Source organism: Pituophis catenifer, unplaced genomic scaffold, assembly GCF_029215685.1.
Source record: "Pituophis catenifer annectens isolate HBS135680 unplaced genomic scaffold, rPitCat1.0.hap2 SCAF_11, whole genome shotgun sequence".
Taxonomy (NCBI): domain Eukaryota; kingdom Metazoa; phylum Chordata; class Lepidosauria; order Squamata; family Colubridae; genus Pituophis; species Pituophis catenifer.
The window spans coordinates 4,163,799-4,235,887 of NW_027256891.1; positions in this window are offsets into that span (position 1 = coordinate 4,163,799).

Here is a 72,089-nt window from a genome sequence, read left to right on the forward strand (position 1 = left end):
CAAGAGATTTAGTCATGGATAGCACAATATTTCATGCACGTGTCAACTCCCTTTTAAAATAATCTAAATTTATGACTGTCCCCACCGATATGGTGGTGTGGGAGAGCAACTAGTTTGGTGACTATGTGGAGACTTCCTAATCCTCCTCCTCCTCTTCCATCATATCTCCCTCTCTTTCTCCACCACCTCCTGCTTCTTGCCTTCATCTCTTCTTCTTCCTCCTCCTCCTTTTTCTCCATCTCCTTCCCCACTACTGCTTCCTTCTCCTTCTTCTTCTCCTCCTCCTCCCTATCACCATTACCATAAAACATAAATGGAAACTTTTCTGGTGGGGGAATGGATAGATTGAAGCAATTTTAGTGCATTGTATTATGTTATGTTTTTCTCCCTTGAAAGGTTGTTTTAGCGTTTCTGTGTTTAATGTACACAAGCTAATCCATGTGCCACTGGTGGCTTCCGCCTTTCTTTTGAGGGGCTTGTAATGCTGGAAATAGCAGAGATGTACATAGACCTAGCACACTTTGTAAATAGATTTACTTGGATATAAGGGAGGAAGTTTTGCTTCCCATCTGTCTCTCTTCTTCCATGCCAAAAGGATCACCCCACCCGGGTTCTAATGCTGCAGTGAAAGAGGGATGTGACAGGCCAGCCTTGCAGAGTGTAGAATATGTAGGATATGGGCAAAAAGGCTTCATTGTTCCAATAAATACGCTTCCTTCTACAAAAAGGAATGTTCCCACAACACATCAGAGTGTTGATCTTGTATTCATGTGTCCGTAAGGAGACTTTTACCTTTTAACAAGTCCTGCTGCAGATAATCACAAGCGTTTGTTTGGATCGAAGGAGATCCCATACAATACAATTTTACTTGCACACATAACGAAGGGTTTGTACTTGTACCGTTGTGAAAACACCAAATCCTCTACAGAAATGTTTACATTTGGAGCCCAAACTTATTGAGTGTTTTTGGGCAACAGGAAGAAAATAATTGGGAAAGAGTAAATTGCATTCCTGAATTTGGGAATATATAAATGCGTGTTTGTATTCTTATTCCTGCCGGTGCAATTAAGAGAACAGTTGTTCCAATAGCTGCAGAAATATAAGTCTTTAAGATATTGAACAGCCTGAATTTATTTACAATAAAAACACACTTAGCTTTGCATTTGAATTTTGCTTTCACACATCACAATAGACCATAGTTTGGTGAAGCATAGAGGTAGTCCTTGACTTACAACAGTTCATTTAGTGACCGTTCAAAGTTACAACAGTGCTGGAAAAGGAGACCTATGACTGTTTTCTCCACTTGCATCATTTCAGCGTCCCTATAGTCATGTGATCAAAATTCAGACACAACTGGTTCATATCTATGACAGTTGCAATGTCCCAAGGAATCACGTGATCCCCTTTTGTGACCCTCTGACAAACAAAGTCAATGGGGAAGCCAGATTCACTTAAAACTGTGTTACTAAATGAACAACTGCAAGGTTGTAAAATAGGGCAAAACTCACTTAACAACTGTTTCACTTAGCAACAGAGGTTTTGGCTCAATTGCGGTCTTAAGTCGAGGACTACCTGTACATCATTTAATGAACCTCAACTGCCCAACTGTGCCCTACATCCCAAACCATAAACCATGATTTGCATATGGCCTTTTGCTTACAGCCAAACAAATTAATGAAGTTCTATGATTAACTGTATTCAAGGTACACAGTTCTTACTCTATATTACTATGTAAGCATTTCAGGTCTTTTTTTTTTTTTTAATTTGATTTATATGCCGCCCTTCTCTGGAGACTCAGGGCAGCTTACAATGCGCTAAGCAATAGCCTTCATACTTTTGTGTATTTATACAAAGTCAGCTTATTGCCCCCACAATCCGGGTCCTCATTTCACCTACCTTAGAAAGGATGGAAGGCTGAGTCAACCTTGAGCCTGGCGAGATTCGAATTTACAGTAATTGCAGACAGCTGGTGTTAATCACAATGCTATCAGTCTGCTGAGCCACCAGGCCCCTTTGTTTTTGTTTCAGTAGCTTCGCAAACTGCAAATTCAGAATTTAGATGAGAAGAAAACCAAATGCAACCAGCCCCATTTGTAAACATGTTTTATTTATGCAATCATATTTGCCCATTAGCCATAAGAAGGCTAAAATGTCAGGACAAAATATTCTGCCAAGCGAGGCATGAATGGCTGAATGGAGAGTTAATGTCACTTGGGCCTTTTCTTATCCCTTGAAGGTGCTGCTGATGGTTTATTTTTAATCTGGTTCTGGGTTAGTGTTTGTCTAATTCCAATCTTGATTCTGTAACTATCTATGAACCAAGATCCATAGCCTACACCCCAGACTCTCTGTTTTGAGGTTCTTTTAATAAAATACAGGTAGTCCTCAATTTAAGGCTACAATTGGGATCAGAATTTCCACTGTTAAGCAAGGCAGTTGTTAAGTGAGTGGCGCCCAATTTTATAACCTTTTTGCCGTGGTTGTTAAGTGAATTCACTGCTAAGTGACTCACATGGTCTCATTAAGTGAATCCAGTTTCCCCCATTGACTTTGCTTGCCAAAAACCAGCTAAGAAGGTCACATATGGTGATCACATGACCCCGGGAAACCGCAAACGCTCTGCATACATGCCAAGCGCCTGGATTTTGATCACGTGACCATGGGGATGTTGTGACAGTTCTAAGTGTGAGAAATGGTCATAAATCACTTTTTTTTCAGTGCCGCTGTAAATATGAAAAGTCACTAAATGAATAGTTGTAAGTTGAGGACTACCTAAAAAGTCACTAATTCCAGTTTCCAAGTTAGTTTTAATCCCTTTGAGAGATCCCTTTGAGAGGGGACAGAAGCTAATTCACCTTCTGGTGACTTGTCTTGCTAATGTAGACAGTTATTTTGGGAGTGGCCTACCCTACTTTCTCAACAAGGGCCTGGTGGCTCAGCAGACTGATAGCATTGTACCATTGCACCAGCTGCCTGCAATTTCTGCTGGTTCGAATCTCTCCAAGGCTCAAGGTTGACTCAGCCTTCCATCCTTTCTAAGGTAGGTAAATTGAGGACCCAGTTTGTGGGGGCAATAAGCTGACTTTGTATAAATATACAAATGTATGAAGGCTATTGCTTAACGCCTTGTAAGCCGCCCTGAGTCTCCGGAGAAGGGCGGCATATAAATCAAATTAAAAAAAAAAAAAGTCCCCAGATTGGCCTACCATGCTCAATATATTTATTTATTTTATTTATTAATCAAATTTATATAGCTGCCCATCTCCCCCAAAAGGGGCTTTGGATGATACACAACAATAAATAGAACAGCCAATCAAAACAGATTACAATCTAAAATCTAAAAAATAAAATAAAAATGTAAGAGCCCCAATAATAAATAACATGAAAAACAGAAATATTAATCCTGGGTGAAGGGAGAATAAAAAAGCCATCGGAAGAAGTCCCCAGTTCCCTGCATCCCAGGCCTGGCAGGATCCAGTAGGGCCTTCTCTGTGGTGGCTCTCTCCCTTTGGAACATCATCACTGTGGAGAGTAGACTGGCGCCCACTTTGACACTCTTTCCAAAGGTCCTGAAGATCTGATTTGCCAGCGGGCCTGGGAATGTAGGATGATGCCCATCAACTGGCTTCTTTGACTGATTGCTGTTGCCAGCAGGGTGGGGGAGGATATTGTTTTATAGCAATAGCTCCACAGTGCTTTACAGCCCTCACTAAGCGGTTTACAGAGTCAGCATATTGCCCCAAACAATCTGGGTCCTCATTTTACTGACCTCCGAAGGACGGAAGGCTGAGTCAACCTTGAGCCGGTCAGGATCGAACTCCTAGCAGTGGGCAGAATTAGCTTGCAGTACTGCATTCTAACCATTGCACCACCAGAGCTTTTATAGTTGTATATTGAATTTTTATTTTTTGTAAGCCGCCTAGAGCAGTGTTGACGAACCTTTTCGGCACTGAGTGCTGAAATGGGAGTGCGTGCGTGCCAGGAACCGGAACAGCAGCTGCCCGGTGTGCATGTGCACGTGGGGAAGATGATCTTTCCGGTGTGCGAATGCTGGTCTTTGTGCACGCATTTGTGACAGAAACCAGAAGACCAGGTGGCTGGTGCACATGCGTGGGAGCACCGGAAACTGGAAGAGCAGCTGCCCGGTGTGTATGCGTGTGCTGGGAAGATGATTTGGTTTCCAGCGCACACATGCGCCCCAGCCAGCAGGTCTTCGTGCACGCATGCCCGCCAGACACCGGAAGACCAGGTGGCCGGGGTGCATGCGTGCGCTGGAAACCGGAAGATCATTTTCCCAGTGTGCGCATGTGCACCAGGTGGCTGCTTTTCCGGTTTCTGGTGTTCCCGTGCATGTGAAGACCAGCTGGCTGGCGTGCCGGAACCTGGAAGACCAATGGGCAACGGTTCGTGTGCCTGGAGAGATGGCTTTGCGTGCCACTTCTGGCACGCATGCCATAGTTTCGCCATCATGGGCCTAGAGTCAGCAAGAGTAAGTTGGTGGCCATATAAATTTTCTAAGTAAGTAAGTGAATGAATGACTGAATCAATCACCACTGCAATCCTTTTTAATAGACTGTGGAAAAGCACATGTGGGGTTGCGGCCCTTGCGGGTGATGTGTGAAAGCACCCCAGGGCAGTGGTGAAATGTAAAATTTGTTACTACTGGTCTGTGGGCGTGGCTTGGTGGGGGGGTATTTCTTGTCCCACCTGATTTTATGTCACCTGCACATCTGATAAACTCTTATCTCTTCATTTAAACTCTCATTTCTTCATCCAAGTTACTGCTCGAAATATTGAATACCGGTGGACTCAGACTGATCTTTGAGGCATCCAGTGCTGAAATGTAAAATTTGTTACTACCGGTTCTGTGGGCGTGGCTTGGTGGGGAGTAATGTGACTGAGTGGGCATGGCCAACTTTAAAAAAAAAAAAAAAACTTTTAAAAGCATTTTTTCTACAACCTCTTTGGCAGAAGAGGTTGTAAAAAAATGCTTTTAAAAGACTCTGACAATCCCAACTGTGCCGCGTGATCATCAGAGGCTTTTTTTTTTACTTTTAAAAACATTTTTTCAGTTGAAGAAAAAATGCTTTTAAAAGTAAAAAAAAAAAAAAAAGCCTCTGATGATCGCGCGGCTCAGCTGGGCGTGGGGGGAGCAGGGATTTTTGCTACCGGTTCTCCGAACCACCCGCCGCCATCACTACCGGATCGGGAGATCTGGTCCGAACTGGGAGCATTTCACCCCTGCCCCAGGGCATCCAAAAGGAAGGAGGTGACATCTATGCAGGCCCCAAGTCAAAGCTTCTCATTAAAACGATCATCTTTGCAAAGTCCATTCTTTCGCCAAAGCCATTCCAGTTCCCATCCTCCTGTTTCAATTCCTGCCATTGGACCAGGCAGTCAGAAGCCTTTAGGATTGGATTTGGGATCGTTTGCCAGCAGGTGCTGACGTCACAGCTTTGAACGGCGAGCAAGCAGACTGAAGAGGCCCTTTGTGCAGAATATGAAAATGTGCGGCTGGTCGCCAGATTCCCAGCAAATCCTGGCTGGTTCCTGTGCATTTCTTCCCCTCTCTCTGCAGCAGCTGGAGATGCTTCTACTTTTTTAGGCACAGATGTCTGAGTAGCTTTTTTCCTTTTTTTTTTTTTAAAAAAAATACACCTCCCCTTGTTGGATTTTTGAGCTTTGTGTTGTTGTGTTTTAAGGCCCAGATGATCAGCATTTTAAAAATATTTTTTTTTTTTGGCTTCCGCGGCAAACTTTGAGAGCGCAGATCAGAATGTCAGTTTTAAAAACTGTACTGCCTGAGAAAAAAGCAGCTGTCAAAATCCAAGCCAGAGGTTGATCTAAAGTTCTGAGAACAGTAGTGAGAGACTGGATGGCTTTTGCTGAGGCGTGCTGCACAGAAGCCAGAAAAAGGCACAAAGAGGGAAGAGAGCGAACACTTTGAAGCGGTGTTAAAATGTGAATTGCTACCATGAATAGAGCCAATAACTTTCTCAAGTCAAGAGGAAAAGACAGGCAAGTTCCTCATCTCTAACGAGAATAAATCTTGAACTTGGGGACAGTCTAAATCGGTATATTGTATTTAACACCGGGAAAGAGATAGCACTGCTATTTTATGTGGCCCGGCAACTTTAAGTTGTGTGGACTTCATCTCCCAGAATTCCCCAGCCAGCAGAGCTGGGGGCTGCATATATGTGACTGAAGCAGGGTTTGGGTTTATTTAGGGAAACTGAGGGGGCTTTATAGCACAGATAAGATTAATTTGGCATGGATCCAGCTTACTTGAGGGACTCTCTCACCCCACGGGGATTGGCCCATCTCGCCTGTGCTGGCAGAGGAGGCCTCCTGCGGGTCCCCTCAGTCCAATTATTCCAGCTGTTGGGGTCCAGGAGGAGGGCCTTCTCTGCTGTGGCTCCTGCCTTCTGGAACATCTTGGGCCCTGATGTGAGGTTGGCTCCAACCCTCCTCTCTTTTCGCAAGGGCCTAAAGATCTGGCTCTGCCAGTCGACCTGGGCTCCCAGTGGGGGATCAGCCCAATGAAGGTTGATTCAGTAATGACAGATCCCACCTCCCCCCACCAGTCTGCCCCCGCCCTCCCCATGAGCCCTTGGTCTTAATGTCTGTTTTAGCTGCATGTGTAAGCTGCCCAGAGTTACTCTGCGGTAAGATGGGCGGCCAATACAAACAAACAAACAAACTAGCAATAGCACGTAAACTTATATACCTGAGTAGGATAGAAGGCTGAGTCAATCTTGAGCCAGTCAGTATCGAACTGCGAACTGCCGGCAGTCAGCAGTCAGTAGAATTAGCCTACAGTACTGCATTCTAACCACTGTGCCACCACGGCTCAGAAATTAGAAGACAACAAACTCTCTTTCAGCTTTGGTCAAGGATGCTGAGCAACAAGGCCCTCCCTATTCACCAGGACAATGTGCAGCCCATCATAAGATTGAAATCCTGTAGGCCAGCTTGGAAGTCAGCTATTCGCTTTAGCATCTACCCGGTTTAACCCTGAGAACGCCTGGAGAGAGGAAGGGTCCAAGATAAGCATGGCTTAGTGGAGAATGTGAACAAGCATGCATAAATGCAAAAAGTAGCACAAGTCTGCTTCCCAAATGAGTTGTATTTATATCTTGCCATCCTTGTAGTCCCCTATTGGGGAATGCTGGGAGTCCACACTTCTTAATGTTGCCAAGGCTGAAAAACACTGCTCTGTCACATCGAACCAATAATTCTTAGAGCTCAGACATCATTGGCGTTGGGGAAGAGCTACCCATTCATGTAAAAAGGTGCCTCTAGCCAATTGGCCAAACAGGGACTGCTCATCTCAGTTTCGGAAACCTTGCCAGCAAGGCAGCTGCCATGATTGTATCTTGTTCTCTGCGGCTGGACCAAATGCCTGGAGAGCTTCCAGTCGGTTACACTGATTCTTCTACAATCTATTGAGAGAGTCCTCTTGGCTTCCCTGTGCCAATAAAGGAGAAACAGTTGCAGCAGTCAGAACCTCTCTTTCCCAGCCACACCCAGGATCTCTGATAGGAGGAGGGCATTCTCACGATTTAACAGCTGTTGATTGGTTGACTGGTTATGCCACCCGCAATTGGTAAAGTTGCCATACCTATGGTTCTTGCCCACTTCTGTTTTAGAGAAAGACTGTATTAAGGATTATTCATTCTCCCACCCAGGAATATCTGCTGTCTGTTTGAAGTGAAAAGGGGAAACGGTGACTATATGATCAGCCCCACCTCCCCTATTTTGTACAGGTACTCTTTGATTTACATCCATTCATTTAGTGACCATTCGAAGTTACAAAAGCACTGAAAAAGTGACTTATGACCGTTTTTCACACATACTACCATTGCAGCATCTCGTGGTCATGTGATCAGAATTCAGATGCTTGGCAACTGGTTCATATTTATGACGGTTGCAGTGATCCCCGGGGTCACGTGATCTCCTTTTGCGACCTTCTGACAAGCAAAGTCAATAGGGAAGCTGGATTCACTTAGCAACCATGTTACTAACTTATCAGCTGCAGTGATTCACTTAACAACTGTAGAAAGATAATATTGGTCTCCTGTCTGTATTAGTGCTGTTGATTGTATTGTTTTTCTTGGTATTTTAATTGTTTGCAATTGTTTAAGGGGCTGCCACAAGGAAGGGGGGGGGAGTCACCCTATTCTCCAAAGCACCTGAAGGCAGGACAAGAAGAAACTAATCAAGGAGAGAAGCAATCTAGAACTAACGAGAAATTTCCTGACAGTACAATTAATCAGTGGAACGACTTGCCTCCAGAAGTTGTGAATGTTCCAACACTAGAAATTTTTAAGAAGAGTTTGGATAACCATTTGTCTGAAATGGTTATAGGGTTTCCTGCCTAAGCAGGGGGTTGGACTAAAAGGCCTCCAAGGTCCTTTCCATTTCTGTTGTTGTTGTTATTATTATTACTATTGTTCACCACCTAGAGTCACTTGTTGAGGTGGAAAGCTTTAATTAATTACAGAAGATGCAAGGGTAGATTTCAATGGTTAGTGGTGAAGAACTGGTGACAGCAGCAGCAACTTCTTAGTTACTTGATTTCTAAGGCTGCCCATTCGCCAAGCAACACTTTTTAGAACTGATTGTCTTTTGCAAATAGCAATAGCAGTAGCACTTAGACTTATATACCGCTTCACAGTACTTTACAGCCCTCTCTAAGTGGTTTACAGAAGTAGCATCTTGCTCCCAACCATTTGGGTCCTCATTTTACCGACCTTGGAAGGATGGGAGACTGAATCAACCTTGAGCCTAGTGAGACTCGATGTTCTGTCCCCCTTCCTCACACAGGCAAACGTAATACCAAGCACGCCTGCCAATATTTTATTAGGTAAACAGATTAGAATTCTTGGCAGACCAAGGTTTTGGCAGCAAACTGCCGAATGCCTGCCAAGCCCGTTTTTACTCCCATAAAGCAGAAGAAGACTTATCTTCAGTCCGTTCCAGGAGGAACAAATTATCCACGAGACAAGAGTTTAATCAATGTTCAGTCCAAAATATATCCAAACCGAATTTCAGAGATCACGATGTGACTTTCAGGGTTTAACTTTGTCCGTCACAAAGCCTGAAGAGCAATCCCACCCACTTTTATTCCTGGTGGAGCATGGCTCTGTGACTCAGCTCAATCTCTGGCCCTCCCATGCCTCTTCTGTTGCTGTGCACGCTTCTCCCTCCGATGCTGCCTGGGATCAAGCCAGGATTCATCATCCCTATCAATTGGTGCTCCGATATACCTTTCTCCTGGAACATCCGAGGCTGTTCCTTCTGGCCTTCGGATGGAACCTGAGGCATTGCCAGAAAGGAGGGTCCTGGAGAGGGAGGCCTTGTCAGTTCCTCCCCATCACCTTCTGAGTCCTCTTCCTCTGTTAGGACAGGCTCGGGAATCGGGGTCACAACACTCGAACTGCCGAACTACTGGCAGCTGGCAGTCAGCAGAATTAGCCTGCAGTACTGCATTCTAACCACTGCGCCAACACGGCTCTTATGTGGCATTCTCTTAGATACCCATACTTTTTCCAAGACAAGATATTTAAAAAAAGAGATTGGGGGGAGAAAGTTGGAAGAGCATTTGGCTGGTTTCTTCTCTCATTTAAATCCGGAGATTTTGGGGAGAGCACACCCATCTTGGGGATTGAGATAAACTGGCTTGGCTTCCAGTTGCTAATCCCTCTTTTTTGTGGTCTGCTTCTCCTTTTGGGTGACTTGAGAATTGTTCACATCCGAATAAACCAGAAATGGGCGGACAAGAAAGGACTTGTGAAAAGAGGGGGAGTAGCAGGATTCACAGAACCATAAGTAAAGGCATCTGGCAGGTGAAACAGCCATCTGGGATTGGACAGCTGGACTTAAATTATCCCAAATTCTGGTTTGTTGTGAGACCCAGATCAGTCCAATATTTATTTCATTTTAGGTTTTAAAGATTATTCTGTTATTCTTATGCTCATTGTGCAGAAAGGCATCTGTTTCTAAAATCTCCCAAGAAGACAAGTGCTTTGCCAGCAACCAAAGCTCCCCAGTGTGGCTTTTTCATTGTTTACAGTTTTTTCTCTTGTTTTCCATGGTGGTCCCCCTCCCCCCCCCACACTTCTGCATATTCCTCAGTCATCCAGCAATGAAATAAAAACCAGCTGAAGTCTCCTGGATTTTTCTTATGGCCATTTAATCTCTGCAAGAGAAATATCAGAGTTTTTCCAAGCTTACAGATATTACAGATTTTGGAGGAGATGAAGCAATAGTATTTAGCACTTACATAGCAGCTTTCACTGTGAATTTCAAACGGTTTTACCGATGTGATTTTACTGCTTCCCTTCCCAACAAAACAGCAATTCTTAACACCTTGTTGCAGGTGGAGAGAGGCAGAGAAGTTAAAGGTTAAATGTTCAATCCTTGTTGGGCTACTGAGGAATCGGTGATTGGCAACACTTTCAGGACAGGACACATCACACCACCATGTACGCAACAAACCTAAATTCAGAGCCTAGATAGCTGTAACACTTCGATAGCACTGGTAAATTGTTGTATTCCCACCTGCCTAGCAAATTCTCTGCAGCTGCATCTGTGGGCTTCGTTCTGATCTTGGGAAGAATAACAGAATAACAGAGTTGGAAGGAACCTTGGAAGTTTCTGGTCCAACACGCTGCTCAAGCAGGAAACCCTCTGTCATTTCAGATTGTTTGTCCAATCTCTTTTTAAAGGCCTCCAGTGTTGGAGCACCCAGAACTTTTGGAGGCAAGTCGTTCCACTGATTAATTGTTCTAATTGTCAGGAAATTTCTCCTTAGTTCTAGGTTGCTTCTCTCTCCTTGATTAGTTTCTATCCATTGCTTCTTGTCCTGCCTTCTGGTGCTTTGGAGAATAATTTGACCCCCTCTTCTTTGTTGCATCCCCTCAAATATTGGAACACTGCTATCATATCACTCCTAGTTCTTATTTTCATTAAACTAGATATACCCAATTCCTGCAACCTTCCTTCATATGCCTCCAATCCCCTAATCATCTTTGTTGCTCTTCTCTGCACTTTTTCTAGAGTCTCCACATCTTTTTTTACATTGTGGTGACCAGAACTGGATGCGGTATTCCAAGTGTGGCCTTACCAAGGCATTATAAAGTGGTATTAACACTTCATGTCATCTTGATTCTATCCCTCTGTTTATGCAGCCTAGGATTATGTTGGCTTTTTTGACTGCTGCCACACACTTCTGGCTCATATTTATGCGATTGTCCATTAGGACTCGAAGATCCTTTTTGCAGTTATAATTGTTAAACCAGGTACCAACAGTAGTACCTGCTATATGCAAGCATGCCTGTTAATGAGAGACGTTTCCCTTTTATTAAAGGTAACCTTTCCTTGGTAATGTGAGGTTCGGCAAGATGGAGAGTTGATCCCCTACTTGATTTTATGGGATGTGTAGCTGCTCAGTAGCTGTGTTGGGAGGAAGAGTGACAGGTTGTCCAACATACTTGCAGGCTGTTTGGTTTGAAGGCCACCTTGAATCTTTTTTTCTCAGCTCCTCAGGAGAAGCTACTTGTTCTAAGCCTGCAGCATTTGGGATGAGTCCGTCCTGGGCTCCCAACTGTTCTTCCAGAGTTCATAATCATAACGGACAGCACTGCCATGCGTGACCTTTCCTTTTCTCAATTCTGTCTGTTCCATGGTTGCTTTCACATCGCCCTGGTTAACTGAATGATGGCTTGCTCACTTGCCAGGTTGGCTCGACACAAGGGCTGGAGTTACAGTAATTGTGATGGATCCATATTTGTTGGTGTGCAGAAAGAACAGATTATAGGAACAGGTCACTGCTGAATGCTCACAGTTGAAAAAAAGACTGGATTTCTCCATTGTTTCTGGCAGAGAGATGTCACTGATGAGATAGAGGAAAGGACTGGTGGATGCCTTCAAAGCAAAGCTTTGTCTTTTGATAAGAATTTTTTTTTTAAAAAAATCTATATGGGACTTTCCTCTAGTTCCAGGGATTCATGTTCTCTAAGTGCTAACTTTCCAGGCGGCTTTTAGCTTTAGCAATAGGGCCTGAAGAAGATCTAGTTGGTCATATTTAAGATTGTAGTCAGCAACCTTTTTGGATTGAACATAGAACAAAGAACAACAGGGTTGGAAGGGATCTTGGAGCTCTGTTAATTCAACTCTCTGCTCAAGCAGGAGACCCTCTACCATGGCAGACAAATGGCTGTCCAATCTTTTCACGAAAACCTTCAGTGATGGAGCACCCAGAACCTCTGAAGGCAAGCTGTTCCACTGGTTAATTGTTCTCACTGATGGAAAATTTCTCCTAAATTCTAGGCTGGATGATGGCTCTCTCTTTAATGATCTTCCACCTATTACTTCTTGTCCTGCCCTCAGGTGCTTTGGAGAATACCTCTAGCCCAGGGGTAGGTTCTAAATTTTTTTACTACCGGTTCTGTGGGCGTGGCTTATTTTGTGGGCGTGGCTTGATGGTCATGTGACAATTCTTTAGGATTTAGCAGAGGTACTGGTCTACCAGGTTTTTAACTGCTTGCAGAGCTGTACCAGTCTACTCATTTGTTTTTGGAGGCACTGGTCTACCCATTTATTTTTGCAGGCACCGGTCTACTCATTTATTTTTGGAGGCACTGATCTACCCATTTATTTTTGCAGGCACCGGTCTACTCATTTGTTTTTGGAGGCACTGATCTACAACCACGCCGCCTTTTAACACTGATCAGTTGTAGGGTAGCCCTTTGAAGCCCCAGGGCAAGAGTTTAAACAACTTTTTCCTTCTAGCCGATCAGCTGGGACTCAGGAGGCAGCAATAGATTGGGGGTGGGACCAAATAAAAGGTAAGAATAACATGGGGGAGGGGTGGGGGGCAGAACCGGTTCAGTGACGTCATATCGTCACTGCTACCAGCTCGGCGGAACCGGGCCAAACCGGGAGGAACCCACCACTGGTCTAGCCCTTCTTTTCTGTGACAGCCCCTCAAGTACTGGAAGACAGCTTTCATGTCACTCCTAATCCTTCTCTTCAATAGGCTACATCTACATAGTTCCCTTAACCGTTCATCATACAGTTTAATCTTCAGATCTCTTATCATCTTAGTTGCTCTTTTCTGCACTGTTTCCAGGGCTTTGTATTGTGGTGACCAGAAGTGGATGCAGTATTCCACGCATGACCTCACTAGTGTGGTTTTAAGTGGTACTGTCACTTCTTGTGATCTTGATGCTATCCCTCTGTTGCAACCTAGGATTGCATTGGTTTTTTTGGCAGCTGCGGCACACTGCTGGCTCATACTTAAGTGATGGTCCACTAGGACACCTAGATACATCTCATAGTCTTTACTGTTGAGCCAGGTACTGCCTATTCTATACCTGTGTCAGGTTTTGATGTCGTCTCAAATAAAATAAATTGCATTTCCAAACAAATAGTCTTTGAAGAAATCTTTCATTTTATTAAGCACGACAACTTGTCCCCAATTGTGGCGCAGCCAACCATGATTTCCTCACCCCAAACCTTCCCTTTCCCGTTCCCCAATTCTCTTCGTCTCATTGGCCCTCTTCCAAATCACTCTCCCCATATCTACTACTTCAGCTCCCAGGAATGTCCCCCCTCCCATCTCATCTCCTAGGGGATATTATCTTCAGGGAAAATAAGTAGGTGAGAAGTCAAGCGTCCTCTTGCCAGCTGCCCCCTCTTCTCCTTCTTATGTCAGCACTAGAGTAAATGCAGGTTGAAGTGCTGACAACCTGCCCATTTGGTTTTTCCTGACTAAGTGCAGAACCTTACTGTTCTCACCACTAAACTGCATCTTGTTAGCTAGGGCCCAATGCTCAGATCTCTCAAGATCCTTCTGTCTTTCCAAGCGTTAGCAATTACCCCTGGCTTGGTGTCACTTGCAAATTTTTTTTTTTTATTGCAAAAGTTTTACAATTACATTTTCACCCCATTTCCCCCCCCATCCCACCCCCCACTCCCCACCCTAACCCGCCCAAACCCCCCCAACCCTCCCCCCCGACTTCCACAAAATATAATCCCATCAGAATCCCCTTTTTATAGAACTTGAACCCCTCAAATCCCCTTAAAAATTTTTTATCTTCACAGTATTCATACATTTCTATTTTTATATAATACTTTCAATGAAAAGCTATTTGATACTTCCTAACTTGATATTTGTTTTGCACATAATCTATCCATTTTTTCCATTCCCATTCATAAGTCTCTTGTGAGCGATCTTTTAAATATGCTGAAATCTTCGCCATCTCCGCAAAACTGGCCATCTTCAAAGTCCATTCTTCAATAGTGGGTAAAGCTTCATTTTTCCAATATTTACCTATCAATAATCTCGCTGCTGTTATCATGTACAGTATCAACTTAATTTCATCCAGTGTAAAACCCTTTACTATACCCAATAAAAACAATTGTGGAGAAAATGGAATTTTTTTCTTCAAAACATTCTGCATAACCCACCATATTTTTATCCAAAAAGCCTTAACTTTCTTACAATTCCACCAAACATGATAATATGTAGCATCTAAACAATCACATCTCCAACATTTTGGCTGGACATTAGGATACATACAGGATAATTTCTTGGGATCTAAATGCCATCTGTAAAACATCTTATAAAAATTTTCCCTCAAATTCTGCGATTGTGTAAATTTAACATTCTGAACCCATATTTTCTCCCATGTTTCCAACATTACTGGTTCTGCAAAATTCTGTGCCCATTTAATCATACAATCTTTAACCAATTCAGTTTCTGAATCCCTTTCTAACAAAACATTATATAGCCTTTTGATATGCATTGGACCTTTCTCTTTTATATGTCTAACCAGCTCTTCCACATGCAACATAATACCAGTTTTTTGGTCCTCTTTCCCTCTCAGTTGAAGTCGATTATATTGTAACCAAGTTAGATTAATCCCTTCGCCCAACAGTGTCTCTAATGTCTTCAGTTGCCATCTGCCCGCATCTGTAAAAAGAACCTCTTTATATAAAACCCCCCCGAGTGACATTATATTTGTATTCCAGATAATATGACCAAGATCCAGCCATAACGGTATTTTATAATCCCATTTAAGTCGGTGCTTCTTCCATACTCTCATCAAAGAATCTCTAAGTATATGGCTTTTAAATACTTTATCCACTTTGTTTTCATAAAATAAGTAAGCGCAACTCCTCTGGTGTCACTTGCAAATTTGATGAGTTCACCTTTTATCCCTTCACCTTAATTATTTATGTATATGTTGAAGAGTACCCCAAGACAGAACCTTGAGTACCCTCTGCATGATTCCTTCCATTTAGATGTAGTTCTATTGACTACACTTTGAGTCAGTTGATCAGCCAGTTGCAAATGCATCTGGTGGTGATGCTGTCTATCCCACATATTTCTATCTTACCAATAACTAAATTGTGGTCTACTTTGTCAAATGCCTTACTGAAGTATAATTATACTATAGCCACAGAATTTCCCTGATCCACTAATTTAGTCACTTTATCAAAGAAACCCATGGTTTTGTCTGGCACGATCTGTCTTTAACCAACTCATGTTGGCTTCTAGTAATCGCCTTGCTCAGTTCTAGGTGTTGGCAAATCCACTTCTTCATTATCTTTTCCAGGATTTTCCCAAGTATTGATGTCAGGCTGATTAGTTTGTAGTTTCCTGGATCAATTTCTTTTTCCCTTTTGGAAGATTGGAATGACATCGGTTGTTTACCAGTCCTCTGATAGTTCATCCGTGCTCCAGGATCTTTGAAAGATTTTGCTGTCCCAAGATCACACCTGCCAGCTACTTCAGAAACCTGGGATACAATCCATCTGATCCTGGTGATGGTCCAGATTGTTCTCTACTCAGGGAACAAAAGATGTTTAGATGCTTAGGTGGCAGTTTTGCATCTCATAAATCTACTCACCTGGTACCTATTTTGATGAAATTGATTTCTAAATATCTGTTTGCATCCTTCTTTTAACCCTTCCATTTGTGGGTGAATTGTAAGTAGGACCTGTCTTTCCTTTAAGTAACACAAAGAAGCAACTGAACAAATAGTGGCAGAAATATTTGGTGGCCAGAAAATTCTTATCTTCAGTTGGACACAGAATATTCTACTTTACTATTCTCTTTAACTACACAGAATTTAACGCATAATAGTCAATGGGACAAAACATAACTTTTCCTTGGTAGGCTTTCATATTTCATTTGAAAGTAAAGAACGAGAGGATTTGTTTAGGGTGTAGAAGAAAGCACACATCTGATTTTCAATCTGATCTACAGGTAATAACGCTGCAGTCCATCGCTCCAGCTGGCTACAGACCTCACTTCTCATTCTTATATTTTTAATTGGCACACAAATTGGCTTGTCACCTTTGGCCATGTTATCCTCACATATTCCCCATTTATAGCATTCATACGTGGCTGTCACAAACCTTGGTTACATTTCTCTGTTTTGATTTGTCTTGTCGGAAGATCTCTCCTTCTCCTGGTGGAGTGGGAGGCTGAAGGAACAACGTAGGTGTGCAGAAGGAGCTGGAGAGGAGGCAGAAATTGGGAGCTGAGAAAGCAACCAAGATGTCGGAGCCTCTTCACAAGGATGCTTCATTAGATTCCACACAGCAGCCATGAAGAAACAACCAATCCGAGCTGACTCTCCCTTTTTTCTTCCTTTTCCTTTCAACTGCATCCATTATTATGTGCTTTTGGAGAAATCCTTCTCAAACTGCAGGCCGCACGTGCTATTCAGAGCTTGTCCCCATCTACCCTCTCTGCTCAGTAAGTTGAGAAATGAGCGATTTCATTTTGAGCTAAAATTGTTGAGATTATTTGAGCTTTAAAAAAAAGAAGTCAGAGATTGCTGCAAAATATCCTATGCTGCATTTTTAACCCTGCCCCTCCTCTTATTTATTTTGCAGGTTTTTGAATTTGAATTTTCAGCTTCTGTACATTTGGGGTGAGGATATCTTTGTTTGGGGGAGGTACAATAAGAGAAGTGAATAAAATACTTTGATATTTTTATATAAAGGAGATTTCTCCTTAGCTCTTACAGCTCTTGGTTCTATTTTTGCTTTCCAACGAGCAGAAGAGTAGAATGTCAGTACCCTTTTCTTATTAATTCCCATTATATTCTACCCAGCATAAAGATTGGATGTTGGGTTCACATATTACTTTAAGCCATCATATGATAACTGTGATTTGGCTTACCTGTTGTGTAAACCTAATAACTAGCAAACTATGGCTTATAACTTATAAGTTTCTCCCATTTGGGCAAATTCATAGAATAATAGAGTTGGAAGGGACTTTGGAGGTCTTCTAGTCCAACCCCTGCTCAAGCAAGAAACCCTATACCATTCCAGATAAGTGGCTGTCCAGTCTCTTCTTAAAAGTCTCCAGTGATGGAGCCACCCACAACTTCTGAAGGCAACCTGTTCTATTGGTTGATTGCTCTAACCGTTAGGAAATTTCTCCTTAATTTTAGGTTGCTTCTCTCCTTGGTTAGTTTCCATTCATTGTTTTTTGACTTCTTTCCAAATGCATGACTTAAATTCTCAGAATTCTCTAGCCAGCGTGACTGTTATTGAGAATTCAGTACTTGAAGATTGAGAAATGGGGTTCTCCAGTACACAAAGTCAGACAGTTTAAGATGAATTCAGTAAATGGTTGAATAAATTCAATACATGGTTAGGCAGCTATGACTGGTCCTGGGTCAATCAGCATTAACTTGTAGTCTATCAACCTCCAGAAGAAGTAATGTTAGAAGTTAATGAGCTAGGAGATGCTTTTGTGGTAGAAACCTCGTGACAAAGGTGCCCCTTCAATATGCAAGTCCCTCAGTGTTCAGGTGACAATTTAACCAACTTATTCCCGAAGACAGGAGTCTCTGAGGTTGGCAACTTTAAGAGTTGTGGACTTCAACTCCCAGAATTCCTCAGCTAGCCATGTTGATTGGGGAATTCTGGGAGTTGAAGTCCACAAGTCTTATATTTGCCAGGTTTGCAGGCCCCTGCCCTAAAACAATGTTTCCCAACCTTAGATATTTTAAGATATGTGAACTTCATCCCAGAATAACCTAGCAAGCAATGTATTCTGGGAGTTGAAGTCCACAAAACGTAAAATATCTAAGGTTGGAAACATTGTCCTAAGCTTTGGTCAAGTAACATCACTTCAGTTCCCATCATTTTAGTTTATGTTTTCTTCTTAATTTGCAACTCTTTACACTACTTTCAGAAGTTTTCTTTCTTCACCTTTTTGCCCTCTTTTTGGAATCATCTGGGGCCATGCCTGGATATAATAATTTCATCTTAATCATTGTGAAAAAATTAAATATTACTGCCTTGAATGAGCCTATAATGTGCTTTCTGAAATTTGGAAAACCGCCATTCTCTTCTCCTATCTCTTATTCCAGTGCAACTATGGTTCTGTCTCTATGTCATGGTTATCAGTGGTGACTTCACCTATCAGACTGTGGTGATAGCCAAATTGTGATTTGTATGGTTTGGTTTCGTGTGTGGTACAAAACCAGTCATCATGGTTTGTAAGTTTACACAGTTTTGCATGTTGTACTAATCCAGCTGACTGACTAATTACCAAAAGACTTTGACAGCTAGATAGCGAAGTAAATAAAGAATCATAGCTAAACAGATTATAGATTTGTAAGACAAACTCAGCTGATGTGAAAAGATATTTTATTTACCAACTGGACTTATATTCTTATCTTGCTGCACAGTGTATTAATGAACTTCGATATCATAAATGTAATAGCTGATTTATACATTCTGCTTATGAAATAATAATTGCCATAATTATGCAGTTGGGAAAATTGTTTTGAAATGAATAAGTATTTATTTCAGTTGAATTGAAATAAGTACTTGTTGAAGAAATAGGCCCCTTGTTCCAGTGAATCTTTTATTACCCTCGGTGGCCATATCCTATCTGGCTACCCACAATTTTTGAAAATATCACCTCCGCTAATTCAAAATTCATATCCATCACTTTGTATGTAAATAATCTGAAATAAAACTGAAATGAAGGCTTGTTTAGATGTTTGTATGGGAAGACAATGATATGCCATACAGTAGAATTAAAATTAATGCTACAAATATTAGTATCTGAGAAAAATTGAAGAAAAGAAATAAAAATCTTGGAAAAAAAAAGAAAGCTGCAGATACAAACAGTATAACTGGGAAAATGCTAAAATATGGATGCGGTTTGTTTATGGACTGGCTGTGCAATTTATTAGAGCATGTGAAGAGTGCATTTGTGTCTGACAAAGCAGTTATTGTTCCTGGATACAAAAGGAAAGTTAGCAAGAATAAATAAAGAAACTAGCAGGGAATTAGTGCATTAAGTGTGCCTCAGGAGAGGTCTGCAGAATTCTGATTGAAAAGATATGAAGTGTAACAGTGAGCACAATTTGGAAAATGCAGAGTGGCTTTAAGCCAAGAAGGACTTGTCTCTTCAGTAGGTTATTGAGAAATGTATGAATGGGAAAAAGAAGGATTTGAAAATTAAAGAGACCATATTGATAGTAACAGAGTTTTACAAGAGGAAATGGACTAGACGTTTTACATAAGCAGTGAGAACGAGAGGAAGCCAATAAATTTGTGTAACTTGGAAACAAATTTTTATTATAGAGGGGCAAATGGAAAGAGAAAGTTTAAAGTAAAAATTCTTTGTCAAAAGAAGCATGAACACTTGGTTTTATGCAGGGGTGGGTTCCACTTACCTTTGCTACTGGTTCGCAATGGGAACTAGTATGCCCAGAGCGTCCATGATGACGTCTGGGCAGGTGGGCGGAGCCTCCTGCCACCATTACTACCGGTTTGCAAGATTCGGACCGAACCAGTAGCAACCCACCACTGGTTTTATGGGAGTAAAACTTGGAATGTCAAGAGCAGGGTTTCTCAACCTTGGCAGCTTGAAAATGTATGGACTTCAACTCCCAGAATTCCCCAGCCAGCAAGGAAGACATAAAAGAAAGATGAATACAGTGAATGTGAGGCAATAAAACTGTGTGGTAAAACCAGAAAGGGAGGATACTAGGAATGAGTGTGCATTACTTGGGAGAGGTTTGGTTTTCTGGAGAGGATTAATGAGGTATGTCTTTGAAAACACATTTATGACAGTAGAGTTCATAGTGGACTTCAACTCCCAGAACTCCCCAACCAGCATAGCTGGCTGAGGAATTCTGGGAGTTGAAGTCCACAAGTTGTACAGTTGCCACGTTGGGAGACCCATGTTCTAGAGCAGGGATGTCAAACTCAATTTCATTGAGGGCCACATTGTGTTTTACCTTGGGGGGGGGGGTAGGCGTGGCCAGGATGGGCATGGCCAGCTCAATGTCACTCATGTCAGGGGCACCTGTGGTGGCCAAGTGTTAAGGCAGGACTTCCCTCAGACCCTTCCTCATTCTTATTATAATCTCTTTCCTTCCTTCCCTCTTCCTTCTCCTTCCCTCTTCCTTCCCCTCTTTCCTTATTTTTCCTTCCTTGCTCTCTTCACATCTTTCCTTCTTTTTTTTGTCTTTCCTCTTTTCCTTTCTCTTTTCCTGTCCCTTCTTGCATGCTCAAATGCAAAACATTTCTTCTTTTGTTTTGTTTTTAGTTTGTTTCACTAGCCCTCTGCCAGTGAAAACGGAGCCCCTGGGCCCATTCACTCTGCCAGTGAAAACGGGGCCCGTTTTCACTGGCAGAGGGCTGCAGGAGACCGTCGTGGCCGCACGCGGCCCAGGGGCTCCGTTTTCGCTGGCAGAGGCACCCCAGGCCAGTCCTTTGCTGTTTCCAGGGTGGCCCCATGGGCCGGATCTAAGCACCTCCCGGGCCGGATCTTGAGTTTGACACCCCTGTTCTAGAGGAAGAGGAAGGCTTAGAAAACTGTGTTGGGGGGAGTTAGTAAGTTCCAGGGAGAGAGAGAGAGGGAGGGAGAGGGAGAGAGGGAGAGGTGAGAAGTTAAAAGAACAAAAAACTGTGTGTAAATGGATAGGGTGGAAAAGCAAAGATGTTTTGCAAGGACAGAAACTTTTGGGATGGAATTGGACATAACTGCAGCTAGTTCTCAACTTACGATCACCTTGGGATCAGAATTTCCAGTGCTAAGCAAGGTGGGTGCTAATTCCGTCGTGCTGGATTTTACGACTTTAGACTGATTTTATTGCTTTTTGCCACAGTTGTTAACCGAATCACTGCAGTTGTTACTGTAAGTGAATCGTGTGGTCATCAAATGAATCTGGCTTTTCCCATTGGCTTTGCTTGTCAGAAGCCGGCTGGGAAGGTCACAAATGATGATCACAGGGCACTACAACCGCCATAAATAAACGTCAGTTACCAAGCACTCAAATTTTGATCCTATGACTGTGGGGCTGCTTTAACCGTCGTAAGTACGAGGACCAATGATAAGTCACTTTTTTCAGTGCCATTGTAACTTTGAGTGGTCGCTAAATGAATGGTTGTAAGTCAAGGACCACCTGTACATCTGTTTCCTTTTCTCTAATCCTTTAATTTCTTTTGCTTCCTTTTTCTTGCTTCTCTTCTTCTTGCTTACTTCAAAAGAGAACAGCACAATGGCTCTGCATGTATGTAAGTTCTATCTTTGGTTATATAAAGTACTTTGTATGGTTGTATGATCCTAGCTTGTTATCCATGCCTTAATCAATGGAAGAGCTGGCCAGTTCTTTCTCCAATCATGTTTGATGTTTGTACAGGTAGTCCTCAACTTACGACCACAATTGAGCCCAAAATTTACGTTGTTAAGTGAGACATTTGTTGAGTTTTGCCTCATTTTACAACCCTTCTTGCCATAGTTGTTAAGTGAATCAGTGCAGTTGATAAGTTATTAACCTGGTTGTTTAGTGAATTTGGCTTCCCCATGGACGTCGCTTGTCAGAAGGTTGCAAAAGGGATCACATGACCTTGGGACACAGTGGCGGTCTTGAGTGGGAGTCAGTTGTCAAGCATCTGAATTTTGATCAGCTGACCATGGGGATGCTGCAAAGGTCAGAACTGTGAAAAATGGTCATAAGTCACTTTTTTCGGTGCCATTGTAACTTTGAATGGTCACTAAATGAACTGTTGTAAGTCAAGGACTACCTGCATTATTCAGTTCTTCACAGGGTAGCATATTGTTCATTAATCGACATGTTAAGGTATCATTAAGTTGCAAAGAAGAGCTGTGCTGTTAATGACAGAACCCACCATATGTATGTGTGAAGTCACATTTAAGGTTTGCCGTTAAGGTCTTTCCTGCACCTTTAACAGATGTGTTAGAGGTAGAATATCATCATAGCTATTATATATCACATTCTCTTGCCATATGCACTAACCACATTTGGCACTGTAGTTTTTATTTTTAAAGATGTCATATTGTCCTAAAGGGCCCAAATCATGCTAATCGCATTGTTTGAATTATAGCCATTACGTTACATTAATTCAACCATTTCGGATTAATCATGCCTTTTAATAAATGTGTACATTCAATTGTTAATTATTCTGCTTATGTGGCAGAAGGTTTGGTAAATGCATAATTTATTATTTTTAATGTCCATCTGTTGTAGAGTTGGAATGCCTCATTAAAAACTGACTAGGTTTTTAAAAAATCTTTTTAACCTTTTCTTTGTTTCGCTGCTGTACGTTCTCTTCACTGGTACGTTTTTCATAAACATTTTATTTAGTAAAATAAATGGAATTGAAAACAGTAGAATATTCTTCCATTTCATGGGTTACAGAATTATATTCCATTTAATGGGATACAGAATTAAAAAATAGAAGTGACTCATAGCTTGATTGACTGAGTTCATGGAATAGCTAAGGCTAAACTGGCATTCAAACACTATTCGTTTTTATATAGAAAGATTTTTATAGTGTCAGAAATCACTTGATTCCAAACAACCCCTCAGTACGTCCATCCTTTGAAAAACGGCTTATGGTTCCTACTTGGGGACATTGGGGCAGGAGGAGCAGGTTGAGGCTAGCAGATATTGCTTCCTATTGTGGTCCCCTTATATGAAACAACACCCCATAAGAAGCCACATCAGTCGGATGGCCTTCAGAGAGCATTCGGAGAATAAATTGGGTGATACCATTTGTCTTGTGATCGGTTTTTCCTGCATCCTTAATATAATTGAATATGCGTTTTACCCTGGAGATTTTGATGATGATGATGAAAATGATGATTGCAGTTTATATTTTGATGTATTATGTTTTTATTACAAGCCACCAGAGGTCAGGCAATATTTGGTAGTATACAAACTTGACAAACATATAAATGATAGGGGAAGTCAGGTTTTTTGAGCAGGCCTGCTGAAATTAAGGGAATTTATCACAATTAGTTGAAGTCTCACTGAGTTCATTGGTCTTGAGATCTGGTGGAGGCTGAATTCAACTGATCAGAAAAGTAGCATCTTCCAGTCTAATCTCTGCTCTGTGCAGGAATTCAAATTAAAGTTGTAGGCAAAATTTTGAAACTATCCAGAAAAGCAGAGTCTAGCATCTCTCTGGGTTGCGCCGCTTCTTCAGACTGCTCTTACTTTTAAGAAATCTTTGTAAGGATTCAGTCCCTTCAGTTTTTAATTCTGTGTCCTGTGCTCTGGCTGAGAAAGAGCAGGGATTACCTTTGTCCCAAAAGGTGCTTTTTCAAGAGGCAACTGGACTTCCTTTGTTTTTCTTTGAAGAGGTTTTGCTTCTCATTCAAGAAGCTTTTTCAGTTCTGACTGAATGATGAAAATTAAAAGGATTTATATTCGTTGCAGTCATCTGGTCATTAGCACTCCTTCTGAGAGTCGTTGAGGCCACTTGGAGATTTATCTGTTCCCTCAGTGTTTGATGAAAGAAGCCATCTACATTAAGATTGAACAGCCCTCTCTCAACAGAGGGGGAGGGATATGACACCACCCATCTCCTGTTTACAACACAGTCCTTTCAGCACTTCCATGTAACTTCCATTCAGGTGATCCGGAGGCCACAAATAAATCTCCAAGTAGCCTCAACGGCTCTCAGAAAGAGTGCTAATGACCAGATGACTGCAAGGAATATAAATCCTTCCATTCTCCACCATTCAGTCAGAACTGAAGAAGCTTCTTGGATGAGAAGCAAAACATCTTCAAGGAAAAACAAGGTCCAGTTGAAAAAGCACCTTTGGGACAACCATAACCTGGATGACCAAGAATCTCCATAGACAGGGTTTACCTTTCTTCTCTGCAACATCTCTTCAGGGGTTTGAAGAAGACTATCATGTCCTTTCTGAAAGGTTCCTAACTCCCTCAGTCTTTCTTCGTACAACTTTGCTTCTCAGCTCCTGGATCATCTTGCTTTCATACAGGGGAGAGCATCATCACTTGGATTCACACATTATCTGAAGCTGTGGTTTGTGAAGCAGAGATGTTTGCCCAACGCAACGCTAAATTGAAACAGGACAATGGATGGTGCTAATCCTGAAGGAAACCACAAGATTAATGGGTTATCAAACTCTCTATTTTTTCCCCAAATCATGAGTGTTTTCTACTTAATAAAATCACTGGAGGATTCAATCCAGCCTTCTATTTTTGATGGTGGACAATAAGACTCTCTTGGAAGTTGTGCTTGCTTAAGCCTCAAGCAGCAAATTTTGCTTTGAGTCCCCAAAGGTGCTTCTCCTCCTCTTTGCATTCACTTGATGGTCGCCACAGGTTTGCTGTGTTTTCACTACTGAAACTGTGGTTCTGTGGTTCTGAGTTTTGCCAGTTCTGTGGTTCTCCTCTGTGGTTCTGAGTTTTGCCAGTTTCTGAATCTTCCCCATGCTCTTTTCTGCTCCTTTAGAAGGAAATTAATAAGCAGCTTCTAATTTATTTTAATAGAGAGTCTTCAGTGAGAATGGGCTAATTTTCTCCCCAGTTCTTTTGAGGTTGAGGCAGATAGTCAGTTTGTCTGCATCTCTTTCTCTTTCTCTCTCTCTCTCTGCCTTCTCTTTCCTCTCTTTCTCTTTCTCTCCCTCTCCCCCCTCTCTTTCTTTTCTGTCTCCCTCTCTCTCTCTTTCTCTCTCTCTTTTTCTCTCTCTCTTAATTTGTCTCTTACTTTCTTTCTTTCTCTCTCTCTCTCACACACACAGAGCAACACAGAAATACACACGCTCAGAGTTGCACCCTGATTCTGCAGGGCGCTGATACTTCAGAAGACACATGTCCTTGGTTGTCCGAAAAATGACATTTCGTCCTTAACGGTTGCATACATTTGGTGTGTCTGTGGGTGGGGGGATGGGGTTTGATCAAACGAAGCCCAAGGTAAGGCAAGGTGAAATCTCGCTTCTCAGGTACGAAGGTGAGAGGTGACTTGCTGTAATCTCAGAAAAAACCTGCAGTGCACCATTGATTTTCTTTTTCCTGAAATGTTGATTCTGTAGAGCTTCTCCCTGGCAGTTGGAGGGAGAAAACGAAAGCCCCTCAGCCCCAGCCCCAAATAATTAGCATGCAGCCCTGCATTCAGTTAGCGATTATTTTTTCCCCCTGGGCTGCTGCATTACAGCCACTCCTATTTGCTATTTGCAGGAATGAGTCACAAAATCTACCAGAGAGCTGGCCAGTGGGTCAGATCCAGGGGCACAGAGGGGCCGTGTGTTTTGTGCATGTGTGCAAGCACGGGCATGCATAATAGGAGAAAAGAAAGATAGTGCATTCTTACAATTAAGTTTCTTTTCAGTTGTCTGTCTACAGATGGACCTTGGCTTATAACCATAATTGGGGCCAGAATCTCCATTGCTAATCAAGGCTGTTGTTAAATGAATTGTGCCCAATTTTGCAACCTTTTTTTTTTTTGCTCTGGCTGTTAAGTGAATCCCTTCAGTTAAGCGAATCCATTTTCCTCTACGACTTTTGTTGTTGAAAGCCATTGGAGTTGCATCCAGGTTCCAGATTTGCCATCATTGCAACCGAGGAAGTTGCCGCCTTTACTAGGGAGTTCAGAAGCTTCATTAGTTTCCTTTGCACTGGCTTTTTCACGGCTTTATCTCATTTAGTTTCCTCTCCTCCAAATTGCCTCTTAATGCTATGCTGGAGCTTGTGCTCGCTTTCCTTCTGGGATAGATTTGCTGAGGCTCCGGAACGTGTTTATATGGAAAGTGCTTCAGTTAAGAGAAGCCGTGTCCCAGCTCATTCACCGCCCTCTATTCCATAAGGAGATTCGTTTTGCACTTAAGGTGTGGTGTGAACTCAGCCATGGTAGGTGAGCCTTTGTTCATGGCTTATGTGGCTTAATTCAGCCTCTCTGTAAGGGAGAATAAAGTAGAAGTAGAGTGTAGAACAGAACAGAACAGAACAGAACAGGAGTTGGAAGGGACCTTGGAGGTCTTCTAGTCCAACCCTCTGCTCAAGCAGGAGACCCTGTATCATTTCAGACTGGTGGCTGTCCAGTCTTTTCTTGAAAGCCCCCAGTGCTGGAGCAGCCACAACTCTGAAGGGCAAGTCAGTCGTTCAATGTGTTTTGGATTTTAGAGACAACTGCAGGCAGTCCTTAACTTATAACAGTTCATTTAGTGACCTTTTGAGGTTACAACAGTACTGAAAAAAAGTTACTTATGGCCATTTTTCACACTTACGACTAGTGCAGCATTTCCATGGTCTCTGATCAAAATTTGGATGCTTGGTGATTGACTCATATTTATGACACTCGCAGTTCATGGGGTCATGTGATCATTTTTTGCAACCTTCTGACAAGCAAAATCAACGGGGAAGCCAGATTCGCTTAACTGTGTTACTAACTTAACGAGTACAGTGATTCACTTAACAACTGCGACAAGAAAAATTGTAAAATGGGGCAAAGCTCACTTAATAACTGTCTTGCTTAGTAAGAGAAATTTGGGGCTCAATTGTAGTCATACATCAAGGACTACCTGTACCAGAACTGAGGATGAGATTGCGCAACATTCTGAACACACATAAAAATTATATTAAAAAAAAAGGGAAATTATTTTGTTAGGTAGAATCAATCGACAGGGAAGAACAAAACGCGAGAGTAGTAAAAACAGTGATTGTGTCATTGGGTGACAAATTTGCTCAGGAATAAATTTTGGACCGTTTCCGAAATGGATCTTGGGGGAAATGAAAGACATGAACGAAAAGGAAAGAAGTGAAAAAAAAAAATTAAACGTTGTAGCAACTGCAGAAAGAAAAGCAACAAGCACAGCCAAGTTCTGTGTTTATTTTATTTATGATATTTATAGATTCATTAAATTTATACAGCTGCCCACCACATAGGTGACTCCAGATAGTGCACAGCATTAAAATAAAAACCAACTAAACAAAGCCATTAAAATACAATTAGAAACAGTTTAAAAACTATAAATAGGACATGAAAAATAGCTGATTCTCTTGGCAGAATGAATAGACATGACATGTAAGGAAAAAGAATGTGGGAGCTGCTTGTAACCGGGTGAAAACAATTATGGCTCAGAGAGGTTCAGAAGTGCATGGAGTTAAGCTAATGGGAATTATGAAGAAAAACACTTGGTGAAATAGGACTCTGATGAAGCACATGAGTCTTGGCCAAGGAACAAGATGTGCATAGGAGAACAACTGCTGCAGAAAATGTGAGTAGTGTGTATGATGTATGGCGAGAAAAAGATAAAATACAGTCAGAGAACAAGGAACCCGCCAAGATTAAAAGATACCGAGAAATACAGAGTGATTTTTATGGATATTAAAAAATTGTGTGGAAAGAGGGTGCAGAAGGTGAACAAGGCAGAAAAAAATGTGATTAAGTATCAAGGTGATGGAGGGATTTGCAGTGAAATTGAAATGAGAGAGATTTGAGAGATTTGCATGGACTTATAGTGATATGTGAAAGAGTGGACTTGAATGCTGTACATCTTTCCAATTAGCCAACTTTAAAATGGGTGAACTCCAACTCCCAGAATTCCCATGACCGGTTGAGGAATTCTGGGAGTTGAAGTCCACACAACTTAAACTTGATGGATTGGGGAAAAAACACTGCTATACAGTACATCAGTGTTCCTCAACCTTGGCCACTTGAAGATGTGTGGACTTCAACTCCCAGAATTCCCCAGCCAGCCTTTTGAGAAACATTGTCATGCATGATTGTGATAGAGGGAACAAGCTATGAAAAAGCAATTATAAATGCTGTAAGAATGTTGAAAAAAAAATGATAGGGTTTAATGTGACAATGATACACCTGGAAAAATATTAAAATAGGGGTGCAGGTTGCTTATGGAACTGTTGTTGAACTTGTTTAATGCGAATGGAAAGTCTGCATGTGCGCTGAATGATTGGAAGAGCAGTCCTGTTATTTGTACAAAGGGAAAGGAAGCAGGAGAGAATGTGAAAACTTTAGAGGGATTTGTTTGCAAAGTCTGCCTGAGAAGCTGTATGACAAAATTCAAAATTCTTCACGCCCGTGGGAACTTCCAGTTTCTGGTGCGCGCATGCACACTGCCCAGCTGGTCTTTGCATGCGCATGCATGCCAGAAACCATAAAACCAGGTGGGCCTGCTCATGCCGGAAACCGCAAGATCATGTTCCCGGTGCTTGCATATGCACCGGTTTCCGGTGCACACACACATTTCCGGTGCACGTGCGCCCATTTTGGGACTTGGTGCCGAAAAGGTTCGCCAACATTGGTGTAGGGTTTCCTGCCTGAGCAAGAGGTTGGACTGGAAGACCTCCAAGATCTCTTCTAGTTCTTGTTATTCTGTTAGTCTGTTAAATTCTAATTGAAGGATTGTTAGAGTTAAGACAAGGGTGCACTTGCTCTTCAACATTCCTGGGAGGAATGCTGGAATATAAAAACATTTGACATACAGGTAGTCCTGAGCTTACAACCATGATTGAGCCTTGGTGGCGCAGCAGACTAAAGTGCTGTTAAGTAGCACCAGCTGCCTGCAATTACTGCAAGTTCAAATCTCACCAGGCTCAAGGTTGACTCAGCCTTCCATCCTTTTGAGGTAGGTAAAATGAGGACCCGGATTGTGGGGGCAATAAGATGACTTTGTATAAAAAAGAACACTGCTTGGGGGGGCCGAAAGCCCTACTAAGCAGGTATATACAAAAGTATGAAGGCTATTGCTTAACGCATTGTAAGCCGCCCTGAGTCTCCGGAGAAGGGCGGTATATAAATCGAACCAATAAACAAATAAACAAATAAACAAACAAACAAACAAACAAATAAATAAATAAATAAATAAATGATGGAGGCTGGAACCGCCATCAGAAATCAAGATATAATCTGACCAAACTTGATTTTATGATATTTTTATGGTGGTTCTTAAGTGAATGACATGGTCATTTAGTGAATATGATGGTCAAGTGAATCTATGTATTCCTGCAACCAGCTAGATAACCTAGTTGCCAAGTGCCCCAAATTCAGTCATGTTACAGAATAACACAGTTGGAAGGAACCTTGGAGGTCTTCCAGTCCAACCCCCAGCTCAAGCAGAAGACTCTATTCCAGTGTTGGCGAACCTTTTCAGCACCGAGTGCCGAAACAGGAGCATGTGCACACACGTGTGTGTGTGTGTGTGTATGTGTATGTGTGTGTGTGTGTGTGTGTGTGTGTGTGTGCGCGCCAGAAAACGGAAGAGCAGCTGCCCGCTGCACATACACACACTCGGAAGATGATCTTTTGGTTTCCAGTGCGAGCACCCGTCATCTGGTTTTCCGGTTTCTGGCAAGCATATGTGTGCGTGTTGTGACTCCGACCCCCGAGGCCGATTTATCGGAGGGAGAAAGCTCCGAACCTGAAGGAGAGGAGTTGGCCAGGCCTCCCCCTCCAGGACCCTCCTCTCTGGCAATGCCTCAGGTGTCTCCCGAAGGAGAAGAGATTGGCCAGGAGCCAGGTATCTCCTCGCAGTCGGACAGTGATGGAGATAAGTCTTGGCTGGATCCACGCCAGCGTCGGAGAGACAAGCGCACGCACGCAGCAGAAAAGGAGGCGTGCCAGAGATTAAGCTGAGTCACTGGACCACACCCCACAGGGGATAAAAGGAGGTGAGGTGGCCATTCAGACTCTGTGATGGACAAAACTAACTACTAGCGAGTCACATTGTATCTTTGGAAACAACATTATCTGCCTTGGATTTAATACGGACTGGACTTGACAATTCTTGAACTGTGTGTATCTTGTTTGGGTTTATCTGACGGAGGAACACCCCCTCCCTCTATGAGTAAAGTTCTTGGCAGGCAGCTACTGGGTTGCTGCCAATCCTCTTATCGAAAGAATTTGTTGTCTGCCAGTTTTATTTAACCTCTGGCTATCTGTTTGTGTGCGTGTGTGAGATGGGGACAGAACAGTGCGAAGATCAGCTGGCCAATGCGCATGCACGCCCAAAACCGGAAGATCATCTTCCCAACACACACATGCACACTGGGCAGCTGCTCTTCTGGTTTCCAGCACTCCCGTGTGCGTGAAGACCAGTTGGAAGAGCAACCCAGAAGAACAACAGGCAATGGCTCATGTGGCTGGAGAGATGGCTCTGCATGCCACTTCCGGCACACGTGCCATAGGTTTGCCATTCTGCTCTATACCATTCCAGAGAGGTGGCTGTCCAATCTTTTCTTATAACCCTCCAGTGTTATAAGCACCAACAACTTCTGAAGGCAACTTCTGTTCCATCGGTTAATTGTTCTCATGGTCAGAAAATTTCTCTTTAGTTCTAAGCTGGATCTCTCCTTGATGGAATGGAATGGAATGGAATGGAATGGAATAGAATAGAATAGAATAGAATAGAATAGAATAGAATAGAATAGAATAGAATAGAATTCTTTATTAGCCACACAAGGAATTTGTCTTGGTGCATACGCTCTCAGTGTACATAAAAAGAAAAGATACATTCACCAAGAATCATAAGGTACAACACTTAATGATAGTCATAGGGAACAAATAAGCAATCAAATCATATTAGGAAACAGTCAATATAAATCTTCAGGATACCAGCAACAAGGTTACAGTCATACAGTCATATGTGGGAGGAGATGAGCGATAGGAACGATGAGAAGATTAATAGTAGTGCAGATTTAGTAAATAGTTTGACAAATATTATATGTTTAGCAGAGTGATGGTGTTCGGGAAAAAACTGTCCTTGTGTCTAGTTGTTCTGGTGTGCAGTGCTCTATAGTGTCGTTTTGAGGATAGGAGTTGAAACAGTTTAGGTCCAGGATGTGAGGGGTCTGTAGATATTTTCACAGCCCTCTTTTTGACACATGCAGTATTCAGGTCCTCCATGGAAGGCAGGTTGGTAGTGATTGTTTTTTCTGCAGTTCTAATTCTCCTCTGATGATCTTCCATCCGTTATTTCTTGTCTTGCCCTCAGGTGTTTTGGAGAATAGGTTGACCCCATCTTCTCTGAAACAGTCCTTCAAGGTTTGGGAGACTGCCATCATACTATCCCTAGTATTTGTTAGACTAGGCATGCTTAGTTCCCTCAATCATTCATTGTATAATTTAGCCTCCAGATCTCTTATTGTCTTGGTTGCTCTTTTGCTGCACTCTTTCCAGAGTCTCAACATCTTTTCATAACATGGTGAATAAAACTGGAATGTATTACATGCTTTCCCCTGGCAAAGCCTGGTTAACACACCATTGTAAACAAAATGACGGGGGGATGTTTTTGCTCGCTTCCAAACAGCTTGTTATGGTAAGTCTGAATTTTTCAACATTCTGGTTTATCGTGATAGGAGAATGTGTCTAAATGGGGCAGACTTACTCTTACTTTGATTTGCTTTGACTTTGTAGCTGAGCAAGCCACTTCATAGCTCATAGCTTTATTTTGATTTTTTTTTTTAGATTTAATGGGCCTCTTGTCTGTCTCCTCATTTAAAAGCAAATCGCCCTTATGTGCAATACGTAGGCATCACAGGTTTGAGCATCTTGAAAGAAAGTTAACTGGAACTTTGAAGCGGCTTAATTTGACAGGATTAGAAACTTTCATTCATGTTGCTTGTTAATTTTATGAAATCGTGAATTTTTAGAAATAGAAAATGTTCTGTAAAAATACGTAGTACTAATTTTTTTCTCCCACAGTTCCATCTGGAATCCTGCTCTTAAGGGCTGGCTGGAATTTGCAAGGCTGCAGCTTCAGGACTGTGGAAGTTTCAGGTTGGGGGGAGGGGTCTACAACAACTTGCCATGGCCAACTTGCTGAGGCCAATTCGCCATGGGACAAAGATTACCCTAATATCAAAGAAATAGTGGAATAGAATTGTTAAAGAAAGGAGGGACAACACGAAATGTGAATGACAAAAATTAAAATATTTTTTAAAATTATTGTAAATAATTAAATTGAATTGTTCTGCAGTGAGCTGTCCCATGGCAAATTAACCATGGCGAGTTGTCCCATTCCACTGGTTTTGGGGCAGGAAGGTGCTCTGGCACATTTGTGTTGGGTCAGCTGGCGACGCCCAGGGGGAGGGCCTTCTCTGTGGGAGCCCCAGCCCTGTGGAATGAACTGCCCCCGGAAATACGTAAGATCTCCGACCTCCGGGTGTTTCGCTGCGCACTGAAGACCCTGTTGTTCCGCCAGGCCAGGCTATCAACATAATAATTTTAAATTGGGGTATTTTAAATTTCTGGGGTTTTAAATTGAGCCAAATCTATTTAATCATTTTAAATTTTAATCGTTGTTTTGTCTTGTGTTTTTAAATAGGCTGTACACCGCCCTGAGTCCTTCCGGAGAAGGGCAGTATAGAAATAAAATATTATTATTATTATTATTATTATTATTATTATTATTATTATTATTATTATTATTATTATATCTTTAGTGAGATTTACAGCCTTTGAGGCTGGTTAATAGCTCAGCAGCTCGAGTCCTAACCAAGGACCTAGGAACTGTTAAGGTATCGTCGGAGGATGTAAGCTGTTCCGAGTAAGGTGGTTTTTTGTAGAGTCAAAATGTTCAAGTCCGGCAATTTTAGAATTTCTAAATAGCGGGGTAGCCCTTTGGGTATTGCTCCGAGGGCTCCAATTACAATCGGGACAACACACGATTTCTTTTTCCACAGTCGCTCAACTTCAATTTGTAAGTCCCGGTACTTTGTGATTTTTTCTTGCTGCTTATCTTCAAATCATGCATCACCAGGTATTGCAATGTCAATGAACCATACTTTTTTCTTTTCAACTATTGTTATGTCAGGTGTGTTGTGGACCAAGTGCCTGTCAGTCTGAATCCTAAAGTCCCACAAGATCTTGAGTTTCTCATTCTCTAAAACTTTCTCAACCTGATGTTCCCAGTGGTTTTTGCTGTACTCAAATCCAAACTTCTGGCACAATTTCCAGTGAATGATCTTAGCAATACAGTCATGGCGTTGTAGGTAGTCAGTTTGTGAAATTTTTATTATTATTATTATTATTATTATTATTATTATTATTATTATTATTATTATTATTTGTGCTTAAGGAGTTGAGGGGCGGGGAATTGGGGGCTACAACCCTGCACTTCCAAACACCTCTTGAGCCTCGAGCCTGAGACACCGCAGAGCTCTTCTAAGCCAGCTTTTGCCCTCCTGGCACCCTTCTCTGTCTGGGGACTAGAAATCCCAGACTTCATGAAATAAACAAAAATTGAATTGTTTAAATAGGCCTTTTGATTTAGAGAGGTTGCCATCCGCTTTTATTGCTTTTTGCTTGGTTGTTTTATGATTTCATCTGTGGCTTAATTCGGGGGACTGCTGGTAGTTTATTGTTATGTCATTGTATTTGTACAGTGGATTTTTATTGCGATGACAGCAGCCCGCCAATTGCTGCAGCAGACAAAACACCTGAGTAAATTAACAGATTCTCCAGATTCTTGGCCGGATGGGAGGAAGTGGGGACAATTGTATAGATGGGATTGTGGGGAGGGGACGGGGGGGAGGGGTTGGTAAGTGCCACTTTTCCTAAGTGAACCGCAACGGAGGGAGGGACACTTTCCAAGAACACTGAAGAACAGGTCTGTGCATAAGAGCTGCTTCATAATTGCCCCAGTGCACAGAAAGTATTCCTATGCTTGAGACTTATTGCATGACTCCTCACTTTTCCTCAGGTGGGGTGCATGCACACAACCCAGTCAGACGCAAGGGGAATGTTGTGCAATCTTCCCCATCTCTTTCAGGAACATGCTGGACAATGAGGTAGACCTTGGGGGCGGGAGGGCTAAGGAAGGGATAGTAGAGCAACTGCAGTCATGCCTTCCATTTGGGTAGACTTTTTTTTCTTTACAACATATATGTTTTATTCGCTAAAACTTCTATTTAAAACCTTGAAATGCTATTGAGATGAAAAAATACTTCAAAGACCATTGAAAAAAGGCAGCGATAGCAAGACTTTTATTCCTTGGTGTTGTTGAAGAAAAAGTGGCATGCACAACACACTCAGGTCCTGATGCACTAGTGGATTCCTTCTGCCTTTGAATCTTACAAAGCCAGTGAACCCTTAAAGCCTGTAAAGGAACATGAGAGCACAGGAACATAGGTCGTCCTCAACTTACAACGCAGTTCACTGAGTGACTGTTCAAAGTTACAAGGGCACTGAAAAAAGTGACTTGTCAGACGCTTGGCAACTGACTCGTATTTATGATGGTCAGTTCCTGAGGTCACGTGATCCCCTTTTACGACCTTCAAAAGCAAGCAAAGTCAATGGGGGAGCCAGGTTCACTTAACAACCGTGTTACTAACTTAACAACTGCAGTGATTCACTTAACAACTTAAGTTAAGTTGTTAACTTAACTTAAGAGCCTTGGTGGTACAGGGGTTTAAAGCACCCTGTTATTAAGCTTATTAAGACCAGCTGCCTGCAATTACTGCAGGGTTCGAATCTCGCCAAGGCTCAAGGTTGACTCAGCCTTCCATCCTTTCTAAGGTAGGTGAAATGAGGACCCAGTTGTGGGGGCAATAAGCTGACTTTGTATAAATATACAAAAGGATGAAGGCTATTGCTGAGCACATTGTAAGCCGCCCTGAGTCTTCGGAGAAGGGCGGCATATAAATCAAATTTAAAAAAAAAACAAAAAAAAAAACTGGCAAGAAAGGTCATAAAATGGGACAAAATTAATTTGACAATTGTCCTCGTTTAGCAATTTGGGGCTCAATTGTGGTCGTAAGTCAAAGATATCTGTATAGGTTGACACTCATGGAACAAATAGATTCCCCCCCCCACCTTCCTTTTATGCTTTCCTTGAAAGCAATTTTGATAGGAACCTTCAGCTGTTCCCTCGGCCTCCTTGCCTCCTGCTTCTGCCGGGCCTTGAAGCAATGTATGTATGGATCCGTTCCATTGATTTCCTCTTGTTGTCCTTTGCAGATCTCCTGTGTCCTCAGCACCGTCCCTTGAAATGACACGGAACCACAGAAGGAAAGGGCAGCCTTCAGATGAACAGATGGATGTTCCTCACTGAGGCATGGTGGCATGGTAAGGCTTCAGACAAGCTGCGCACCTTTCATATTTGCAGAAGGGCTGCTGCCGTTGGTTCTTATCAATTGTTTTATTTGCTTGTTATGAACTTGATAAGCTTGATAAGTTTTTCCTGGAGGTCTCAAGGTGTTATAAAGAGACGCCTCCTTTCCTTTTATCCCTGTAACAACAATCCAGTGAGGTAGGTTAGCCTGAAACTGAAGGGAAGGTTTCAGGCCACTCTGTACAATCTTAAGAGTTGTTGGAGCTGTCATGCTGGTCTAAATATGTTTGTTTATTATTATTTATTTGGGTTATTATTTAGTTTTATGGCTTTGTAGACAGTATATTAATATTAAGGAGCCCCAGTTAAGCTCTTCATCAAGGCCTCTGTTTGCCATTTTTTAAATCTTTTATTGATTTAATTGTGATTTCTTTAATTATTGTGAGCTGCCCAGAGCCAGGTGTTTGATGGTGTTAAAGGTGATAAGATTTATTATGGTTCGTTGCACAGTCAGCCAGATGTTCAGACTGGGTCTAACATTTTTATCCACCTATGGAGTCCTTCCCAAGGACCTGTGACAGGCAGATGTTTTTGGCAGATGTTGTTTGATGGTGTTAAAAGTATAATTGCCGGATGCAAACCGTTCCCAGTAAAGCTGCCTTTTGCAATTGACTGATGGTGAATTTGTCAGTGCTGGTGATGTTGAAGTGATGCTCCAGAAGTTTTGGGATTGCACCCAAGGTGCCTATTACCTTTGCTTTCGTTTGCCACGGTTGTTCTATTTCTACAGGTAGTCCTCGACTTCTGATTTCTGAGCCCCGAATTTCTGATGCTAAGCGAGACAGTTAAGTGAATTTTGCCCCATTTTATGACCCTTCTTGTCACAGTTAAGTGAATCGTTGCAGTTAAGTTAGTATAACAGTTGCTAAGTGAATTTGGCTTCCCCAGCAACTTTGCTTGTCAGAAGGTCGCAAAAGGTGACCAAATGATCTTGGGACACTGCACCCGCCGTAAATACAAGTCAGTTGCCAAGTGCCTGAATTTTGATCACGTGACCATAGAGATTGTAATGGTCGTAAGTGTGAATAATGGTCTTAAGTCACTTTTTTCCGTGCTGTGTAACTTTGAACGGTCACTAAACAAACTGTTGTAAGTTGAGGACTACCTGTATTTGCAAGCCTTATTATTATTATGGTTCACTGCACAATCAGCCAGGTGTTCAGCCTGAACGTGGCATTTTTGTCTGCCTAGCAAGCCCTTCCCAATGACCTGGGATAGACAGGTGTAGGTGTTTCATGATGTTAAAGGTCTTGTCACAGGATGGAAGCTGTTCCGGGCAAAGCTGCCATCTGCAATGGACTGGTGATGATTTTAGCAGTGCTGGTGATGCTCAAGTGGTACTCCAGATGTTTTGGGATTGCACCCAAGGGGCCAATTACTATTGGTGCTCCCTTTGCTTTCTTTGGCCACAGTTGTTCTATTTCTGTTTGCAGCTCTTTGTATTGTGTTAACTTCTCCAGTTCTTTCTCTTCTCTTCTGCTCTCTCCAGGTACTGCAATATCCACTACCCAGACTTCTTTCTTCTTTCTTTTTTCTTTTTAACAGGTTATTTATATATTTTCATATTACACATATAAGTGCTTAGTGAAGAGCTTATTGTCTGGAACAGTTTATTTTTATACAATAATACTTTCCCCACTCCTAATTTCTATCTCTACTGTCCAACCATATAATAATAATAATAATAATAATAATAATAATAATAATAATAATAATAATAATAATAATAATAATAATAATAATAATTTTATTTCTATACCGCCCTTCTCCCGAAGGACTCAGGGCGGTGTACAGCCAATTTAAAAACACAAGACACAACAATGATTAAAATTTAAAATAATTAAATAGATTTGGCTGGTTTAAAACCCCAAAAATTTAAAATACCCCAATTTAAAATCATTATGTTGATAGCCCGGCCTGGCGGAACAACAGGGTCATTTATAAAACAAGTCCCATGTTTGAAAATATTCTGTGTCTTCTTTTACTTTTACTTTTAATATCAATCTATCCATTTCTGCACAATCCAATTTTTTTAAAGTTACATCATCCTCTGTGGGCATTTCCTCAATTTTCCAGTACTGTGCATGTACTCTTTCTTATCAACAGTTGTTAAATCTGGGTTGTTATTTGGCAGGTGCCTGTCAAATCCCCAAGCCCTTTAGCTTCTTTACTATCTATCACTTTTTCTACCATGTGTTCCATTATTATTCACAAACCAGCAGCCCCCAGTGTTCCTTGAGGGTTAGAATATGGGGCATAAATATAATGGAGGTTCCTGTTTAGCCATGAATAAAGCCTTTGAGTTTCCTTGCACTAAAAGTCCTCTTTAGTGTGCTTTGTGGTTGGCTACTACAAGGTTGCTCTCAGGATTAAATTAGGTGGGGAGAGGCCTATCTTTGCTACTTTGAGCTGCCTGAGAAAAGGGAGAGGATGAAACCTAACCAGTTTCTTTCTCTCTGGGCACTGGCATCTAATGATGGAGAAGGATACACTTTAAAGCATTTGAAATGATTTTCTTAGATCTAAGGGGAAAATTCCTAATAGTTAAAGCAATCAACCAATAGAACAGAAGTTGCCTCCTGAAGTTGTGGGTGGCTTCATCACTGGAGGCTTTTAAGAAGAGACTGGACAGCCACCTGTCTGGAATGGTCTAGGGTCTCCTGCTTGAGAAGGTGGTTGGACTAGATGATGTCCAAGGTCCCTTCCAACTCTGTTATTCTGTTAATTCTGATAAAGCCAGGCATGATCTCAGTTGAGCAGCCCCCTTGAGCTGAGTAAGGACCCTCTTGCCAGGGTTGCAACTCCCAAAATGCCCAACCAAGTGGGAACTATGGGAGTTGTAGTTCTTGCACATCTGGAAGGAGAAAGGAGGCTCTGAAGCCCATTGTACAGGTCTGCCTCTGCTCTGGTGTTGCAACCGTGGGCTGCCTATGATCTGGGCCAGATTATGAACTTCACAACTGCACTGATTCACTGTGGCAAAAAAAGCTGTAAAATGGAGCAAAACTCACTTAGCAACAGGAATTTTGGGCTCCATTGTGGTCATAAGTTGAGGACAACCTGTAATTAGTGGAACGGCTTGTTTCCAGAAGTTGTGGGTGCTCCCTCACCGGAGGCTTTTAAGAAGAGACTGGACAGCCACTTGTCTGGAATGGTATAGGACACGGGTGTGAAACTCAAGGCCCGGGAGTTGGATCCGGCCCGCGGGATGCTTAAATTAGCCCACGGGGCTGCCCTGGAAACAGCAAAGGACCGGGCCATGGTGCCTCTGCCAGCAAAAACAGAGCCTCCCGAGCTCCATTTTTTCTGGCAGAGGGTTGCAGGAAGCTGTTGCAGCCGAAAACGGAGCTCAGGATCCCATTTTCACTGGCGGAGTGCTTGGGCCACCACAGGCGCCTCCGACACGAGTGACGTCGAGCTGGCCACGCCCACCCCGGCCCCCCAAAGTCCAACACAACCCTGATGCAGCCCTCAATGAAATTGAGTTTGACACCCCTGGTATAGGATCTTCTGCTTGAGCAGGGGGTTGGACTAGAAGACCTCCAAGGTCCCCTCAAACTCTATTATTCTATGTTATCTGAAATGCCCATGGGCAGTGTTCGCAGGTGCTCAGTGGGACTCTCTAGCAGTGGGGGGATGATTTAGTTAAGAAAGATGCATGTTAATTTGGCTTCTTGTAATTTTATGCTGACTTTCCCCCTGATCTTCTAGCTGCGAGCTCATCTTCCCCTTGCCAGGCTTTCACTGTGCCAGTCTTGGACTGTGACGCTGTGAGGTATGCATGCATGTCTGTAATTAAAACGGGAGAAAAAAGCTTTTGTATTGCATCTGTCAATCTCCCTTGACCTTGGCATGCCTGGAAGCCATATTTTGAAAAGGGAAGGCAGAGAATAATTGTGCAGTTTGCACTTTATCTCTTGGGCATTTAAACCTGCCCTTCCTGTGCCTTGATAATTAAATCTGAGAGCTACAATCATTTCAAGAGGACCACAGTAATTTCACCGTTGTTTCTCAAAGCAGCGGTTTATTTGTTCCCTATATTTTTTAAAAAGTGCATTGAGAACAGGATTCCAGTGGATCAGTCTAAATTAGATTTGCATTCTGTCCAGGCTCTGTCTGAGGTTGAGAATTGTGTTGGCCCTGAGCCAAACTACATACTGCAAACAAGTATTTATGGCATTGTTAGTACTGTGGTTTTATTTTTTGATTCCATTCTTCAAAAATCTCCTTCAATATTTTTATTGTTATAACATTTTGCATCATTTTATTGGCTTGTACATCTTCCCTCTTTCTAAAACATTTAGTCCCCTTTAGTGTCCAGGTTTTGAAATCACGAAATTGCTTATGTTTAATTTGTCTTGTAAAAACCAAAACAGACTCTTATTTCCCACGAGAAGCTGTTTATTCTTTATAATTCTAAAGCCTTATTGTAACGGTTTCAATATTCCAGTTTTATCTGGACCCCTTAGTCCATTTATAATAAAATCAAAATCTTATTTAGCTTTCTGCTGTTTATTTCAGATTCTTTAGATTTTACAATTAAAACTTTCTTTTGTTCAGGATTGAAGGCAAACCCACCCAGCATTTTCAGACTTGTCATTTTGGAGCTCTCTAATAGCTTAAAAGTAGTTAATGAGCAATTTGTGAAAATAATTAGAAAGTGAGATTTATGAACTTAGTGTCCTTCAAAAGGCTCTGCTGTTGTTGCAAGCAATGTGGGTGATCTCATTGTCTCCCAGTGCTCAAACCCCTGGAAAACTGTTCTCTTGCAGTCTCTTCACGAGGAGAAGCCACCTGGAACACATATGGGTGATCTCCGATCTTCTCCTTAACTGGAGAGATTCTGAAAAACTGGTCAACTCACTGATTCCTTGGTCTTTGCAGTGGTCATTGGCTCCTCTTTTGCAGGGCTGTCTTCAGTTTACCATACCTTCCTGGGAAGAAGACCGGCCCTGGCACCTTAGTTTGCATAAACAGTTTGCTCAGGGTTGTCTCAGAACCCTCTCTTGAGGCTGGAGTGATGCTGATAGGTTGCATTTATTTATACTAAGATTACTTAACCTGGGCCACAGGAACCTGGAAAACCATTTGATGGCGACATAGTTTAGATAAAGGTTTTTTTGACCACTTTGCTGCCATCTAGTGATCACTGTGCTCAGTGCATGCTAAGGTTGTTTGCTGGGCTCACCTTCAGCCTCTTTCCCATTGTTCCCAGAACCCTCTACTGTTCTGCCTTAGGCTTTCTGTAGGTTTTCTACCAGGTTTGGGTTTTTAAAGATTGAAGGTTTAACCAGGGCCTGCAGGCAGTTCCCAGGCTTTATCCAGACATCTACTCACACAAAGGCAGGGAGACGGAGATTCAAGGATTCTGCCCTTTAATATGTTGCAGTCCAAAAAGAGCAGAAAATTATAAAACTCAAGTATGTATGTAGCAGACCCAAATTCAAGCTTTTTGTCTCCTTTCCCTGCCTGTGCACCTGCTGGACTGAGGACGGTGGAGTGAGAGCAGCTCCTTTCTCAGTGGGAGTGGTGGTAGATGCCCCTACCCCTGAACTGTCTACTCAGTGGTCCTTTGAGTCAGGGGTTGTAGCCTTTCCAGCAACCATTGTCTCTGTCTTGGTAATGTTTAGGTCACTGAACTGTCCCTCTTTGTCACCCGTTCTGTTATCTGAGTGTTTCCCCTGTTTATCTAGACGATAACGGCATGGTGTAGGATGCTGATATATATTGATTGGAATTTGTTTCTACAATTTATCTCTAAGCATTACCAGATAGACCAGACAGGAAACGGGACCAGATAAACTAAACTCTGTAAGTACAGGTGGACTTCAACCTATGACCACAATTGACCCCCAAATTTCTGTTGCTGACTGAAACATTTCTTAAGTGAATTTTGCCCCATTTTATGACCTTTCTTGCCTGCAGTTGTTAAGCTAGTAACATGGTTGTTGAATGAATCTGGATTCCCCATTGCCTTTGCTTGTCAGAAGGTTGCAAAGGGAATCACATGACCCTGGGATTCTGCAACTGTCATAAATATGAGTCAGTTGCCAAGCTTCCAAATTTTGATCACATGACCATGGGGATGCTGCAATGGTTGTAAGTGTGAAAATGATCAAAAATCATTTTTTTTCAGTGCTGTTGCAACTTCAAATGGTCACTAAATTAATGTTGTAAGTCGAGGATTCCTGTACTTCTCTCCCTCATTTCCTTTACAGCCTGAGAAGTTATGGAGTGTCCCTTCTGAGTTTTTTTCTCCACCCATTATGCAGCTGTGGGCTACGCTGTCTCATATCTGACCAATCCCTATTTCTCAGTATCTCTTTGCCAGTCTCCCAAGGGCATTCTCACACACACACATACATATATATATACACACACCATTACATCACCCGCCCCTTTAGACTCACCCCCCCCCACACACACACACCTGAGTTATCAGGGGAAATTGATTGTGGGCTGTGAAAATGAAATGTAGCTGGGTCATCATTACAGTGTGGCTGCAGATGGTTACGAGATCTTGCACAAACAAAGTAAGTGGGTCTCAACGGAAAAATAAAGTGAGGTAATTGTCCTAGCTTTCAGGGTCACCTAGGCAAAGCCTGCAGAGTTTCCCTTAAAACTGGATAGGACGAAGGAGTCAAAGTTAGATCCTTTGGAGCTGTATATCAGTCAGAGCATGTATATCACGTGAGCATGGATTTTATCCAAGTCCCAGGGAAATTAGTTGCAATTATGTGGTCTATATTTTGTTTCTGTGGGCCAGGATGTAATAGGACTTTAGCTACCTAGAAGGGACAAAAATACTGGGAAACAAAAACATAGTTTTTAGTTGGCATCATTGAGAGTCTATCTAGCCCTCTTTTCACATGTTCCATCACCCCCTGTTTGGTTTCCTTGCGAATCAGACAACGTGGTTTGCTCTACTGAACAAAAGGGTGTTCCTTGTGTCAACCCCTCAAGCCTCTGCTTCACTTTGAAGGCCAGCTCTGCTCTTGGACAGAACCGCCTGCCAAAGGGGCTGGAAAACTCCCAAGAGCCATTAGGAAGCTGTTCAGTCTACCTTTGGGAAGGGAATTTTTGAATGAGCTACTTACCTTGAAAGAGATCATTCACAAGGTCAATGCCTTATTTGCAATAAAGGAAATGCTCTGCTATGCGTTATTAGGAACAGGATGGACAATAAAACAGCCAGGGTAATAATGCTTGCCAAGGATGGGTCACGCTCTTGTCAACTCAGCTAAAGAAACTTCCTAAAGAGTTTGTGAAGCTCCAAAGAAGACAACCTGACTTCACCAACTTCTCTAGCACAGGGATCTTCAAAATTCTGGGAGTTGCCAAGGTTGGAGACCCTTGCTCTAGCACATTCAGTTTTGAAATTTATAATCTGCCTGGCAAAATCATCATTTCTAAGCAAGAAGACACATTTCATAAAACACGAATGAATTGTGGAGAGAGTTATAGCTTTTCTGTTCTCGTTCAGCTATCAGGAGGGAGACTGATTGCTTTTATCCAAGATCTCAGTTGGATCCCTTGCTGGGGTTATTTTGAAATCAGCCCTTCAGCCCCTGGTCTCCTCAAGCTGCTGATCACCCACATCCTTTGAGGAAAGCATTCAAGACTTTTTAGATTTGAAAAGAATGAGCCAGAAGGGAGGCAGAGAGAATCGATGTGAAGGTTTCAATAATACCGGTAGAGCAAAGTAGGCAGAATAAGAGAATATTTTCTTCCATCACAACACAGTTTGGTGTCATCCAATATAATTAATTGGTGGTTGACTCAAAGCCACAACAACAACAACAACAACAACAACAACAACTGGTTTTTGTAATGTAGAATGCTTCTGTGGAACTATAGATTGGTCTATCAGGCTAAGCCCAAGAATAATGTGGAATAATTCAGCCAGGGTTCAGTTCTTTATTATTTACACACGGCAGTCAGCATCTTGCCAGACCAAACCCCTGACAGATATAACCTGGGAGGTTCTAGAGAGGGGCCATCCTGACCCCCTTCCTCCAGCTCCAGGCTGTGCTGCCACTTGTCTCTCTCTCCTCATCCTGGAATGTGCTCCCTCCTTCTTGGCCAATTAGGACTTCATGTTCTTCAAACGCACCACTGTGGGTACCTCTCTCTCACATGGCCTGTTCTGCCCCATGAAGGGAACGGAGTCCAGGAGGTGCCTCTGTATTTTCTGGTGGTTGCTCCAGTGTGTGGAATAGCCTCCTCCAAGCATTCGGAGTTTGTCCATCCCTTTGAGCATCCTAGAAACTGCCAAAGATGGATTTTTTTCTGGGTAACGTTCAGTTGAATAGTTATGTTCTTGGCATCTTTGAATGGTTTCATTTCAGGTTACTTGTATGGATTTCATCATCAATATTTTATCTGCCTTTATTATGCTTTATTTTTAGTGTTATAAAGATCATGTACTGGTTTATTGTTACTTGGATTAATTATTGTTTTAGTTTACATTTACTGTGGACATTTTATGAGTGTTTCTGTTGGTTGTTTTATAAGACTGTATTAACGTGAGGACATGCAAGGAGAATAAACAAACAAACTTTATGAAATCTAGGACTAAGAACCCTGTAGTAGTGGGTTAGTCTGTACCACCTGTGTGCAAATGGTTACAAGTCACTTTTTTCACTGCCGTTGTAACTTCAAATGGTCACTAAATGAACTGTTGTAAGTCGAGGACTACCTATGTTTTTCTCCCTCATTTCCTTTACCGCCTGAGAGGTTATGGAGGATCCCTTCTGAGTTTCTTTCTACACACACACACACACACACACACACACACACACACACACACACACCATTACATCACCCTCCCCTTTAGACTCAACACCCACCCCCCACTTCTGAGTTATCAGGGGAAATTGATTGTGGGCTGTGAAAATGAAATGTAGCTGGGCCCCTATTACAGTATGGCTGCAGATTATAAATTGAAGCCTACCTGTATAAGTCTTATTGTTGTTGCTGTTAGAATGGCTTTGCACGTTTCTTTACTAGCTTGTGCAAGGAAATCAATGATTTTCTGCAAGTGTTTCATTAAGGGTTTCTCTGAAGGATCCCAGAACCCTTCTGAGAGTGGGCAAGTGGGGTTTTTTGAGCAGTACTGCTCTACAAAGTGTCTTAAAGAGAGAACTCTTGGGCAAATTCATACAACCATGGAACCCCTCTGGTATTGACTTTCTCAGTTCTCCTTGATTGAAATTTCTGGGTGAGCAAAGCCACGGAGAGGCCGAGAGTGGATTTATTGAAATGAAAAGGTCTTTGCACAGGAATCCACAAAAGAATCTGGAATCCGCAGTTATGAGATAATAATTGACTTGGGAGCCAATAAAGGAAGCTCACGGCTGAAATGAATATTGCCAGGCACAGCAAGGAAAGCCAGAACAGAACATTCAACTGGCTGATGGCTATCGAGTGAAGAAGAATGCATTTCTTGTCTTATGACCACAACTGAGCCCAAAATTTCCGTTGTTAAGTGAAACATTTGTTAAATGAGTTTTGCTCCATTTTACATCCTTTCTTGCCACAGTGGTTAATTGTATCACTGCACTTGATAAGTTAGTAACACAGTTGTTAAGTAAATCTGGCTTCCCCATTGATTTTGCTTTTGTTGCAAAAGGGGATCACGTGACCTTGGGACACAGCAGCGGTCATAAGTTGGAACCACATGATCATGATCACATGATCATGGAGATGCTACAAAGACAATCAGAAGTCACTTTTTTCAGTGCCATTCTAACTTTGAAAGGTCACTAAATGAACTGTTGTAAGTCAAGGACTACCTGTACTTGGATTCGGGGAGTGCTTGGAGGGTGGCAGGTGAGAGCAGGAGGCCTTCAAGAGGCAAAGGGTTTTCAGGGCAAAACGGATTCATTTCAGCAAGTTTGGGCTGATTTTCAAGTTTCTGGGAGGGAACAGAAGAGCAAAATTAAGGCTAATGGTGGAAATAGGAAGATCCTAAGAGACAAACCCTTCTCTTCTCTGATTGTACAAAAATTCCTTAATTTTATAAAAAATAAACTGACATACAGAAGAACACAGAGAGAAATACAGGTAGTCCTCAATGTACCACAATGAAGCCCAAAGTTTATGTTGCTAAGCAAGATATTTGTTAAGTGAATTTTGCTCCATTTTACGACCTTTCTTGCCACAGTTGTTAAGTGAATCCCTCCCTGCAGTTGTTAAGTTAGTAACACAGTTGTTAACTGAATCTGACTTTGCTTATCACCAAGTTGCAAAATGTGATCATGTGATCCTGGGCCAATGAAACGGTCATAAATAAGAGTCAGGTGCCAAGCATCTGTATTCTGATCACTGGATCATAGAGAAGCTGCAACAGTTGTAAGTGTGAAAACCTGTCATAAGTTACATTTTTCAGTGCCTTTGCAACTTTGAACAGTCACTAAACGAATTGTTGTAAGCCGAGGACTACCTGTAAAGTAAACTAGAATTGTGCAAATGTTAAGTAGCCCATTTGTTGTTGAGTTCCAGCAGTGTGATTTTATTAGGCCTAACTGTCAGGCCTGGAAGGCATCTTTTGCATTGTATCTTCAGGCCTGCCACATTTAGTACTGTGGGAAACTGGGAGGGGGGGTTGTATGGAGTAGGGTAGATATCTAGGCATAATAACATTCCTTTCTCTGAGAGTCAAGGACATCTTGCCCTGCACCTGGAGAGCTGGAACTGGGAGGCATCTCCAATTGGGACCGTGCTTTGATTGGATCATGCGATGGACATGTGGATGCTGGGAAGGGTCTTGAACTTTCCTTTGGGTGGGAAAACCTGGAAGCTTTCAGATTTGGGTTTTCCCAGATGTGCCAATATGACATCTCTAATAAAATGGAACTTTGAGGAATTTCTAGCCTCGGAGTCTTCTTTCGTTGGGGGTGTTCCTTGGAACCCTGACACTGCCTTTATTTAAAACTGAATTTTATATCACTTTGAGAAACGGAGAACTCCCAATTACCTGTATGTTGTGTCGTTTTGCGTGAAGACAGAGGCAGAGAAAGTATTAAGCAATTCCGCTTTCTCCCTGCTGCCCATCACTTTCTTTCCATCTTCTCCTATTGCAAGTAGTTCTCGACTTACGACCGTTCATTTAGTGACAGTTTGAAGTTACAACCGCATTGAGAAAAGTGACTTATGACTAGTTTTCACACAACTGTTGCAGCATTCCCATGGTCACATGATTAGAATTTGGACACTTGACAACTGGCGTGTATTTATGATGGTTGCAGTGTCCCAGAGTCATGTGATCACCTTTTGTGACATGGGGAAGCCAGATTCACTTAACAACCATGTCACTAACTTAAAAACTGCAATGAATCACTTAACAGCTATGATAAGAAAGGTTGTAAAATGGGACAAAACTTAACAATTCTCTTAGGGCTCAATTGTGGTCATGTTGAGGATCACCTGTAATGGACTGATCATTTCCTTGACTTTTTTTTTTCTTGTTCAAAGTCTAAGAACCTGTCCGTGTGTGTGTTTATGTGTGTACCAGAATTTAAGTCCTGAGTTGATTTTGTCATTCTCCACATATTTCTCAAACTTAGCTTTTCATGGTTGCTATGCTGGATTTACCCAACAATCTGGCTTAGTCCCAAACTTCTTGCTTCCTACCTAGCCAACTTCAGTGTTGACATGGTCCCTCCTTTACTGTATTTAATTCTTTTTCCACCTAGACTCTGACCAGGACTCATGAGCATAATTCAGAAGTTGCAGGAGAGCAACACAAAACTAACAGTGATTTCCTGCCGAAGTTGTTGGTGGGGGGGGGGAGCATAAGGTCAGTGTAAAGCTTGAAGAAAGCTTCCTGAACATGCTCTTGGGAAGTAACAACTTTGGGACTTTGTTTCTTTGCAACTGAAAAACTCAAAGCTGAGTCAAGGAATAAGCATATTTTGTGATATTAATTCCCCTAAGTGCGCTGTTTCCTTACGTTTGCTTCTCCCAACCATCTACCCATCTACTGCAGAGCCAGGTCTCTTTTCTCCTTCCTCTTGGCCATGGCTTCCAAGTTCAGGAAGAAGAATTGCTACCAAGGCAACCGTCAGATAAGAGGGTCGTCAACCCTGGCCAAGAAAGTAACTTGAGAGAATGTCTCTGTCAAACCCTCCCTGGTTCATACGAAGCAGGAGAGAGCACAGTCAGATTTGCAAGATTATTTTACTATAGCTTTACAATACATGTAAAAAGTAAAGGTTTCCCTGTCAGTTGTGCTCATGTCTGTTTTTTGGGTGAGAGATCCAGCGTTGTCCGAAGACACTTCCAGGGCCATGTTGCCAGCATGGCTGTACACCACCCTGTTACCTTCCCACCAAAGTGGGAATCTACTCGCATTTGCATGCTTTCGAACTACTAGGTCGGCAGGAGCTTGGGCGAGGAAGCTCACCCTCTCACATGGCACTCGGGTCTCAAACCCAGGTTGTCAGTTCTCCAGCTCAGGGATCTCCAACCTTGGCAACTTTAAGACTTGTGGACTTCAACTCCCAGAGTTCCTCAGCCAGCAAAGCAAAGCTGGCTGAGGAACTCTGGGAGTTGAAGTCCACAAGTCTGAAAGTTGCCTAGGTTGGAGACCCCTGCTCCAGCTGACAAGCTCAGTGCTTACAACCACTGACCCATCACACCTCCACAATAAAAGTAGTACTGACCTAAATGGCATTAGTTTCCTAATCTGATCAATCTTGAACAACAGATGTTGAGATGGAAGAAATTAGAACGCACCCTCTTCCCCAAATATTCAAAACAAAAATGAGACAGAAAAGGATCTGTGCAGGGACTGAAAGCTTATTCACTATGTATTTCCCCTCCTTCTTCTTTTCTCCAAGAAAGTGCAAAACCATTATATTTCTTGGCGTTTTGCTTCCAGAATCCAACAATTTGGGGGGCGTAGAGCAAGGGCTTAAAGCCATGCAACTGTGCACTTTTGATACTAGACTTGATATTAGACTTCAATTATTTCTCCAAATCTGAGAGATCTGTGGGAAAGAGAAAACTTCATAAAGCAATATGTTTTCTAGTTATACTATTTATAGAAGATCCTCTATCTGCTGCCCCTTAAAACTATTGATAAAACCTCTATCTACAGTATTCTCCTGGTTTTCATTAATCTTAAAACTTTGATTAAGCAGTTATTGGTTGGGTAGGGACTATCTGTTGCAAAGGCCAAGAGCAATTACATCAGTGAAATGTATTTAGATTTCATTTTCTTTTTGAAAAGCTCCCAAAGGAATGGCCATGAGGCGTTAAACTGTGAAGATATTAGCGGAAGAAGTGTGTTAAAAGCAATTAGTAGAAATTTAGTAAAGTAGATTGAAAATCAAGTCTCAATTTCTTCAGAATTTGACGCTCTCTGCTATATTACAATCCATGTGCTTCACTCCCAGCAGGACTTATGAAAGATACAAAGGGGGGAGAGTGGTGTTTGATGGAAAAGCTCTAATTTTCCTTCTTAGGAACATGTATCTGGTCCAGATGTGGCTGCAAGGCCAGCCAGAACTTTGGCTGAAGTGTTCTACATGCATCAGGATTGCATGCTTGTGACTGCCATCTTCATTTTTTTGCCCTCCCTGTATTGACACTCTGAAGGTTGCAAGGTTTGGGGGTGGGAGGAAGGGTCTTCTTGTGACGGATGATGAATTTGTAACTAATTTATAACGTAGCTTGGTGTATTAGCTGGAGATTCCAAGCATCAACAGATATTTATCATGGCTTCTGATTTGTTCGAATTTTCTTTAGAAGAAATTTGAGCTAGTGGACAAGGGATAAGAATGGTGGGAAAGGATAGAACAGAACAGAACAGAACAGAACAGAATTCTTTACTTGCAAAATATAATTGGACACACAAGGAATTTGTCTCCAGTGCAGAAGCTCTCGGTGTTCATACAAACAACAAAGTGATATCATAGATCATAAATCATAACATACAATCACAATCATAAGATACAAACAACAAGTCATAAGATACAATAGGAGTAGGTAGTAGGAAAGATGAGAAAATGGTGAAATTGGACCAGTTTGTTAAATCATCTCTAAAAGAAACAGGAAACTTGATAATGGCTGTTTTTCCATTTCTGTTTGGAAATCCTGTTCCAGAGCTTCAGCAATATTAAAGATGGGGAATGGGGTTAGCTTCTAATCACTGCTTCTTTTGGTATGAAATGTTCACCCATTTTTGACTGTTTGGCTGTCTTGGAAAAGGGCTTTGAGCCAGGACTGGTTCTGTGACTCTTCTTCCTTTTTCCCTTTTCCCATTCTCCCAAGTCAGAAGTCCTGTCCTGTCCTCCCTCCCCTCCCCTCCCCTCTCCTTGATTCCTACCTTTTTTTCTCTCCCCAGAAGTTAAAGATGTATAAGTGATACCATTTGCTTATTTTAATATCTTAACCACCACTAAACTCGGAACATAAGACAAGATCACACATAGCAGTATTTCCCAAGCTTGGCAACTTTAAGACATGTGGATTTCAACCCCCAGAATTCCCCAGTAGCTCTGCTCGCTGGGGAATTCTGGGCGTTGAAATCCACATGTCTTAAAGTTTCCAAGCTTGGGAAAGACCGGGACCAGAAGAAGATATTAATAGATTGCCATCTGGTTTCTTGTCCCTGCGTCCCCCCTTTTATTAAGACGAAAGTAAAACTAGCGGATCGGCCTTGCTTGTGAAATCTCATTGCAACATCCCTGAATGGAGATGTCAGCTGTGGACAGAAGCTGTCCACAGTTCTGGTCCATCAGCCTACACTACTCTATTATTAAGAGCCATGGTGGTGCAGTGGTTAGAATGCAGCATTGAGGGTAAACTCTGTCCACAGCCAGGAGTTCAATCCTGACCGGCTCAAGGTTGACTCAGCCTTCCATCCTTCCAAGGTGGGTAAAATGAGGACCCAGATTGTTGGGGGCAATATGCTGACTCTGAAAAACGCTTAGAGAGGGCTGTAAAACACTGTGAAGCTGTATATAAGTCTAAGTGCTATTAGTATCTTTGCTTCTATAGGTTTGTCTTCCCGCTGAGAAGAGACGGTAAAAGACAGGTTGCAAGAATAAAATAATAAAGCATAAAAAATAAGATGTAAAAAGATAAATATGGAATCTAAAACTTGGAGATTATAGTTTTCAATCTATCATGTGTTATTTATGAAAATATGAAATATATCATTTTTTACAGCCATGACTAAGAATCACAGTTATTTGACTACTGAATCTTAGAGTCCAAGGCAATTTATAGCTGTCTGTATCTGGGCAGTTTCATTGCCCTATTCTCTTTCCCTTAAAAAAAAAAAATCCATGTTTGTTGATATGTTTAACAGGTATTTTTGACCACGTTTTAGATAGTTTAAAAATAGATCAATATAACACTAAACAATCCATTCCTTAAAATAGTAGTTAGTCAACAACAATTAGCCTCATTAATGTAACAGAAACAGATAATATAGCTTGCAAATGTTACTGGTAAAAAGGCTGAATTGCCAACCAGAATAACCAAGTTTTTAGAGTTTCTGGGAAAATGAAGCTGTGTGAAATTTTGGGGAGGGCATTTTGTTTTCATATTCCACCATCTTATGTTCATGTCCCACTATTATAGGTATCAAATTGCACACATGGCATTATTAGACTATTTCTAGCCTCTCCTAGTTTTACCTCTTTGGGGATGGCCTTATGGAACCACAATCACTTCAGTATGGCCCAACAGTGTGCAGCAGCAGCCAAAAAAGCCAATGCAATCCTAGATTGTGTTTAATAGAGGGATGGAATCAAGATCACGTGAAGTGTTAATACCACTTTATAAGGCCTTGGTAAAGCCACACTTGGAATATTGCATCCAGTTTTGGTCACCATGTTATAAAAAAGATGTTGAGACTCTGGAAAGAGTGCAGAAAAGAGCAACAGAGATGATTAGGGGCTGGAGGTGAAAACACATGAAGAGTAGTTGCAGGAATTGGGTACGGTTAGTCTAGTGAAAAGAAGGACTAGGGTGACATGATAGTGGTGTTCCAATAACTACTACAAGGAAGAGAGGGTCAACCTATTCTCCAAAGCACCAGAAGGCAAGACAAGAAGCAATGGGTGGAAACTAATCAAGGAGAGATTCAACCTAGAAATAAGGAGGAATTTTCTGACAGTGAGAACAATCAACCAGCGGAACAGAAGTTGCCTTCAGAAATTGTGGGTGCTCCAACACTGGAGGGTGTTATGAAGATATCAGACAGCCGTTTGTCCAGAATGGGGTTTCCTGCTTGAGCAGAAGGTTGGACTAGAATGTCTCTTAAGGCCCCTTCCAACTCTGTTAAGGCTTAGAAGGCAGGAAAATCACCCTTCCATAGTGGTACCAAGAACATTACTTGGATCTTGCCAAGAAGTAACAAAAAATTAAATTCAGTCTGAAGGAATCTTTACTTATTTTACTTTACAAACACAGGTTTATATGACCAAGTTAGGACTGATCAACTTTTCAGTTCAAAGAATCAAAAGTGGAGAAAAACAAAACAGAATTGGATTACGTTTTCTTTAGCAGACTTCACTTTGAGATTCCCCTATGCCCTTGGTTTTCCTTTTCTGTTTTAGGAATGTGCTGCAAAATGTTTGCAAAGAGGGCAGTTGCCAGTGGAGTTCAAATGAGTAAATTTTGTATTCTATGTTTTTTATCTATAGCTGTTCACCGCCCCGAGTCCTTCGGGAGAAGGGCGGTATATAAATGTAAATATTAAATTAAATTAAATTAAGTTAAATTAAATGAGCTGATTGGTGCTTTTCTTGGGCTCTGGGAAAGACTGAATAATGTATAGATGACCCTTCCCCCCCTCATGTTCAATGAGGGATAAGAAGATGAAGCAGTTTGGGAGAGGTGCCTGAATTTCCTAAGATAAAATCAAGGCAAGATGGAAAATATTCTTGCCTGAATGATAATGCACAGTTAATTTATGATTATAGTTGTACAAAAGGCCAAATACACCTATTTTGGAGTATTGTACTCAAGAAGCATTGGTGGCCAACAGGTAACAATAGCAGTAAAAGACTTGAAAGGACCTTGGAGGTCATCTAGCTGAACCCCCTGCTCTTGCAGGAGACCTATAGTATTTCTGATAAATGGCTGTCCAGTCTCTTCATAAAAGCCAGTGTCCAGTGATGGGGCACCCACAACTTCTGAAGGCAATTGGTACCACTGTTAAATTGTTTTCACTGTTAGGAATTTCCTCTTTAGTTTTGCTTCTCTCCTTGCTTAGTTTCCATCCATTGGCAGCCTTTCAAGTACTGGAAGACTGCTATCATGTCAGCCCTGGTCCTTGTTTGGTGCCAGACCAAACAATAGATTCCCTTCTCAAAAGCACATGCACACATGATATTCAGACCAGACTATTCTCCTCTGCTCTGTCTATATTTAAAGATGGGTTCAGCTGATCCAGGGTGAATCTACAAGACAGCTTACAAACCATTTCCTGCCTATTCTTGTGATGCTTCCTTTAAAACTACTAATAACTAATAATCTGAAAGTGTTTTAATTTGGAGATTAATATTTTAAAACCTCTCAGATTGATGAGTATCGTAGGCAGGGACTGGGACTGGACTGTCCTCCTTCTCAATCCATAATTCAGTGAGGTTTTATTTGTTTATCTATTTAACTTGTATCCCTGCTTTCCAACTGAATGATCAAGGCAGCCTACTAAAGGAGAAGGAAACAGACAATTAAAGCCCAAATAAAATAGACATATAAATACTAAAAACATCCTTGAGGCCCCAGGTTAGTCTACTTTTAAAACAGTCCTAAAGAAGCTTTGTTTTCCTGGCTATCTTGGAGAGAGATTTTATAGCAGTGGGTTTATTTATTTTTTTATAATGTTTTTCTGATACTATGCTTTAGTAATGGCTTTATGGCACTGTATCTTAATGTTCCCTGAGGTTATTTTGCTAAGCTATTGTTTTAATAGCTTGCATCTTATGATACTGTTTTTCTGATCCTTTTCTAAATTTGCTTGGGAGGATGAATGCTTTAAAAGGCAGGATAAAACTCCGTGAAATGTCTGAATGACTAAATAGAAGGATGATGTTTAAGGGAACCAGAATTTATGCTGAAAGCAGAACATCTGTAAGAGAGATGGCTTGGTGAAGAATAGATATTAGAGAATCTGCTATTTCCCAGTGGCTGATGGATCCCAAGTACTAGCAGATCTACCAGTATGACCAGTGCCTGGGAAATTATGGAGGTTTTGCATCCAGTAAGATTTGAACTGAGTTGTGGTGGTGCAATGATTAGAATGCAGGATTGTAGGTCTAACTCTGCCCACAAGCCAGGAGTTTGATCCTGACCTGCTCAAAGTTGACTCATCCTTCCAGCCTTCTGAGATCAGTAAAATGAAGACCCAGATTGTTAGGGGCAAGAGGCTGACAAACTGCTTAGAGGGGGTTATAAAGCACTATGAAGCAGTATATAAGTCTAAATGCTATTGCTATAATACTGATTCTTTGTTAGTCCTTTGGTTCTTTGTAGACCAGTGTTTCTCAACTTTGGCAACTGTAAGATGTGTGGACTTCAACTCCCAGAATTCCCCAGCCGGCTATGCTGGGGAATTCTGGGAGTTGAAATCCACACATCTGATATGTCTATGGAAATTCTCAGTCAACCAGGTCATGGTTGTCTCAAAGATGCTTTTTCAAAAGCCAACTAGACTTTGTTTTTCTTTGAAGACATTTTGCTTCTCATCTAAGAATCTTCTTCAGTTCTGAGTGAATGGTGGATGATGGAAGGATTTATATTCCTTGCAGTCATCTAGATGTTAGCTTTGGTCATTAGCAGTTTACAACACAGTCCTTTCAGCAGTTCCAAGAAGGTTCCACACTCATTTGCACTATTCAGGTGAACCCAAGGGCACAGATAAACTTCCGAGTGGCCTCCATGACTCTCAGAAAGAGTACTAATGATCAGAGGACTGCAAGGAATAGCAATAGCAATAGGACTTAGACTTATATACTACTTCACAGTACTTTACAGCCCTCTCTAAGCAGTTTACAGAATTAGCATCTTGCTCCCAACAATTTGGATCCTCATTTTACCGACCTCAGAAGGATGGAAGGCTGAGTCAACCTTGAGCCTGGTGAGATTTGAACTGCCAAACTGCTGGCAGCTGGTGATCAGCAGAAGTAGCCTGCAGTACTGCACTCTAACCACTGCGCCACCCCGGTTCATAAATCTTTCCAACCTCCACCATTCAGTCAGAATTGAAGAAGCTTCTTGGATGAAAAGGGAAACATCTTCAAGGAAAATCAAAGAAAATCCAGTTGCTTTTTGAAAATGGAAAAAGGGACGGACATCTTACGGTTGCTAAGGCTGAAAAACACCGATACAAAGAAAAGACTTATAAAGTTGCCAAAACTACATTTGAGCAAGGATTAATAGAATTATTTTTTAAAAAAAAGAATTTGTGTCAGGTATCAAAGAAGCCAAGCTAACATTTTTCTCCATGATGCTGAGTTTTACACTGCCTAAAAGCAATGCTTACACAGAGCAGGGAACTGTATAGGGGTATTAGGGATGAACTCTGCAGTGGTTCAAAGGAAATGCTCTGAGTCTCTTCTTTGTATTGACCAGGCCAGTCTCTATACAACTTTTGTAAAATTCATGGGCATCCCAGTGAAATTATTGGTCTTTGTTTTGTGAAGTGCTGCTCCTACCAGGCCTTTGAAAACTCGTCTGTTGCTAGCAGAAAAAGTGTTGCTGAAACCTCAGGGGGAAAAAAAGTACAGAATTTGTGCCTTTTCCCACTTTTTCCCCAGTTCTCAGCCTTTTCCTTAGAAGCAGGTACTTTATGGAGACTGGGAGATTTAAAATAAAAGTGATTAGGTATCTCTGAATAGAAATCAAGGGAATGCCAGAGACCAGACTAAACTAAAAGATAGATAATAGATAATGTAGAAAAGGGGGGAAATGAGGTGGAAATTACAGGCAAATAGACAATAGGAAAAAGTTTAAATAGCAATTTATTCTGTTTCCAGGAGGAAATGCATTTCGTGTTTTGCACAACTCTCTGAAGTTCCTCTCTTTGAAAACCTGTTCTAAATATATCTTAAAAGCAGAGCGGATTTGATTATTTTACCAGAAAAAAGAAATGTAAAGAAAATGGTAACAAACCATAGAATCATATTGACTGGCAGCCTCAATCTGTTCTAAGGCTGCAATTTAATGTGCTGTCCAACCCTATTAATCTATGTTCTACATGTTGCAATTATGTCAGAAGGGAGATAAATTTAGGATCCTTCCATGATGCTGAGTTTTACACTGCCTAAAAGCAATGCTTACACAGAGCAGAGAACTGTATAGGGGTATTAGGGATGAACTCTGCAGTGGTTCAAAGGAAATGCTCTGAGTCTCTTCTTTGTATTGACCAGGCCAGTCTCTATACAACTTTTGTAAAATTCATGGGCATCCCAGTGAAATTATTGGTCTTTGTTTTGTGAAGTTATTGTTCCAACAGCATCACATTCCTTCCACAGCCCCCACCCCCAAGACCTCCATGGTCCTTGTTCAGCTTGGACTAGAGCAGAGGTTCTGGTCTTCTCTTAAGACACAGGCTGGCTGGGTAGTGTCCTTAGGCCAATTTCTCCTGAGGGATACAAAATAAAGGCAGAGGACAAATCAAATACATAACTAAACTCTTCCCTTCTCAGCTGCTCATTGGATGAAAGGAGGAGGTGATGTTGATGGAGACTCCAGCAATGGCATTACATGCATCAGCATCTCTTCAGGTGTGCCAAGATGTCACCTTTGAAGTAACTCATGGCCTGCAGTTCCATGTGACACCAGTAATCATTCTCCTGTGAGTCCCTTGGACTGCAAGGCGATCAAACCGGTCAGTCCTAGAGGAGATCAACCCTGACTGCTCTTTAGAAGGCCAGATCCTGAAGAGGAAACTCAAATACTTTGACCACATAATGAGAAGGAAGGACTCACTGGAGAAGAGCCTCATGCTGGGAAAGATTGAGGGCAAAAGAAGAAGGGGACGGCAGAGAACGGTGTGAACTTAAATGGACTCCAGAGGATGGTAGAGGACAGGAAGGCTTGGAGGAACATTGTCCATGCAGTTGCGATGGGTCGGACACGACTTCACAACTAACAACAAATCGTTCTCTTCTTTTGTTTAGTGGTCACATGATCAAAATTCAGATGACCCGATGTAACCTCCCTATCACAAGACCCGTCCTGAGACTCTCACTGATGACTCACACCTGACCCACCACAAGACCCTCACTTGACACACCCACACCTGAGGCCCTGATAAACAGAAGAACGCTGCACCCCCTAAACTCCACTGAAGGTGTTACCTAGCCTGGTAATGAAGCTTTTGGAAACCAACCCACAAGCTCGGAGAACAAACCTTTGCCCTCACAGTGATGAATGTGTTGTTAGTTCATGGCAACTTTTCTTTTACTCGCCCTGCCCCGTTTAGAAAACGAGCCTTTGATGCCATGCAGGGACACTGTTGGAGAGCAGGTATTAAATTAAAAAGAATGTGGACCCTCATAATTAGGTAAGACCGCAGTATTGCTGGCCTTGCAGAAATGTGCTCTGCATAGCTCAAACCTTACCTTTTTCCTTTACTGGAAATTAAGGACCCACAATGATCCAGGCAGGATGTCCTCAGGTTACGAACAGTCACTTAGTGACCGTTCTAAGTGCTGACAGACCTACCTGTGGAATACTTACAACCCAGATTCAAAGTCCCAATGTTCCCCCCACCTCAGTTCACTCACGTGACCACACTTTTGGGCACCTGGCAACCGGGTTGCATTTACAACCATTTGTAACATCCGGCAGTCACATGCCTGTATTTTAGTACAGTGGGGTGGACTAGAAGACCTCCAAGGTCCCTTCCAGCCTTACGAGGCTATGGTTCTATGTTCAGCCTAATAAGATGAGCGTCTGCTTCTTGAGGAGTTCATTTGCGTGTTATGATTACACCTCAGGCTCTCCCGACTTTCAATTATATTTTGATACATTGAGTTACAGTCCTTGTGCTCTCAGGCCTCTTTCGCTTCTCAAAGCAAGGAACCAATTTGCTAAAATTTTATTTTAAACAGGCTTGCCTCCCGTTGCTCCTGCTAAATTTGCACAAAGGCGGGATTATACTTGCATATGCCAAATAAAGGGCTTCCTTAATGCAACGTTTTTTAAAAATCTAAAACATAGCTACAAATGCTTAACACCTATGGTGCTATTGACAGTTTTTAGGTTTTATTCTGAGATAAAAAAAAAAGCACTTTCCTCGTGTCTGCCTTAATCTTTCTTTTCTTTCTTCTTTGCAGAACGATAAAAGAGATGAACGCAAAGTATTATTAATATTAACATTATTATTATGTAATTTCTTATTTCTGAATTAATTCCTTGGGCGTTCAAACTTAAATAAAAATTAATACAGTGTCTTTAAAATATGCTAAATAATTTTCCTTCCATTTTTCACCCCAAGGCATTCTTGCAATTATGAATCAATAACATTCTGGATTTCCCCCTAGAGATTCTGAAATTATAATACAAATGTGGAATTTGAGGACTTAGTTGCTGCTAATTTATTTATTTATTCATCCAATATATCTACACATCAGCCATTCTGGATTAGCAACCCATCGTTTTTCATTTAGTGTTATGTGTGAAGTAGTAGACCACTGTGGCTTAGTCAACAAACCTCAGTTAAAAGAAGCTATGTTGGAGCACAAGGCATAAAAGTTAAATGTATAAAGTCAATTTAGAGTGGGGGGGGCGTAGGGGGAGGGATATTGGGAATCTTTAAGAAAGAAGTCAAAATTCAGAAGTGCCAATGTTGTAATGCTGGTGTATCAATCATTGGACCTCAAAAAATGTTTTCATTGTGTGTGTGTGTGTGTGTGTGTGTGTGTGTGTGTGTGTGTGAGAGAGAGAGAGAGAGATGTTTACACTCTGGAAAGAATGCAGAGAAGAGCAACAAAGATAACCAGGGGACTGGAGGCTAAAACATAAAACAAAATGGCTGCAGGAATTGGGTGTGTCTAGTCCAGTGATGGCTAATCTTTTTGCCGTTGCGTGCCAAAAGCGGGGGGAACATGGGGCGTCGCAGGTGCCGGTGCCCACATTCATAATTCAATGCGCCTCGCCCTCCCGCGCATGTGCACATGAACCCCCCCCCCCACACTTCCCATACTTTTGGCACATGATGGCACGGTGGGCCCAGTAGGCCCATTTTCCCCTCTCCCCAGGCTCCAGAGGCTTTCTAGGAGCCTGGGGAGGGCAAAATCAGTCTTCCCCATCCCCCCCGGAAGCTTTCCGGAGGCTGGAAACAGCCAGTTTCCCGATTTCCGGTGGACTGGAAGGCCTGAAAATCAGTTGGCTGGTGCGCGCATGCACGCTGGAGCTGAGCTAGGGCAACACTTGCGTGCCCACCAATATGGCTCCACGTGCCACCTGTGGCAACCGTGCTATAGGTTCACCATCACGGGTCTAGTCCAATGGAAAGAAGGACCAGGACAGCAGTGATCCTATATTTGACGGGCTTCCACAAAAAAAAGGGCGGGGCAACGTATTCTCCCAAGCACCTGAAGGCAGGACAAGAAGCATGGAAACTGATCAAGGAGAGAAGCAACCTGGAATTAAGGAGAAACTTCCTAACAGAACAATGAATCAGTGGAACAGCTTGCTTTCAGAAGTTCTGGTTGCTCCATCACTGGAGGTTTTTAAGATGAGATTTACAGCCATTTGTCTGGAATGGTATAGGGTCTTCTGCTTGAGCAGGAGGTTGGATTAGAAGACCTTCAAGGTCCCTTCCAACTTGGTTATTCTGTTAAATATTTATCAGTCGTGGGAAAAGTGGGGGTCTTTGGGAATTTTGAGAGTGTGTGGTGGGTCTGCTCCCAAAATGGCCACCATGGTGGGTTGGCTAATTGAAACTCCCCTCCCAAAAGGCTTCCTCTGTCCTTTGAGGACCTTGATGGGGTCCAGATGTATTAGTGCCAATGGGTAAATGGGTAGTACTTGACATAGGATGACACTTGGGACCACAATTGCTAAGCAAAGTTGTTGTTATAAGTGGGCCACACCCATTTTATCATCTTTTCTGCCACAGTTATTAAGCAAATCACTGCAATTGTTAAACAAATCATGCGGGCGTTAAGTGAATCCAGCATCCTCCATTGAGTTGGCATGTCTGAAGTTGGCTGGGAAAGTCACAAATGGTGATCATGTGATCCCGGGATGCTGCCACCATCGTAAATACATGCTGGTTGCCAAGGGCCCATATTTTGATCATGTGACTGTGGGAATGCTGCAGCTGTTGTAAGTGTGGGGAACGGCCATGCCACTTTTTCCAGGATGCTGCAACAGCCATAAGTGTGAAAAGTGGCCATAAGTCACTTTTTTCACTGCTGTTGTAACTTTGAATGGTCACTAAACAAACTGTTGTAAGTTGAGGACTACCTGTACTGATTTCCTAAATAACATTTTTACTAAAACATAACAGAAGAAGGTTTGTGGTGTTTATGGGTTCTTGTGTTATTGTTGGAGGGCCAGTTGGATGTAAGAGGGGAAAGGTGGTCCTTCAAACAGCCTGACCACAAGCCATGTAAGACTGAACAGGTGACAATAACACCTTGAATGATGGGATCCCATACTCTCTTTCTTGCCCACAGTCCCTACTTAAAGGACATTCAGCGTAACATGCTAAGTTTATGTTGAAGATATAAATTGTTTGCTTCTACTTCTCCTGGAATCAGACATTCCTCAATTTAGAATGATTTTTAGGTGAACTTTTAATCCTAGACTAATAGATATACCAACACTAATTAATGTGACATCTTCTGGATGATTCCCTCACAGGGCAAGGTCTATATCAACAGCTTCTCATTCGATTGCTAGGACAAAATGCATGAAATGAAATGAAATGTTGTAGATACAATAGTTTTGGGTTTTATTAAAAGAAATGAATCCACAAGTCCAAGAGACCTTGTAAACCTAAGCACAAAATGAGAGTTTAAATGTCATTCATTGTTGGGCTTACTCAACAGCTCCTAATAGCAGTTGCAATGGCTAGAAACACCTTTCTAGAAATGTCAGTCGATCGATCTCACAATAGCAGATCAATAATCACTAAGAGTAGTTTGTCGGGGAATTGGCTAACAAGGAGTGGAATGAACATGACATGCCAAACATGGTAAGAGGGCATTTTATTAGCATACTCTATGGATTGTTGTGTTCTCCAACTAAAGGAAGAGCTGGGATGGAATATAGTGAGGAAGTCTAGGCCATGGTTGTCTCAAAGGTGCTTTTTGTAAAAAGCAACTGGACTTTTTTGGTCTTTTTCATTTGAAGATGTTTCATTTGTCATCTAAGAAGCTTATTCTGGGTGTAACAACATGATAGCTTATGCTGCAAGTCTTAATATTGTAGCTACCGTGTTTCTCTGAAAATAAGACCCTGTCTTATATTTTTTTGAACCCTGAAATAAGCGCTTGGCCTTATTGCCATGCGCTCAAAAGCCCGATTGGGTTTATTATCAGGGGATGTCTTGGTGGAAACAGGGTAGCACATTAGGGGCCACTTGTTTGATAATAGTGTCTGCCATAGTCTGTGCCCACTCATTTGCCCTTGCATGGTTGGGGTGCTCCAGGTTCCTTCAATCAAACAATGTCATCTCCTGGGACCTCAGAAATGCACCTTCTCCATAGCAATGCTTGCCTCAGGAATGAGGCTCCCCCTGAAATCTGAATGTCCCCCAGTCCAGTTGCCTTTGGGGAAGTAAAGAGGTGGATCCCCAGGAGGGAAGGGGTGCATTCCAAAAGGAGCAAGAGGCAGCTCAGCCCAGATCTTAAGGCTGAGAGAAAGAGGGTGAAGACAACTCCTACCTAATAGTTCCCAGACTATATTGTAGATGCAGGTAGTAGAGTCCTCAGTCTGTCAGACCCAAAACCATGAATGATACATGATGATTCTTCCAGGCTGAGCTATTTATGGTTTTCACACCTATAGACCAAATTCTTGGCAGACTGAGGACTCTAGTTTCTGCATCTACAATGTATTCTGGGAACTGTTAGGGAGGGGCTGTCTTCACCCGCTTTCTCTCACACATGGTCTCTGGGCTGAGTTGCCTCTTACTCCTCTGGAATCAATCCCCTCCCTCCTGGGAATCCCCCTCCTCACCACATTCCATCACATCACGTTCACCAAGCAGGGTCTGGGATAGCACAGAGATAATGGATAAGCTATTAACAAATCTAGTGTGATGTGATTTAAAAACACCTTGGTTCCAATTCTATCCTCAAAGGTTTTTTTTTTTTTTTTTTAATTTGATTTATATGTCGCCCTTCTCCGGAGACTCAGGGCGGCTTACAGTGCATTAAGCAATGACCTTCATACTTTTGTATATTTTATACAAAGTCAGCTTATTGCCCCCACAAACTGGGTCCTCAATTTACCTACCTTAGAAAGGATGGAAGGCTGAGTCAACCTTGAGCCTGGCAAGATTCGAACTTACTTTAATTGCAGACAGCTGGTGTTAAATTACAGTGCTTTTAGTCTGCAGAGCTATCCAGGCTTCTCCTTTTAGGTCTAACTCCACAGTTTATCTCCCTTATTTTCGTTAGAAGCTTCTTGGTTTAAAAATGGCCCATTTAAGGCTGATGGTCAAATGTCTTTGAAAGTTCCCCAATTTCCCACTCCCTAGTTAGTAAGCTATTGCCATTTAGATGCATTTATGCTTGATTGGATAGACTGTCTTATATATTCTCTACAGACCAGACATTGGCTGGGACATTGGTAACAATTCCATAGCGTCTTATGCTAATTTCCAGGGAACTCCTTGGCAGTTACAGATGTCAAGGTGGCAGTCACAACCACGTTATCAAAGCCTTTTTGCACCCATTGTCGTTTGTGTGATTGCAGCTGCTGTCCTCATGTTTTTACCTCCTCTGCTGACCAGAATGGGACAACTCGCCATGACCAACTTGCTGTGGCGATCTTGCCATGGCCAATTTGCTGCAGGACTATTCAACAATTTAATTTAATTATTTAAAATAATTTTGAAAAATATTTTAGTTTTTGTGATTCACATTTCATTTTGTCCCTCCTTTGGCATCCTTTCTTTAATGATTCTATTCCATCATTTCTTCAATATTACTGTAACTCTTGTCCCACAGTGATTGGCCATGGCGTTTTGTCCTAGACCCTTTGCTAAATTCCCTGGTAGCTTCTGCTTCAAGCAGTCTCCAGATTTCAGATCCCCTTTTGTTTCTGCCGATGTTCTCCCGTCATTCCAAAAGACCTTGCCAGAAGTTCCAACTTCTAAATTAGAAGTTCTAAATCAAACCATTGAAAAGAAACTGCTCATTATGCCATGCTTCCACCCTCCAATCCGTTTTGGCAAGCTGGAGAAGTGTAATTGTGAATGTCCTCGCTCCAGCTTTCTCTGCGGTGAACCGCCAAAGGAGTGAAGACAGGTGGGAAGGAGTGGTAGGTCTAACAGAGCTTGAAGGCACCAGTTTCAGGAAAGTTGCATCTATCACTTGGGGAAATTATTTCAGATTTCGTTGTAATGCTATGTCCTTGAAGGTATGTTTGGAAAATAAGAGCCGGCCATCAATTTATTAATGAATGGAATATTTAAAAAGAGAGCGACAGAACAAAAATATTTTTGGCATTTATAATAGAGGCTTCCAAGTTCATAGCTGTCGCCATTCCCTCTTCCTGTGTCAGTAGGTCTGATGGAAATAAGTGCCTTGCAGGATCGCCCCAAGAAGGCTGGTTGGTGTTACACTTTATCCGGTCTTTATCAGCAGCCAGTGAGATGCCTCGAGGAGATCCTGCCCCAGATAATCTTGTTTTGCAGGACGTTATCACAGTTTTCAGATGCTAGATGGTAAACTAATCTCTTGCCAAGTCTGGGCTGTGCTGGGAGCAAGGAGACAGAGTGAGACTCCAAGGTGATGCAGAATAATATCCTAGACCCTTCCCTTCCTTAGGCCAGCTGAAGTTCTATAAAATCACTCTACAGGTAATCCTCGATTTACGACCACAATTGAGCCCAAAATCTCTGTGGTTCAGTGAGACATTTGTTAAGTGGCTTTTGCCACATTTTACATCAAGAAATGTCACAGTTGTTAAGTTATTAACACGGTTGTTAAGTGAATCTGGCTTCCCCTTTGACTTCGCTTGTCAGAAGGTCACAAAAGGGGATCACATGAGCCCGGGACATTGCAACCGTCATAAATATGAACCAGTTGCCAAGTGCCTAAATTTTGATCGCGTGACTATGGGGAGGCTGCAACGGTCATAAGTGTGAAAAATAGTCACAAGTCATCTTTTTCAGTGCTGTTTTAACTTCAAACAGTCATTAAATGAACTGTTGTAAATCGAGGACTACCCTTAAAACTTTTGAATTTCAAGAACTTTTCTTGAGGCAAGGTGGGAAGCGAAGAATACAGGGAGGAAGAAGAAGTTTGAGTTGATCTTGAGAGCATCTCTTTTCTAACATGTTGGGTTGGGGGGAGGGGAATAGGGAGGGCCACGAGACTTGCAGATTAGACCTAATCAGCTTCAGAGTTAAGTTGCAATGATTGCTGAGAAGAACAGGCAGATGTTGGTCAGTTCTCTGCCTCTGAAAATAGACATTCCAGCTGTTAAAATCAAAGCTGTTTCCATTCTGTCAAAGTCCACACACAGCAGAAGAGAAAAATGAAATCAATTGCAGTCTTAACGCCAGTGAAGCTGCAGGCAATTTGAGCTCTTATTCTCAATTTTTAAAAAAATCTGTCAAAGCCAAATTTGGAAGGTTTATTTAGTGGTGAGAGCCTCCCCACCCATCAAGTTAATGCAGAAAAAGGAAAGTGTTTTTGTAAGGGGCAGCACCAGAATCCATTAGTTGATTCGTGTCAGTGTATAAATAGAAGTGTTCTGTTTTTTTTTCTGAACACACTACTAGGTTTACAAGCCAGATTAACATAGAAGTACCTATAGCAATTCCATAAAATGTTAGAGTCGGAAGGACCCTCTGAGGCTATGGAGCCCAACCCTGTGTCCAGGGCCTGAATCCAAGTTAAACCGTCCCAGACAGAGAGCTGCCTAGCTTGAGTTTGAGCTCATCCCTCAAGAGCTCCTGCCGCCTCTTTCTTCATTGGTTCCTCTGTGGAGTTGCTCTTTCTGCTAGGAATCAATAGAGATTCTCAATCATCCAGATCATGGTTGTCCCAAAAGTGCTATAGGAGACGATCAGGCTGAGCCCAAGGGAGCGGTCAAACACGCCTTCCATCATGAGTCCCTTCCTGCCCACAAGAGATCTAAGTTCAGCCCATCTTGAATGCCGGTCTCATCTCCCACTCATTTTCCTTGACTGTTAGTAGTTCGGATTCTTGTAGAGAGCTTAAGCTTGCAATAAATCTTTATACTCATTTGAACTGCCTGGATCTCCTGGTTTTCCTGGTGCTTGACACTAATCTGAACTAGTGAAGGGATTTCCAAAAGGCAACTGGACTTTCTTGGTTTTCTTTCCTTTCACTTCTCAACCAAGAAGCTTCTTCAGTCCTGACTTTTTCTACTTTTCTAGAACCTCCAATGTCCTGCACTGTGGAAACAAGAGTCAATCAGTCTGGCCTCCCATGTGAGATTCCTATTTCAGGAAAGTTGAGGATGGTTACTGAACATCTCCAGCTTGTTCATTCTCTCCTCCTAGCCCTCTTCCATCTGTTCCAGGATGATCCTGATTGTCCTTCTCTGAACTTGTCTGAATGACAACAGATGGTGGGAAATTCAGAGTAGAAAAAAACAAATGTCCCCTCCACATCCCCTGTGCAGAAGCAGATTTTTTGGAATAGAGAAGTCATTGGAGATGGGGTTACCAATAAAGATGCTATTGCGTATAGGTAGTCCTTCAGTTACAACCATTCGTTTAATGACCATTCAAAGATACAACGGAACTGAAGAAGTGACTTATGACCAGTATTCACAGTTACGATCATTGCAGCATCCCCATGGTCGATGTTTAGGGAGATTCTCGGTCATCCAGGTCATGGTTGTCCCAAAGGTGCTTTTTCAAAAGGCAACGGGGCTTTCTTGGTTTTTCCTTGAAGACATTTCACTTTTCATCCAAGAAGCTTCTTCAAGTTCATTTGAGTTCAGTTCCGTAATGCTGGCTGAGGAATTCTGGGAATTGAAGTCCCCAAGTCTTAAAGTGGCCAAGGTTGGAGACCTCTGCTCTAAAATCAGTACAACCTGATCAGATTGGAGACAGAGATACCCAAAACGAAGGCATGAACTTGGAAGATGATGGTTAATCCAGTTTTTCCCGACAGGTTTTTACTTCTAGTTTTTGCTGACAATTCTTCTTCAAACTGGAAAGTTGCAGTGGGACAAAGGCCAATATCATATGGGCTCGCAGCAGCATTTTTAATGATGCTGGGATATGAACAGGTCAGAGGAACATTCATTTGAAGATTAAATGATAATAAGGCACTAGGTTGATCTCAACAGAGCAACAGAGCCAGAATTGCAAAGTGTACTTGGGAATCTGCAAACTATTCAAATGCTGTTTAACTTCCCCAAGATTAAAAACAAAAACAAAACATTTTTTATAAAGTCAGTTACAACCTCTACAGTTCTGCAGGTTAGATACTCTAAAATCCTACGAGCTGTGTATGCTTGCCCGCACAGATCCAGGGAGACCATTTTTAAAAAGCTTTTGAAATTATTAACTGCTCATATTCCAGTCTTTCTATGGTGGTCTATGACCGTAATAAAGATCTGATTTGAACCAAGAGATTCGTCTGCCGGCCATCGTTAGAGGCTGTTGCTGCAAAGAGATGGATGGGGAGGGGGATGTAGGCGATGACCAGGCTGAGCCCGAGGAAGGGGTCAAGTGCATAATCAGTTTGCAGTCCTTTCGCTCCCAGAAGAGACTTAAGTCCAGCCCCCCCTTGAATTCTGTTGACTCTTATCTCCTGCCAATTTGCCTTGACCATTAGTAGTTCAGTTTCTTATTTAGAAATGGCATGAAATAAATTTGTATTCATTTGATCAACTCTGGTTCCTGAGTTCTTATGCCTGTGCTATATTGAAAGAGTATGGTTTGGGGGCTACAAAATTTACTACATAGCAGACTTCTGGTTTTACTCTTCTCCCTTACTTTTCTTTCAGAATAACAGAGTTGGAAGTGGCCTTGGAGGTCTTCTGGTCCAACCCTCTGCTCAAGCAGCAAACCCTATACCATTTCAGATTGGTTGCCAAAATCTCTTCTAAAAAACCTCCAGTGTTAGAGCACCCACAACTTCTGGAGACAAGTCATTCCACTGATTAATTGTTCTCACTGTCAGGAAATTTCTCCTTAGTTCTAGGTTGCCAGTGGCCTTGATTAGTTTCCATCCATTGTTTCTTGCCTTGCCTTCAGGTGCTTTGGAGAATAGGTAGAGCTCCCTCTTTATTGTGACAGCCCCTCAAATATTGGAAGACTGCTGTCATGTCATCCCTAGTCCTTCTTTTCATTAAACTAGACATACCCAGTTCCTGCAACTGTTCTTTGTATGTTTTAGCCTCCAGTCCCCTAATCCTCTTTGTTGCTCTTCTCTGCACTCTTTCTGGAGTCTCAACATATATTTTATATCATGGCAACCAAACCTGGATGGAGTATTCCAAGTGTGGCCTTACCAAGGCCTTATAAAGTGGTATTAACATTTCGCATGATCTTGATTCTAATTGAAGGTTTCCTTTCTTTTATAGTCAGTCATGTGTTAATCACTATTTTTACATCAAGGGGCATTCACGGAATTGGGGTAAATTGCATTGCAATTTCTCCTCTCTGCCACCTGTTGTCTTCTCCCTCTGTCCCTGGTAAGCTTTTAGGGAGTTTGTGCCACTTGGTCCTTGCAAATGCCGTCCCAGATTATAGAGTTAGGGTGATGCCCAATGCTAAACCACATCCTCAACGTTGATTGTTATTTATTAGTAAAGTAAATGAAATCAGTAACCTTCTCTCCCCAAATAAGCTCTGAGCTGTTTGTGTGTGTGATTGTTTTGCTGTATTCTATTGTTTGCGTAGCGTTTGGGTATGAAAACCTGGGATACGTGGCGTTCAACAACAATATCTGTTGGGTTTCAGGGTTGTTCTTTCTAAATACCTGTATGTGGAAAAAGCTTTGATACGCCTCACAATGGGCCAGAAGCAACCTCCTTTTCGTCAGTAAAATCAACTCTGAACATGTGTCAGATAACAAAGGGCAACAGTTGCACAAATTAGTCCATTGTAATGCTGCGATTGTGGGTTTTTGCATTCGAGAGTTGGAACGAATTAAGCGTTTTGCCGTCGTTATTAATTAACACACTCCATAAAGAGAAACAGTGTTAGCAAAGTGACATTTACTGAGTTGACTCTGAGATGCAATGGAAATTACAGATGCTTTTTTGTAGCGTCCTCATTAAGCTATCAGGAGGAAGGAATTCCTTGAGCATGCGAGCACCAAAGCCAGTTTATCTTGCTCAATTAACTATATTGAGCCATCGCGTGTGTTCATAATGCTCTTGTTGCTGAATCTCACAGATTAATGCATACCCATTGTGCAGCTCTTCAAGTATTCAGGCAGTTTTAACACTTGCTCTCCAGTGTAGAAGTGAGTCTGCGCCTCCATTGAAGGGTAGGTGGGTTCAAAACACAACTTTTGTATTAATTAACCCATTAATCAAGTAAATATTTTAAGTGTTTCTGAACCCTGCTGTGAGCTCCTCCAAATATAAATTGTTGCTTATTTTAAGCACTGCAAAGAATCTAGTCAACTAAAGTTCAGTAGTAAATTGATGGCAGATAAGGATCAACAGAATTCAAGAGGGGTTGGGCTTGGATCATTTGTGGCTCAGTGGCTAAGACGCTGAGCTTGTCAATAGAAAGGTCGGCAGTTCAGCGGTTCGAATCCCTACTGCCGCGTAATGGGGTGAGCTCCTGCAACTTGTCCCAGCTTCTGCCAACCTAGCAGTTCGAAAGCACATAAAAAATGTAAGTAGAAAAATAGGGACCACCTTTGGTGGGAAGGTAACAGCGTTCCGTGCGCCTTTGGCATTTAGTCATGCCGGCCACATGACCACGGAGACGTCTTCGGACAGCGCTGGCTCTTAGGCTTTGAAACGGAGATGAGCACCACCCGTAGAGCCGGAAACGACTAGCACATATGTGCGAGGGGAACCTTTCCCTTTATCTTTAAGGACTCTATGCTGATAACACATTTAACTCCACCCCACAGCTCTACCTGCTGTTTTCCTACAATTCTCGTTATAGGCTTCAATTAATCTTTTGTGCTACAACTGAACAAATGATCCTGATCATTTACCTGACCTTAATTTCCTGTTTTTCTCCTATAACTACTGCTTAAGTGGCTCTATTTTGATCTCTTGAAGTTTTTAGGATAGCCCCTTGCACGCACATTATGGCAGTCCATTTGGGTGTACTAAAACCAATTATTCCTTCAATGCATGTGTGAATCAGGCTAACGGATCTTCTTGGGTTGAGGTCAGTTTGAAAATAATTTCACACGGGAGAAATAATTCTGACCACTGTCACCATGTCAGATTCTCCAAAAACACTAAATCCAGATACTCTCCAGTCAGAAAGCAAACCAGGATGGGCTGAGATAATTAACAGGTGGCTTATCTCAATTCTCCACACACTATTCCTTTGGTCTGCACCAACCCAGAAGTGTGATTAATGACCCAAGCAGACTGCACCAGCCTCATCTCCTCTCTCTCAGACTCCATAATTGTAAAGATAACGATCCCAGCAATTATTGCAATATTCCTTCCTGACATTTCACAGCCCAGAAGAGATCTTCTGGATGGTCTCAAGTACAGGTTGGAGTGGAGGAGCAGTAAGATTTTGCCATTAGCCTCACCCTCAAATCAAACAAAAAGAGATTTCTTGACAATCTTTATTCTTATGAGCCTTCTGCTGTTTACATTTGTTTGTTTATTTTCCCCCTCCCCCATCCTTCTTCAAATGCTAAAGAGTTGACAATGACATGGTGCTACATATGACTTGAGGACGTTTGAGAAGAATTTTATTGCAGTTTGTCACTGAAACAGATGAAGTATTGAAAAACAAATTTATTGCCTGCAAAAATCTGACTTTGACAGCAATGCAGAAGAGGGCATGCAGCCTTCATTAGCAAACATCCCCCCCCATCCCATTTAGTCTAACGAACTTGAGCTAATTAAACCAGCTCTGGTGCTAGGAAAGATCAGAATGTGAGTTCTTCATGACTCATTTTGTTAAGAATTCACCATGCGTTAATATAAGATTATGGAAGCTTCTTTGCATCCAGGTTTTTTTTTTTTAAACCTTGCAGAGAAAAACTCCTACTTTTCTATGGTGGCTTTTAATTGTGTTTTGCTGTTTTCAGAGTTGTATACATGCCCCACAAGAACAGGCTTTACCATGCTGTTGTGTTGCTGCCCAGCCCTCTAGGTGTCATTAAAAAAATGAAACGGCCAGAAATGGCTCGGCAAGTTGCGGTTTTTTTTCTTTCTTTCCTAGAAGAATTTAGTGATGTGCAATGTGTTGAAAGGGAGGTGCTGATTTCTCTTCTGGAAATGCTGTACCAGATGTGATCGATCCCACACATACACACGTCTCTTCCTGTCATTCTCAGCTTGAATGTTTTTTTTTTATTTTATTAAATAGGGTACATTTCAGAAAGCTGCTTACTCTCTCTCCCCTACCCTCCCTGATAGAATTGAGAACTAGATAATGTACACCATTGGTGCTTGTTAACAATGGCAATAACAATGACATTGGACTACACCATTTTATTTTTGTTAAGAAAGTTGCATCTTTTTTAAAAAGGTGGATTTTCTTTTCTTTTTGCATAAATTATAGAGAAGATGATGGAATAATGCATGGGATATTATAAGACTAAGATGGATTGAATTAGAACATAGAATATAAATTAATGGAGTTGGTTGCAAGGGACTTTGGAGGTCTTCTACTCCAACCCCCTGCTCGATTAGGAGACCCTATACCATTTCAGACAAATGGTTGTCCAAAAACTTTTTGAGGTTCTAACTGTTAGGAAATTTCTCCTTAGTTCTAGGTTGCTTCTCTCGTTGATTAATTTCCATCCGTTGCTTCTTGTCTTGTTTTCTGGTGCTTTGAAAAATAGGTTGAACCCCTCTTCTTTGTAGCAGCCCATCAAATACTGGAATACTGCTAGCAAGGTGGACTCAGCCTTCTATCTTTCCGAGATCGGTAAAATGAGCAGCCAGATTGTTGGGGGCAATGATTCTGTATACTGCTTAGAGAGGGCTGTAAAGCACTATGAAGCGGTATATAAGTTTAAGTGCTATTGCTATCATGTCACCCCTAGTTCTTCTTTTCTCTAAACTGGCCAAACCCAAATCCTGCAACCGTTCTTCATATGTTTTTCTCTCCAGGCCTTTAATCATCTTAGTTGCTCTTCTCTGCACTTTTTCCAAAGTCTCAACATCTTTTTTTGCAATGTGGTGACCAATACTGGGTGCAGTATCCAGGTGGGGCCTTACTAGGGTCTTGTAAAGCGGTACTAATACGTCACATAGTTTTGAGTCTATGCCTCTGTTTGTACAACCAAGGATTGTATAAAGACAGCCTTGTTCTCTGACTGCTGGCATTGTCCATTATCGGGATCTCACATCTTGTTCCGTTGGCTTCATATGGATTGTGGGGAGGGAGAAATCAGATGAAGGAAATCAACGTCTCGAGGGATAAACCTGCAGCTCCAATGTGGGCGAAAGCTACAATTATACTTTTCAACACTGAAAAGTAAATCAGATGGTACTGCAATCCCAACAGAAAACACAGATTAATTAAAGTCTGCATTTTCTAGATCTGTTATTCAACTCAACACAGCTGTTTGTTGGGTGCAAATATTCCTGCACTGTGATTTTCACCGCACATTCACACAATTGTATGCTGCGTACCAGAAAAAAGTATTAATCGGTCACATTGGCTACTAAACATCTACGTGTAAATTAAGTTCACAAACATAGACAATTAATCTACTAATTTTTTTTTGCATCTACTCAAGTGTAAAAGATGTAAGACCTCATAATATCTTACTTCTTGTGTGATTCTCATCCATAAACCCATAGAAGAAATACGACTTTCCCAAATTCTTTCTATGTCGAGTCATGCGGAAAATGGCTTTTATGAATTTTTATGGAAATTAAAACTCCTCTGTGGAACTTTTTATCACAGATATGCAAACTGGAGCCAGGTTGAGTAGCCAAGAGGGGTTTTTTAACCGATTTGTATGGATTTCACAAAAGGCCCCTGTGAAGGCGCTAAGCACTGTTGGCTTCCACTGGGTGCAGGTAGTGTGTTCTGCCTCTGCTTTCCATAAACCAGGTGAGAAATGCTCATAAGAGAACAAAGGACTAATTTTTCTCTTTCTTAGAAATTAGAGATTGCCTTGGCTTCTTTAGCAACCCCAGCATACATAGACAGAAAACAATGACTCTGTCTTTTGAAAAATGAACCCGGATTTAACTCATTTCCTGTGCAAAAAAAGCATTTCCATGTAAAGTTTCTTCCCAGCTCACTACTTCACATGGAAAAGTGAACTCAAACCCAACATAAAGGCTGCGGAAAATCCTTACTGAGTTGTGTAATTTAGCAGAAAATCATGGTTTAAAGTGTTTTCTCTTTGAAGAAAATCCAGGTTTTTCT